This window comes from Pristiophorus japonicus, chromosome 7 (assembly GCF_044704955.1).
Source record: "Pristiophorus japonicus isolate sPriJap1 chromosome 7, sPriJap1.hap1, whole genome shotgun sequence".
NCBI classification, from domain to species: Eukaryota; Metazoa; Chordata; class Chondrichthyes; family Pristiophoridae; genus Pristiophorus; species Pristiophorus japonicus.
The window spans coordinates 22,819,648-22,891,736 of NC_091983.1; positions in this window are offsets into that span (position 1 = coordinate 22,819,648).

The window sequence follows — 72,089 nt, forward strand, 5'->3', positions numbered from 1 at the left end:
GGCTCTAAAAGGGTGCTTAACCTCGATAGGAAGTTACCAAAATAGTTCAGTCCCAGGAACGACCGCAGCTCTGTGATGTTCTGTGGCCTTGGCGCATTTCTGATAGTCTCTGTCTTGGCGTCTGTGGGCCGAAAGCCGTCCGCCGCGATCTTTCTCCCCAAAAACTCCAATTCTGTTGCCATGAAGACGCATTTCGAACTCTTCAGCCGCAGCCCTACACGATCCAGTCGCTGGAGGACCTCCTCCAGGTTTTGCAGGTGCTCGGCGGTGTCCCGATCCGTGACCAATATGTCGTCCTGAAAGACTACCGTGTGTGGTATCGACTTGAGTAGAAACATAGAAACATAGAAACATAGAAAATAGGTGCAGGAGTAGGCCATTCGGCCCTTCTAGCCTGCACCGCCATTCAATGAGTTCATGGCTGAACATTCAACTTCAGTACCCCATTCCTGCTTTCTCGCCATACCCCTTGATCCCCCTAGTAGAAAGGACCTCATCTAACTCCTTTTTGAATATATTTAGTGAATTGGCCTCAACTACTTTCTGTGGTAGAGAATTCCACAGGTTCACCACTCTCTGGGTGAAGAAGTTCCTCCGCATCTCGGTCCTAAATGGCTTACCCCTTATCCTTAGACTGTGACCTCTGGTTCTGGACTTCCCCAACATTGGGAGCATTCTTCCTGCATCTAACCTGTCTAACCCCGTCAGAATTTTAAACGTTTCTATGAGGTCCCCTCTCATTCTTCTGAACTCCAGTGAATACAAGCCCAGTTGATCCAGTCTTTCTTGATAGGTCAGTCCCGCCATCCCGGGAATCAGTCTGGTGAACCTTCGCTGCACTCCCTCAATAGCAAGAATGTCCTTCCTCAGGTTAGGAGACCAAAACTGTACACAATACTCCAGGTGTGGCCTCACCAATGTCCTGTACAACTGTAGCAACAACTCCCTGCCCTTGTACTCAAATCCCCTTGCTATGAAGGCCAACATGCCATTTGCTTTCTTAACCGCCTGCTGCACCTGCATGCCAACCTTCAATGACTGATGTACCATGACACCCAGGTCTCTTTGCACCTCCCCTTTTCCTAATCTGTCACCATTCAGATAATAGTCTGTCTCTCTGTTTTTACCACCAAAGTGGATAACCTCACATTTATCCACATTATACTTCATCTGCCATGCATTTGCCCACTCACCTAACCTATCCAAGTCGCTCTGCAGCCTCACAGCATCCTCCATGTTTCTCTGGAAGATCGCTGCAGCCGACCAAATTCAAAACGGGCATCTGTTGTAGATGAACAGTCCCTTGTGCGTGTTGATGCAGGTGAGGCCCTTCGAAGACTCCTCCAGCTCCTGCATCATGTCGGCCGAAATCAGGTCGAGCTTGGTGAACGTTTTGCCTCCTGCCAGCGTCACAAATAGGTCGTCTGCCTTAGGTAGCGGGTAATAGTCCTGCAGCGAGAAACAATTAATAGTTACTTTATAATTGCTGCAAATCCTGACTGTGCCATCACTTTTGAGTACTGGAACAATCGGGCTGGCCCACTCGCTGAATTCCACTGGGGAGATGATGCCCTCGCGTTGCAGCCTGTCCAGCTTGATTTCCACTCTCACCCTCATCATGTGAGGTACTGCTCACGCCTTGTGGTGAATGGGTCGTGCCTCTGGGACCAAGTGAATCTGCACCTTCGCCCCGGAAAAGTTTCCAATGCCTGGCTCAAAAAGTGAAGGAAATTTGTAAAGAACCTGGGTACATGAGACCTCATCGACATGTGATAGCGCTCGGATGTCATCCCAGTTCCAGCGGATTTTGCCCAGCCAGCTCCTTCCAAGCAGTGTGGGACCATCGCCCAGGACAATCCAGAGTGGCAGTTCGTGCACCATGCCCTCATAGGTGACCTTGACCATGGCGCTGCCACGACAGTGATTAGCTCTTTGGTGTACGTTCTCAGTATTGTGTGGATGGGGTTCAGGGCTGGTCTGAATGTTTTGTTGCACCACGTCTCAAACATCTTTTTACTCATAATGGATTGGCTAGCGCCAGTGTCCAGTTCCATGGCGACGGGTAAGCCATTCAATTTTACGTTTTGCATTAGAGGTGGACATTTCGTCGAAAATGTGTGCACCCCATGTAGTTCAGCATCTGCCTCCTCTCTCGGAGGCTCAAAATTGCTTTGATTCACCATGGACCGATCTTCCTCTGCCACGTGGTGGTTAGCAGGTTTTGCAGAGCTTGCAGCTCATTTGCAAGCTCGTTGGAGGTGCCCCATTGCTCCACAGCTCTTGCAAACATACCCTTTGAAGTACCATGAATAGGCTGAATGGAAGCCACCATAACACCAACAAGGTGTGAATTGCCTTGCATTCATCCTTTGTTGGGGACTCACAGAAACATAGAAAATAGGTGCAGGAGTAGGCCATTCGGCCCTTCGAGGCTGCACCACCATTCAATGAGTTCATGGCTGAACATACAACTTCAGTACCCCATTCCTGCTTTCTCGCCGTACCTCTTGATCCCCCTAGTAGTAAGGACTACATCTAACTCCTTTTTGAATATATTTAGTGAATTGGCCTCAACAACTTTCTGTGGTAGAGAATTCCACAGGTTCACCACTCTCTGGGTGAAGAAGTTTCTCCTCATCTCAGTCCTAAATGGCTTGCCCCTTATCCTTCGACTGTGACCCTTGGTACTGGTCTTGTCTAACATTGGGAACATTCTTCCTTCATCTAACCTGTCTAAACCCGTCAGAATTTTAAATGTTTCTATGAGATCCCCTCTCATTCTTCTGAACTCCAGTGAATACAAGCCCAGTTGATCCAGTCTTTCTTGATATATCAGTCCCGCCATCCCGGGAATCAGTCTGGTGAACCTTCGCTGCACTCCAATAGCAAGAATGTCCTTCCTCAAGTTAGGAGACCAGAACTGTACACAATATTCCAGGTGTGGTCTCACCAAGGCCCTGTGCAGCTGTTGTAAAACATCCCTGCCCCTGTACTCAACTCCCCTCACTATGAAGGCCAACATGCCATTTGCCTTCTTAACTGCCTGCTGTACCTGCATGCCAACCTTCAATGACTGATGTACCATGACACCCAGGTCTCGTTGCACCTCCCCTTTTCCTAATCTGTCACCATTCAGATAATAGTCTGTCTCTGTTTTTACAGCCAAAGTGGATAACCTCACATTTATTCACATTATACTTCATCTGCCATGCATTTGCCCACTCACCTAACCTATCCAAGTCACTCTGCAGCATCATAGCATCCTCCTCGCAGCTCACACTGCCACCCAACTTAGTGTCATCCGCAAATATGGAGATACTACATTTAATCCCCTCGTCTAAATCATTAATGTACAATGTAAACAGCTGGGGCCCCAGCACAGAACCTTGCGGTACCCCACTAGTCACTGCCTGCCATTCTGAAAAGTACCCATTTACTCCTACTCTTTGCTTCCTGTCTGCCAACCAGTTCTCAATCCACTTCAGCACATTATCCCCAATCCCATGTGCTTTAACTTTGCACATTAATCTCTTGTGTGGGACTTTGTCGAAAGTCTTCTGAAAGTCCAAATATACCACATCAACTGGTTCTCCCTTGTCCACTCTACTGGAAACATCCTAAAATTTCCCTTTCACAGGTCCAAGTCAGCATGGATTTATCATGTCACACCTTTTTCCAAATGCACTGCTATGACATCCTTAATAATTGATTCCATCATTTTACCCACTACCGATGTCAGGCTGACCGGTCTATAATTCCCTGTTTTCTCTCTTCCTCCTTTTTTTTAAAAGTGGGGTTACATTGGCTACCCTCCACTCCACAGGAACTGATCCAGAGTCAATGGAATGTTGGAGTACTCTGGGATGCAGACCATCAGGCCCTGGGGATTTATCGGCCTTCAATCCCATCAATTTCCCCAACACAATTTCCCGACTAATAAGGATTTCCCTCAGTTCCTCCTTCTTACTAGACCCTCTGAACCCTTTTATATCCGGAAGTTTGTTTGTGTCCTCCTTAGTGAATACCGAACCAAAGTACTTGTTCAATTGGTCTGCCATTTCTTTGTTCCCAGTTATGACTTCACCTGATTCTGACTGCAGGGGACCTACGTTTGTCTTTCCTAACCTTTTTCTCTTCACATATCTATAGAAGCTTTTCCAGTCCATTTTAATGTTCCCTGCAAGCTTCCTCTCGTGCACTATTTTCCCTGCCCTAATCAAACGCTTTGTCCTCCTCTGCTGAGTTCTAAATTTCTCCCAGTTCCCGGGTTCGCTGCTATTTCTGGCCAATTTGTATGCCACTTCCTTGGCTTTAATACTATCCCTGATTTCCCTTGATAGCCACGGTTGAGCCACCTTCCCTTTTTTATTTTTAGCCAGACAGGGATGTACAATTGTTGTAGTTCATCCATGCGGTCTCTAAATGTCTGCCATTGCCCATCCACTGTCACCCCCTTCAATGTCATTCACCAATCTATCTTAGCCAATTCATGCCTCATACCTTCAAAGTTACCCTTCCTTAAGTTCAGGACCATGGTCTCTGAATTAACTGTTTCCTTCTCCATCCTAATGTAGAATTTCACCATATTATGGTCACTCTTCCCCAAGGGCCTTGCACAACGAGATTGCTAATTAATCCCCTCTCGTTACACAATACCCAGTCTAAAATGGCCTCCCCCGAGTTGGTTCCTCGACATATTGGTCTGGAAAACCATCCCTTATGCACTCTAGGAAATCCTCCTCCACCGTATTGTTTCCAGTTTGGTTAGCCCAATCTATATGCATATTAAAGTCACCCATGATAACTGCCGCACTTTTATTGCATGCACCCCTAATTTCCTGTTTGATGCCCTCCCCAACATTACTAGTACTGTTTGGAGGTCTGTACACAACTCCCACTAGCGTTTTCTGCTCTTTGGTATTCTGTAGCTCCACCCATACCGATTCCACAACATCCAAGCTAATGTCTTTCCTTACAATTGCATTAATTTCCTCTTTAACCAGCAACGCCACCCCGCCTCCTTTTCCTTTCTGTCTATCTTTGCTGAATACCCTTGGATGTTGAGTTCCCAGCCTTGGTCACCCTGGAGCCATGTCTCCGTGATGCCAACCACATCGTATCCGTTAACTGCTATCTGCACAGTTAATTCATCTACCTTATTCCGAATACTCCTCGCATTGAGGCACAGAGCCTTCAGACTTGCCTTTTTAAGACACTTTGACCCTTTAGAATTTTGCTGTACAGTGGCCCTTTTTGTTTTTTGCCTTGGGTTTCTCTGCCCTCCCCTTTTACTCATCTCCTTTCTGTCTTTTGCTTCTGTCTCCATTTTGCTTCCCTCTGTCTCCCTGCATTGGTTCCCATCCCCCTGCCATATTAGTTTAACTTCTCCCCAACAGCATTAGCAAACACTTCCCCTCGGACATTGGTTCCGATCCTGCCTAGGTGCAGACCGTCCGGTTTGTACTGGTCCTATCCTGAGTCATCTGGGTCAGCTGAAGCCTGCTGGCAGTTGCAGACTCGTGGGTTCTGCCCTGTACATTTCTGCTCGCAAACACAGTTCCAGTTAATTTATGAACATTGCTAGCACTTGTGTGCAGAAAGATTTGTTTGGTGTTATCATTGGTGGACATAAATGCCTGTGCTATCGCAATGGCCTTACTGAGGGTCGGTGTCTCTACAGTCAAAAGTTTTCGTAGGATGGTCTCGTGGCCAATGTCCAGTACAAAAAAGTCTCTGAGCATTCGCTCCAGGTAACCATCAAACTCACATTGTCCTGAAAGTCACCTTAGCTCGGCGATGTAGCTCACCACTTCCTGACCTTCAGATCGCTGGCACGTGTAGAACCGATACCGCGCCATCAGCACGCTCTCCCTCGGGTTAACATGCTCCCGAACCAGTGTACACAGCTCCTCATACGACTTATCTGTGGGTTTCACCGGAGTCAGAAAATTCTTCATGAGGTTGTAGGTCGGTGCCCCGCAGACTGTGAGGAGGACCGCTCTCCTTTCTGCAGCGCTTCCTTCTCCGTCCAGCTCGTTGGCTACAAAGTACTGGTCTAGCTGTTTGACATAGGCTTCCCAGTCCTCACCCTCTGAGAACTTCTCCAGGATGCCCACAGTTTGCTGCATCTTTGTGTTGGATTCGTATTCTTGTCGCCAGTTATTGTGTACCTAACACAGATGAGGCTGCACACGGGGAGGTTAACGTAACAGTGACCTCAGTCATTAATAAGACACTCCGGAGTGAGGAACAGGCCTTAGGGGCCGGCTTATATACAGTGCTCCCAAGGGATGCTGGGATCCCTTGGGACTTCAGGGGATGAGCTCCCTGGTGGCGGAACATGGGAATGCATGCTTTAGAGATACATAACAGAGGCGACCGTTATTACTTGTTTGCAGTGAACATGAGTTCCCAGAGGCAACAGGCTGCTTCAAGATTCTCTGATTTTTACTCCCCCAACTTCACCCAGCACCCCCCCCCCCCACCCCCATGTCCTTGTGGAGAGAGCCCGAGCATGCAGGGAGGTTCTCTTCCCTGCCAGTAGCAGCAAGAGACCTTCCCAAAAGACCAAGGCAGCCTGGCTTCAGATCATGCAGGAGGTGGCCAGCAGGACTGTGGCGAAGAAGACCTGGGTGCAGTGCCACAAGCATTTCAATGATATTGTGAGATCAGGAAAGGTGAGTACAAAGCCCCACACTCCTTCATTCTGCTGTGCCTCTCATCACATCCCCATCTCTCTGCTTTCCCAAGCATACTCCTGCACATCCTTACTCACACCCACATCCCTTGTACCTCCACCCATCCCTCTCTCCCTATCTACATTATCACATCCCCATCTTACTGACAGCCTCTTACACTCCCCTGCCACCCCCCATCCCAGTGCAATCATACCAACTAACAACACACAAGGAGACCACTTGATACTGCCACCACACTCCATCATAGTCACTCTCTGCACATATAACCCCGCCATTCCTTACACACGTTCCATCACACTAACTCAACTGTCTTTTCCTGCAGGAAGGGAAAGAAGAGAGAGCCCACAACACAAGGGAGAGGCAGAGGCAGAGAACAGAGGAGGCCGTGCATCCCTAGCGACCCTCACCAGCGTGGAGGAGACTCCTCTGGAGCGGCGAACCAGCCGGAAGTGGGGGACGGAGAGAGGGGCTCATCACAACAACCCGGTGAGCGAATCCGTTTCCATATAGCTACATAGCATTCATCAGTCACTCCATATGGGAGCTGATGTCAGGAGACATTGAATGCCCATCATGTGCAGAATATATCCTATGCAGATTGCATACAGATATCTAAATGACCTCTTTACTCTCCCACAGGTCCTTCAAGAGCCCCCCTCCCCACTGTTGAGAAGGAAGAGCAAGGCTGCTCCTCAGGAGGTTCCAGCACTCTGAGGATGCAGCCTCACCCGAGACAAGGCCATCCAGCACAGATACGCACACCTCAACGGGGCCGTCACAACATACAACATGTTGTCACCTCGTGTCTCTCAGCACAAGTGAGCAAGAGCAGATGGTGGAGACATGGTCAGCAGTGGAGAATCTTCATCGGAATGCCCAAGAGTTTCCCAGCTTTGGTCAAAAGGATGCAGACACTGAGCCTCGGGGGCGGGGGTGGGGGGAGGCGTGGAGGGGATCCAGAAAGAGGGCAAACAAGTGCAGGCAGTTCTGATAGGTTTTACGAGCGAGATAACTGCCAGTGTTCAGAGAATGGAGTCCTTCTCCAAAATGAGCACCACCGTGTCTCAGACAATAGCGACTGTCGGCTCTTCCATGGATAGGATGGCCACCTGCATGGAGCAGCGAATGCACCAATCGCAGGAGTACATGGTGTCTGTGGAGAATAGATGGGAATCTATAGAGGATGGAAACCAGAGGCTCATAGATATCCTCGCTGGGAAGGGTGTCAGTGTTGACATGGGTCCTCATGGCTTCACTGCTGTGCAGCCAGGTGCTCTCCAGCTCCTTTTATAGCAGGGAAGTTTGGGTGGCCCATGAGAGGGATGATGGTGAGATGGGACATGGAGGTGGGGGCTCCTCTCCAAGTGCTCCCACTTCTTCCCCATTGCCATCCCCTCCGTCAGAGCCCCGGGTGCCTACCCGGACAGCGATGGCCGAGTCTGCCCCTGCATAGTCACAGGAGGAGCAAACTTTGGCGGGGCCCTCACAGGCTCCAAAACCCAGAGGACGCCCGCCAAAGGTGTCTAAGCAGGGAAATGAGCAGCCTGCCTCTGGCTCTGGTGAAGCCACAGGAGTGGCACCATGCAGAAGCACTCGTAAGAGAAAGATGCCATACAAGTCGATTCACAAGGGTAGTTACTTGGGTGTTTTCTTCTGTGTTATTGTAAAGTTTATGTTCAAATAATCTTTTATATTAAATCATTTGTTTTCAAACGTTTGCAGTCCATGACACATTTGTGTGAAAAATTGGAAGTGGCAAAGTGAACAGTCAGGGCTACCTTCAGCTCCAGCAATGGTGGTGACTGTGAAGAGAATGGACTGGATGCTTTACGTTAGGGATATGGTATGTTGCCAACCTGGTGAAGCATGTGGCAGCCACATAGCTGTGCTGCATAAAGTTAAGTAAATCTGGCCATGATGAGTCCACCTCTCGCCTCCTGGGCAGCAATATGCGCATGTACTAGTGGAATCTGGACTGTCGGCTCTTCCAGGTCTTCCACATCCTGGTCATCCACCTGATGCTGCTCCTCCTGAAGGCGAAGAAGCTGTGTGCTCAGTGCCTTGCTCCTCATGTCGCGCTAACCCCCACTGCTGTGCTCTGTTGTGCACGGTGCAGCAGACCACGATGATTCTGGAGACCATGGCTGGTGCGTACTGAAGGGCTCCTCCTGATCAAGGCATCTTAAGCGCATTTTCAGCATCCCTATTATCTGCTCCATGGCCCATCTGGTGGAGATGTGGCTTTCATTATAATGGTCCTCAGCCTCATTACTTGACCTCCTCAAAGGTGTCATGAGCCACGTCTTCAGTGGATAGCACTTGTCTCCAAGCAGCCAGCTGGTAAGTCTCTTTAGAGGAGCAAAAAGCTGAGGGAGGATGGACTGGCGCAGGATGAAGGAGTCATGGCAGCTGGCAGTGAATTTGGCTCAGGCACGCATGATCTTCTTATGGTTGCAGACGAGCGGCACATTGAGGGAGTGGAAGCCCTTGAAGTTGACAAACATTCCTGGGTGATGATAAGGTGCCCTGATGGCCACATGTGTGCAGTCGATGATGTCCTGCACACATGGGAAGCCAGCCAGAGAGCCACTTCGTAACATTGGCATCATTAGTGGCAAAGTTGATACAATTGACTGACTTGTCAAAGAGGGCATCGGTGACCCGTGTGATACATCTGTGGGCGGCAGACAGCGAGATGCCACAAATGTCTGCTGCAGATCCCTGGAAGGAGCCTGAGGCGAAGAAGTTGAGGGCACTGGTGACTTTGACAGTCACTGTAAGGTGGGTCCACCCGCTTCTCTGGGCTGCAGGTCTTGCTCCAGCAATCTGAAGATGACCTGTTGCGATAGCCTGAGCCTCCTTTGGCACTGCTGCTCAGTCATGTTGAGGAAGCTGACCCTCTGCCTGTATACCCTGTGTTGAGAGTATTTCCTCCGGCACGGTGCAGCCCTGTGCTGATGCCCTCTGCCCTCTGTAGCATGAGAAGGTTGGCAGTGTTGTTGGTGCCACTGGTGTTGGGGCTGATCGTGGTCCGATTCTGAGGACCATGGTGAAACAGTATCAACGGTACCCATGCTGACGGAATAGATGGCAGGTGACGTTGAGATGACCGAAGTGATTTGTCAATGGTGAGCGAGGTTGTTCCAATGAGGTGACACTGGATAGAGAGTTTGCTCCAAGCACTTGCAACTTGCATAAAGCTCAATCTGTGTTCCAAATGCAACGGTTTCTGAGCATGGAAAGTGAAGAACTGTGAAGTGGGAACATTTATATCACATTTCAAGCTGTCAAGTAATCGTCTGATTCAATGGCCACTTAACTCCACCTCAGATTCACTGATGTGATCCCCGAGCTGTGTGGACCTCGTGGGTGAGCACGTAAAGTCAAAAGGTAAGGTAAAATGTACTAATGCCTTGTCAACAAGGCAATAATCAGCTTAATTGGGTCCCCCACTGCTGCCTGTTGGGTCTGCTCCGTGTTAACAGCCGACATTGGGAAATGGGCATGGCGGCGGGTTGACAGTGGGGTCCCGAGCCGCTGTGGGTGAGGTTTTAAAAAAAGCACTTTCCCATCCTGCCCCCCGCTCCCCCGGAAAATTCCAGCCCAAGAGTCTAAATGGAGTCGAGGTGCTGAAGGAGCTCGGGGTACAGATACACAAATCATTAAAAGTAGCAAGGCAGGTGCCGTCAAAAGTGCAAACAATGCACTGCGGTTCATTTCCAGCGGGATACAATTGAAAAGCAGAGAAGTTATGTTAAAGTAGTATCTAACCTTGGTGAGACCACACGTGGAGTATTGTGAATTTGGAGATCTGATCTCCATATTACAAAAGATATAGAAGCATTGGAGAAAGTGCAAACCAGATTTACATTTACTTAAATATCTGAAAGTTAATCGAATTACAAAATCTTTAGGATAATACAAGATTGTCCAGAAAGATTTTTTAGTTAATAAAAGAATTTCTACCCTGTCCAACTTTCTCCCCACCTGTTACCCAGGGCACTCAGACAAATTATAGTTTTCCAATCACTGCTCTTTCTGAGATTAGCACAGGACAAGCTTTAAATCCTGGACCATTGTGGTCTGAGTTACTGGGTTAAATACTGGATAAACTAAATGTGGAAGCCTTTTGTAAAGATGTCCCATCCTCTGATTGATTGTGTTCTACTTCAGAGTACCACCCTGTAAAGCATTCTCTGACAGGTCCTCCCATAACTTGATGGCTGGTAGCTTGTAAATAGAAATGAATAACAATGTTTTCAGAATAGATATTATGCAAATCTATCAAACATTGGTATAATAGCGTGTTTCTCTGGTGGCAGTTGCTACAGAATAATTATTTTCTCCATATGTCGTACAGGTTCAACATGTACTCCAATTAATGCACTTGTATAGTACAATATAGAAGGATACTCTGCATATATTGCACCACACAAATGTTGGAAACAATCATCCATATTCGTGCATAGTGCCTCCTGCGTCAATTTCCAAGTAACATTCGAGCCACACAAGTGCCAGGCAATGACTATCTCCAAAAAGCGAGAGAGTCTAACCACCGCCCCTTGATAGTCAACAGGATTACCATCGCCGAATCCCCCGCCATCAACATCCTGGGGGTTACCATTGACTAGAAACTTAACTGGACCAGCCACATCAACACTGAACCATAAGAGCAGATCAGAGACTGATTATTCTGAAGCAAATGTCTCATCTCCTGACTCCCCAAAGCTTTTCCACCATCTACAAGGTACAAATAAGAAGTGTGATGGAATATTTTCCCCTTACCTGGATGAGTGCAGTTCCAATAATACTCAAGAAGCTCAATACCATCTAGGACAAAACAGCCCAATTGTTTGGCACTCCATCCACCATCTTAAACATTCACTCCCTCCATCACTGGTGCACCGTGGCTGCAGTGTGTACCATTTACAAGATGCACTGCAACAACTCACCAAGGCTTCTTCAACAGCACCTCCTAAATCCGTAACCTCTACGACCTAGAAGGGCATTCGGCACATGGGTACACCATCACCTCCAAGTTCCCCTCCAAGTCGCACACCATTCTGACTTGGAAATATATCGCCGTTCCTTCATCGTCGCTGGGTCAAAATCTTGGAACTCCTTCCCTCACAGCACTGTGGGTGTACCTTCACCACACGGACTACAGCGGTTCAAGAAAGCGGCTTACTCTGAATAATGCACCTTCTTGAAGCCAATTAGGGATGGGCAATAAATGTTAGCCTTGCTAGCGATGTTTACATCCCATGAACGAATAAAAGAATATATATGTCCAGTAATTTTAACTGATGCATTCTAACAGATAGTAAAATACAACTTTTATCTTCTGGTGATGTAAGTTAAGGACTGTTGGAATGTGACTTTTATGTTGGGAGTGTGACTTTCAACTCCGGCTGTGCACAACATGTAAATAGTTTAGAATTTAACTTAATTTAGCTGGATCTGATGCTTAATAATTGAGGTAAAAGGATTACTGCTGCGTTAAACCCATATTGGATTTTGACAACTACCACCCAAATGAGACTGAATTTGCAGACTACAATTTATTCATTTGCCATTTTCTACAGATTAGGTTGGTGTCAAAGTTACTGTAAGAACATAATAAATAGGAGCAGGAGTAGGTCATTGGGCCCCTCGAGCCTGCTACGCCATTCAATAAGATCATGGCTGATCTGATCTTGGCCTCGACTCCACTTCCCTGCCCGCTCCCCATAACCCTTGATTCCCTTGCAAAGAGCGTCTCTCTGACTCGGCTGGTGAATGTAGAACTCCACTATGCAAATCGGGAGAGCCCCAGTTTTTGATCCTTGGCCGGTGCTGGTTTACCTGATCTCAGCCAGGGCACTCTGAGTAATAGTCAATTGTCCAAGGCCAGGGAAGCTGAGAATGGGCTAAGGCTCTGGTTCCTGATTGCTGCACCATACTTCTTCCTGCAGAGGGCCAATGTGGGCGTTGGGTGCAAAGAAGATTGAGCTTGGCGAGCGTGCCATAGAACCTTCAAAATTTGCGGCCCAGAAGATTAGAGTGATCCAAACTAATCCCATTGCCCAGATTGCTCCCCATCGCCCTGCTGCTTCATATGTGTATCTACTGTTCCCTTAAAGGATGCAATGGCTTGCTGCTTCAACTGCTCCTTGTGCCAAAGTTAGCTGTGGTCAAAGAACTCTCCGCATAAAGACATTTCTCCTCAACCTTTTCCTCACCGTCTTGGTGATGTCTTCTAAATCACACGTCTTCCTCACTGCCTCCCCACCCAGAGGTAATCTTGCTGCAAGGACATGCTTGCATTCACTATCAAGGCTCACGTCTGAAAAGTGGTCAATTGGGTGAGGGAACAAAATGGCTACAGCACCCATTGGAACTGTAGCCCAGCTTGAGGTAAAGGAGGGGAAAAAAACATTAACGTGAATGATCCAAGTTTTGTGTTTTTACTGTGTCTTTCTACGCTGTAATTGTAGGCCTTAGTGACCGGTGGAGGAATCACAGACCTTTATGTGAAATTGTCCCAGCTAGTCCATTTTTCTCTCTGCTTCCCTTGCTCACACTGAGCAATAATGAAACATAACTTAAGTCAGTCAGCTAGTGTTTGCCTTGTTCTTGAATTATGAAAGACCAACACTGAAGACTTGGGTGCAGCCAGTGACGCATGTTTGACCCATATTCGCGTTTGCCTTTCGCTGACGTATCCAAGACCAGTCTGGCAGTCTGCTGACTTGATAAAGTAATGCAGATTGAGTTTTAGAAAAAAGAATAATTATGATCTTTCCAAAAAGCAAATGTTAATTTGAACCAAAAAAAAACAAAGATGGGGAAAAGAAACACAACAAATTGTTCTCTGATTTATAAATGAGTCATGTCATTTTTCTTCATCTGTCTGCTTTGATAAATTTCATTCAAATGACCGTCGAGCCTGTAATCAATTTCAAAGTGATTGTTTAGTAAATATTCATGAACCCGTCTCTGTGATATTAATTTGCTTTGCTTTTATTGAAATTGATACCGAGTATCTGATGTAACCACTGTAATCTCTTTGGCTTTTCATGTTGACATTGGCAAATGAGCTTTATTGAGCCAAGTCTTTGTTATCCAAGGGGGAGAGGGCGAGAGAACGAGAGAGAGAGAACAGGCTCAGTAGATATTAGTGTGTTTCAATTCCATCTTACTGCTCCTTAATTGCGGCCAGGCTTCCACTTGTGCTGTTTTTCAGTTGCCACTAGTAGGAGCACTAGAGTTATCCAGATTAACTCCCATTTTCAGTTCCTTCTCTAACTCACCGACCTTTTCTATCGTGACTGGGTGTTCGACTGAAAATTGAGGTTATACATAGAATTTACAGCATGGGAACAGGCCAATTGGCCCAGTTGGTCTGCGCCGGTGTTTATGCTCCACACTACCTCTTTCCATTCCTTCCTCCCTCATGTACTTATCCAGCCTTCCCTTGAATGTATCTATTCTATTCGCCTCAACTACTCCATTATGGTAGCAAGTTCAACATTCTACTCCTCTCTGGGTAAAGAAGTTTTGCCTGAATTCTTTACCTTCTATTTATGGCCTCTAGTTTTAATCTCCCGCGAACAAGTGAAAATATCTTCCTCGTCTACCCTTTCGACTGCTTCATCATTTTATTAGGTCACCCCTTTTCCAGAGGAATGAGCTGCAGCCTGTTCAGTGTATCCTGATAGTTATAACCTCTCAGTTCTGCTTTCACTCTTGTAAATCTTTTTACACCTTCTCCAGTGCCTCTTTATCCTTTTAAAAAATATTATGGAGACTAGAAATGTGTGCAGAGCTCCAAGTGTGGGTAAACCGAGGTTTTATGCAAGTTTGAACATGTGGGCTGCAGATGGGGTGGGGATATTTATATCTGACCTCTCCGTGGTCCCACGTATTAATTCACTACCAATGCTGTGGCACGCACTTGCCCTTGAAATGAAAGGGGTTGAATTTCTATGGGGGTGCTTTCCTGATCTCCTGCTGTAACTTTGGCGGAGGATCGGCGCAAACCCAAACGTGTGTCACTGGCTGTTTACCCTATTTCTCTGGGAGGACTCCCCATGAGAATTCTGCCCCATAATCTCTTAACCGTTCCAGCTGTTACTGTTGCTGATTGACCCAGTTTTTTTAAAAAAAAACATTCAAAAACAAAAACTTCTTAACATAGTGCTGTAATAGTACTGTGATTTTGCCATAAAAAATGTAGGGGAAAAAAACGACTTTTGCTCGGACACTTGATCCTATTCCCCATGTCTCCACCTTGCTTGGTCTCTGTGTCTTCAATTTTTACCATTTTAACATCTTTGTGTAATCCATTTAAGCTCTTGGATTTTCGTTATGTTGCCGCCAATACTCGCGCCCGGGAGGGGCGGTAGCGGCAGTGGGAATGGTTTCCGGGCGGACAGTCAGCTTCCAGCGTCTTGCCAGGAAATTAGTTGCCAGTTTTGCGGGGACGCAGAGCAGCGCCGCCCAGGAGCGTCGAGCCGGCGTGGAACACCGCCGGTTTCGACTGCGCGGTGAAATTTGTTGTGCACAGTGTGCTGTGGTGGGACCGCCTGGAAAACAGCGGTGAGTGATAGAATTGGTGAATGAATTCAGTTTTTAAAAACATTTTTTGTGATGTAGCTCATTGTGGGTGTTTAAGGTATTGGGAATGTTTGTGTTTTCCGATGCGATTTTGTTTTGCCACAGAATGCTCTCTTGGGGCACTCCGAGGCCAGATGTTTAGCTCGGGATTTTCAGTTGCTCAACCGGCCTTGCGCCCTAAAAGAGGTGCGTAACGTCTCACTTAGCGCTCTGCCCCACACTCGGGGCCCAGCTGATGAATTTTGCTGAATTGAGTCGCAAACTGTTCCCGGGCGCAGACTTTACTGCCCCACTGCCATTACCGCCGCGAAATGTACAAAACCGAAAATGCAGTCCTTCACTTTGACTTGCGTCACATTTGAGATCAAGACTTCTTTTTTTCCAGCCTCCAGAGCTGACCATCTGAGGTTCGTATCTTTGAAATGCGATCACTGATTAATTGCAAAAACTGCCTTCACAGGCCATTGGAGTGCCTCAGCATAGAACATGGGTTTGGTCACGCCTTTAAACTTAGCAAATCCCTTCAAGGGAAATGACAACTTCCCAGATGTCCGAGTGGATTATTCCCCTACCTGCAGCATTAAGCTGTACAGAGCAGAGAGAGACACGTGTGATTCCAAGTCTATTCACTGACCTCCGTACTGGAAAAGGGAGGGATCTGACAATCTCTAGTACGCCTAGAGTGGATGAACAGGGAACATGCAGCGTTCCAGCTGTGGTTTTTATCCAATGACCCCTGCTGGGACGTGCTTATGTCGGGTCAGAACAGAATGTTCAGCTGGGTAAGGTATTTGTTTTGACTCCTGACTTTAAGGTCATCAGAAGTAGGAATCAACCAAGGCTTTAAACTTCTCTAACAATTGGTTTTATTAACATTAAAATACAAGTTTCACCAAAAGAACATTTTAAGTCAGCAGCACAACTCGAACAGTGATGTCAGCACCTCCCAAACCCACAACCTCTACCACCTTGAAGGACAGCAGGTTCACGGGAACACCATCACTTCCACGTTCCTCTGCAAGTCACACATCATCTTGATTTGGAAGTATATCGCCGTTCCTTTATCAACGCTTCCTGGAATCCTGGAACTCCCTCACTCCCTCCCTAACAGCACTGTGGGAGTACTTTCACCACACGGACTGCAACGATTCAAGAAGGTGGCTCACCCCCACCTTCTCAAGGGCAATAAATGCTGGCCTAGGCAGCAATGCCCACATCCCATGAAGGAATAAGAAAAAAAAACCCTCTGGTCCATCCACCGCAACCAAAAGCATATGATCCCTTGTTAGAGGCAACAAAAAAAACAGATTTAAAAAGCCAGGCCAATTTGTCAGGAACAAAATCTGGGAAATTCCTCTCTGACCCTCCTTAGACATTCAAAACTAGTCCAGGTGATCACTTTGACCTTGTTAATTCTGTGCACTACCTTCCGCTTGTACGAGGTGATCTCTAGCCCATCCACAAACAGGTCTAGCTCTCACTTGAAGGAATTCAGTGAATCAGCATTCACCACATAAGATGGCAGCTTGTTCCAGAGGTCCATCATTCTGTAGGAAAAGGACCACCTCTGATATCTAACTTAGTAAGATGTTCTTCTGGACTATCTCTGGACTGTCTTTTGTTGGTCTTCTGGACTGTTTTCTCAAAGTTACTAAAATGGCTGGTGTTATACTCTCTCGCTGGTGCGAAGTACAGTAACTTTCCACTCTCCTGCCCCACAGTGACAAAGACTAATGCTGCAGCATCTGATGTTCACTACAGCTTCTTACAGGCTTTCAAGGCCTCACAACTGTCATATCTTTCGCCTTCTAGACAGTCTGCTGAATAAGATTTTTTTTGAATGTGGCCAATAATCCCAGCATGCTGCCTTGAACAGTCAATTTCACAGTTCTTTGAACTAAACTCCACTCCTTTAGTCGATAATTAATTAATCTAGAATTCTAGTCAATCCTTCAGTTTCCTTAAAACTGATGTTGAAAAATCCAAAAATCCTTCGGCTCTGATGGCCTCCCCACTTTGCTGAGCTAATGTGCTGATACTCGTTGCTTGGCACACATAGGAAGAAAGGTTACTTGGGTGAGGGTTTTCAATGTCTGCGTGTAAGATTTGGATTATAGGTCACACACATTACCCAAAGGGTCTTCGGAATTATAAGGCATTTTATAAAGAGCTACAGTTTAAGCATACTCCAATGCAACATGAGACTAAGATAGATGTAGTAGACATACAACCCAGAAGGGCGATCTATGACCACAGGAATGGAACGGATGGACGTTGAGGCAGAACGGTGGTCTCTGAACAGATCCTGAGCTGGTGGAGGTGTTGGGCCGAAGCCAGTATAAGATTAGCCTTGAGGAAACTCCTCAGTCTGCCTGTTTCTCTCTCTCTCTCTCTCTCTCTCTCTCTCTCTCTCTCTCTCTCTCTCTCTCTCTCTCTCAGTTGCCCATTTTTATACATTATTATGGTGGGCTGGTGGATATCTTGCATCAATTATTTTTTTACCCATTTAATTGACCAATCACAGGGCAAAGAGTACGTCTTTCGGATGAGACACTAAACCGAGGCCCTGTCTGCCCCCGTCAAGTGGACATAAAAGATCCCACGGCACTATTTCGAAGATGAGCAGGGAAGTTAGTCCCAGTGTCCTGACCAACATTTAGCCCTCGATCAACATAACAAAAACAGATTATCTGGTCATTATCACATTGCTGTTTGTGGGAGTTTGCTGTGTACAAGTTGGCTGCTGTGTTTCTCTCATTATAACAGTGACTACACTCCAAAAGTACTTCATTAGCTGTAAAGTGCTTTGGGACGTCCGGCGGTCGTGAAAAGCAGTATATAAATGCAAGTCGTCTTTTTTTTTAAAATGAGGTCATTTTCTTCCTTATCTGTCTGAATGTTGCCCTTTTGAAGGGTCAGCTTGTTTATCTTTCAGGCTCCTTGCTAAATCCCTTATCGCTATAGCTAGACATTGAAGGCCTGTTTTTCTGTCTTGACCTTGGCTCTCTGTTTCTGCTGAGCTGGCGCAAGTATTCCTTTTATAAAATAATTTTCTTTTATAATACACAATTTCTTCAGATTCATGATTTCTTACAAGTGGAGCCCAACAAGAGTCCATCTCTTGGGGGAACGATGGAGATGACAAAGGGGCAGGGGAGGGGTTAGGAGATCAGAATCAATTTCTTGAAGCCCTCGGAGTTATTTTGTCAATAGTGCCCTAAGGCTTAAAAGTAATTCAATATAAGCAATAAAGACTCTCAAAGTTATTGAAAAGGCAATCTGCCAACTTTGTAGCAAACTAGTAGCACTGCAAAGTTTAGCTGTAAACTGAATTTGATGAGTGTGATGCAGCTTATGGGACTACAGTGAAACCCAGTACTGTCCTATGCAGGAGCGCTTGCTGTGTTTCAAGGGCGAGATTAGTTCTTTCATGAACATGCTCTTATCTTCCCCACCTCCATTTTTCTAGCTCAAGCAATACCTTCTAGAAGCCCAGAAATGCATGGAACCGCAGCTATGTTGATAGCCATAGATGATGAAATAAAGGTGCGCTGCAAATGGTCCCTGTATTCTATTGGCCCAGAAATTTGGGCGAACACCTCTAACCCCAAAAAAAATCTCTGAAAGTACCTGGTGATCAAGGAGGAACCTATGATTCTGATCGGAGGCATTCATTCGCTGTGCAGCCTAAGGGACACTGACTTCTCCGTACGTACGGAAATGCTGAAGTCATGTGGGCCTGGACCACCAATCGCTAGGCAGTATTCTCCTTGATAATTTGGGCAAATAGCCCAATACCTACTCCACGGATGTCCTTCCTGCAGGGAGGCATAGATTCTGTCAGAAGAAAGTTTGACAGATTGGAAAAGCCGGTTTTTGAGTCTTGCGCATCGCGCCCCTAGAACTAGCTTTTGCTAGACATCACCGGGTGCATGTGCATTTCGTATGCGCCCGCTGAGGCCGCAAATTTTGGCCCACAATCAAAACCACTGTCCTATAGTGTGTGATATCGTGGGCCACCCCGACCTGTGAAAGGACACCACCGCAGGTCGGGAGTATAAATAGCTGGAGCAAGCCACTACAGCTTCCAGCGAGAGTCATCCCAAGTGTGCGACGACTTTGAGGTGGGTGACATCATCAAGGACCAGGTCACCGGTTGGAGCGTGGGCTGGAACATAGGCGGGGCCCAGGCACAGCGGAGGAGTGGGATGGTCGGGTTGGAGGTGTGGCAAATGAGGGTACGGGGCCCAGAAGAGCCGAGGGCCCAGGGTATCACGGGCCAGCCCACATTGCGATATGTGTGCGCACTAGGTCCATGCAGCAGAGCAGGTCTCCAGTTGTCCTGGTTAACCCTTGCCATTGGATAAAGGCCTAGCTCTGTTAAGCCCGTGTGGTGGCTGGTGTGCAACGGTCACCACATGTTTAAAAAAAAAATCCACGCACAGGCATCTTCCACCCCTGGAGTTCAGGACTGGAATATCGGGTCCTTCATTGAAACATCTATGAACTTACCCTTTTGGTGAGGGACCGCTGTAAGGCGTGGTTTGCAGGGGGTCAGCTTTCCCTTCTGACCTTATATGAGCTGTTCCGAATCGCTCCCACACCCTTGGTTCTAGACACTGGAATTATGAAGGGACTGTGACAGACTTGGACAGACAATCGGTTTCAAGGTAGGAAGCAGGTATGGCTTTATTGTGTTTAAAAAGAAGTAAAAGGCATACCTTTAATAACACACACAGACCAATACACACTGAGGGGTACAACACATTGAATAAATTGTCAAATTACAGCCTGTGGGGAAAATAATATGGCTTAAACTCTAAATGGGTAAAAAGGAGAATGCAGATACATTTACACAAGTTATCCCAACCTCCCTCCCCCCAATTCCCCTAACTAACAAAATTATAGATCTGGGGGGTTCAGGGGCTATGCTCACCAATCCCCTTTTTGACAGTTCCAACTCCAGGGTTCGCCTTAGTTGTCCACGTTCTGTAGTCTGTACCCCTTGGTAGCGTAGGACCAGCTTGTAAGCGGAAAAATCTTTGGTTTTTCTTCGGTTTTATCGGGTTGGTTCCAGTTGACTGTTGGGTTGGTCGCATTGGCCCGCAACTTTCCAATAGTCATTTTGACAGCCTGTTTGCTGTTATGGTGCAGTCCTTCTGGGTTTTAGAGATTCCTTTCGCCGATGTTTCGGGATCCCACTTTTCGAGGCTGGTGTAGAACTTATGCAGCGAGACTGCTAACTTAATAGTGTCCCTTGAAGCACACCTAACTGCCAGAACAGACTTCAGTTATACTAAAACAGGCTTCCTTATCTTCCATCAAATCTAGCTCAGCTCTTTGTTTCGAATTTTCAGCCAGCTAACTGAAACTTGATTAAGTGGTTTTAATCTGGTGTTAATAGGCTTTTCGAAGTTGGTGAGCTCTCCATTGTGCTAGTCTGGCCTGAGCCAGATATTTCTATGCCTGTTGAAAAGGTGTTGGAATATGTATGTGACATTTGGGTCCTCCGGGTGCGGTGATAAATGTTTCTTCCATCGTTGATTGTTTAAATGCTAATGTTTTCAAGGGGCAAGTTTCGAGGGTATACAGTTCCCAGACAATTTGATTAGTTCCAATGTCCAAACTGGCCCTTTAGATATTGACCCCACTCCTTTTCTTGCAGACCCAACATACACCTTTTAAAAATTCCAAATTCGATTAAAGTTCGTAGTTTCTTCCATGTGCACTTTAGGATTTCAAACTTTCTGGTAGATAGTTCCAAATTAAATTCCCTTTCCTATGAGTCGAAACACTGGGGGGGGGGGGTCTCCATGAATGCATCCCCTTTTATCCCCTGCAGGCCTCGTCAGCCCCTTTAAAATTCATTTGTGTCCCAAAGTTTTCCTTCCATTTTAAAAGTCCAGAAAGGGATTCTTCTCCTCTGCAGGGGAAAGGTACCTGGAATCTTTGTGAGATATTGGTAAATTCTATACCGCCTATGATGATGGGTGACATACATTGGAACAGGAGGAGGCACTCAGCCCCTCGAGCCTGCTCCGCCATTCAATGAGATGACGGCTGATCTGTAACTTTACTCCATTTACCCACCTTGGTTCCGTAACCCTTAATACAGTTATCCAACAAACTCTCAAACCCATCACTCTGTGCAGAAGCTACTAAATTAATACAAGTACCCACTTCAACTCTGATATAGACAGAGTTTAAATATCATAAAAAGCAAGCATTTTCTATGGAAGATTCCTTATTGGGTTGGGTATTGGTATATTTCCACCTTTTTGACAAGAAACCTTTTTAGAACGGTTTGCATTTGCTTGTCAAATGCATAAGCTGGTAAATACTGTGGTCATTGGAACAATGTGTTTAAAAGTCACATCACTTAGTGCAATCAGTTCTGCACGGTCTCCAAGGAACTTCCCAAGCTGGTGTGAATAATATAAATCAAGGAAAAATAATGAAATCTAGCCAATTCCCATTGTTCTTCAAATAATATTGAATAACAAGAGGTGGCATTGTACTTTTATAAGACGCTGGCATTTGTTTGCTTTAAGTGGGTAACCCTTTATGCACAATTAATTTGAGCTACCGCAGTACTGACTGGGCAGGGACTCTGTTAACCAAGATATTGTTTGTTTGAAAGGGAGCAGTTTCTTAGACACTGATTAATTCCTCATTCTACTCCCATAGCAAATTGCAAAGAGTTTATGCCAGAGTTGCTTCCTTCCTGGTCACGCTTACTTGCCTTCATTGACTTGGTATTGTGCGACCAGACGCAACAGTTTTAATTAAAAAGCACTTTGCTTTAAGTCTCATTTCCCTGGAGAACTCCAGCAAGTTGAAGATGGATGAATTTTTTTTCCTTTTTCAGTTTATAGCAGGATTAGGAAAGAGGGGGGAAAAAAATCATCCCGAGTTCCCACTTCTAATCATTTTTAGCAAACCCTGGCACAAAGTGGACATTGAATGAAGCTGATATCTGCTGCTGTCATATTGCCCTCTGTGCTGGCGATCGCTGTCTAGGTTTCCTGCATGGTTATTTACCTGGGCGAGGTGATAAACTGATGTCCCTGCCTGTGGAACTGCAACCCAACAAGGGTTAGTGCCTTCAGCAGCGAAGAGGGAGAAAATTGACGGGGGTGGGGGGGGGCGGATAAACAGAGCCTCACTCAACAATAAATGGGCCAAAGAATCCAAGTAGATCTTATTGGGAATTTGAGCCTGGGAAGGGGCAGCACATCTATTTTGCAGCATGCACAATATTATACAGCAGACACCTCAAAGCGCTGGCGAAGTACCACCAGCGCTGCCTCATCATGATCCTACAAATCCACTGGGAGGATAAACTCACCACCGTCAGTGTTCTCGCTCAGGCCAACATCCCCAGTATCGAAGCACTGACCACACTCGACCAGCTCCATTGGGCGGGCCACATCATCCGCATGCCCGACACGAGACTCCCAAAGCAAGCGCTCTACTTGGAACTCCTACACGGCAAGCGAGCCCCAGGTGGGCAGAGGAAATGCTTCAAGGACACCCTCAAAGCCTCCTTGATAAAGTGCAACATCCCCACCGACACCTGGGAATCCCTGGCCAAAGATTGCCCTAAGTGGAGGAAGAGCATCCGGGAGGGCGCTGAGCATCTCGAGTCTCGTCGCCGAGAGCATGCAGAAACCAAGCGCAGACAGCTGAAGGAGCGTGCGGCAAACCAGACTCCCCACCCACCCTTTCCTTCAAACACTGTCTGTCCCATCTGTGGCAGAGAATGTAATTCCCGTATTGGACTGTACAGCCACCTGAGAACTCACTTTTAGAGTGGAAGCAAGTCATCCCAGAGTTTTCCTGCTAGTCCTACCCAACATGTATCCCTCAACCAACACCTGCAAGAACTGGCTATTTAGCTCATTCCTATTTGTGGAACTTTGCTGACTCTTTCTTGTTTAAAAGTCAACCATGTGCTCCCTTGTTAAAGGGCCACATCCAATAAAACCTGTAATTTAACAAAGTTTGTGAACTTCAACAAATTAAATGAATGTCGTATTTCCGATGGTGGTGATGCACTCCAGTCCCTCTGGTGCCCACCAGATGTGGAAGGCCTCAATCAAGCCAGTGGACAAAAGTTCAGTGATTGAAAGCACTGTGAATTTATAGGGCCTGATAGCCGCTTTTGCTGGCAAGACAGGTCTACTGCACCTGGCATTCGCAGGCAGTCTCGCTTCCAAGTACTGGCCAAGCCTGATTCTGCTTTGCTTCCGAGATCAGACGAGATCGGGCTGGCCCATTGTAGTTTGGCCGTAGGCCTTCAAGTTGGCCGCTGTGTTTATTGACGCTGCAAAAAGCAATTCATTGGCTGTGAAGTGCTTGTCTGCAGATGTGACACTGCTAATTTCATTCAATCTGTTGTGTAAATATTACCAGACATAACTTTTACAAACTAATTTAGATAACATTGTTTTATCAATTTAAATCATACATGCAGCAGGACAAGCTAAAATTCTCTCGAGGGGTCCTAATAGGAGGGTTCTATTTAGAATGCAAGCTGCTAATTGTGTCCAAAATGATCTTAAAATTGTGCTGATTAGGTTACCGACAATTCACGATTCTACTAAAATTAATTTGCAAAATCACGAACCCACACAATTGGGCAGCATTACAGAACATCATTTCTTTTTTTTCCATTAAACAGTATTGTTTTGTATTTAAGAGCGGTAACCGGCGGCAATTTGATTAATACAACTGAAAATGGGTTTATCACCCAAAAATAAGCATTTTTAATAAAGGTGTTCTGTCCTCCAACTGTGAGTAACCTGATGTAAAAATCACTTCAAAAAAACTATACTGAACCATTTATTACTTTCATTGGTGTGCACTGATGAGTTTCTTAGTAAATTAAGTATTTTGTGATGTGAAAAAACTTTAAAAACGTGACTTCCAATGGCTGTGCGCCTTAGAAAACGAGCGCAGTTTGAAGAACCTTCCCTAACCAGCGCAATTGGTGGAATCTCTCAATGTTGACCTGAGGGCGTGGTGAGTTTTGTTGTCGGAACCTGATCCGGGCAAATTGAATCTTTAACCAGCGGAAAAGATCGCGGAAAGCACAAACGTAAGTGGTTTTGGGTGTAACTCCATTAGCGTTCAAAATTCCCCGATCATTTGCGATGGTCCGGCCAATGCTGACCGGATTGCGTTGATAACACTTACGGCATCTATGACAAGCAGAAGGAACTCGATCCCATGGCATCTGAAATGTTCATATGACAGATGGTTTCAGAGCTTGAAAGTAGCTATGGGCTTGGGGAAAGTGAATTGTAAAACTCATTTGGATTTTTAAAAATAAATCTTGGTCCTCGTTCACAAAATGGGCAGAATTTGACTTTAGGCACTAAGGTAAAATGGGCGATATCGATTTCTTTTAAAACAAGCGACATCGATTTAATCCGCCTGTTGTACATCTCCCAGTTTTAATTTCCATTGATTTCAAAGGGGAGCGATGCATAACCAGCGGCTGATCTGATCGTGGCCCTTTTACACGATTACTCGAAGTCAAAATTATCCCAATGCCACTGAATAGCCACATCCAAGGGCTGCACATTTTGGCTCGTGTTCTGTGTTAAACCTGTGCGCAGAGTAAAGCATCACAGTTTCCAGATAGTATTCCACTCAATGCAGAAATGCACCATGTCAGCCTGCCATCAACCTTTATCGACACAGATCATGCTGTGTGTGGAGAAACCTAATTGGCATTAATGCTACCTGAAACCTGCCTGCTGCATAACAAGAGTCTATTTTGATTGGTGCTTGCATGTGTCATGTACTTGAGGTTATGCAGCTAATTATCTTTCAAAATAGATTGTTTTTCACTGTGCACAGCATGCAGCATAGTCTGGAATTATTTTACTGCGGGTGCCTTAGTGGGTGATTTGCTGGTTGATGTTGCTTGTTGCCAGCTCCTAGTGGAGTCATTTTTAGTCGGCGTCTGTACATCTGCAGAAGTCTTACCAGGTGGTCTCTCTCTGTGCCAGAGCTTATCTTGTCTCTCTCTCTCTCTCTCTCTCTCTCTCTCTCTGCTTTTGCCATTTTCTCTCCAATCCTTTTGCCCTCCTGAATGCACTGAATCCCTGCTCTGGATACAGCTCCATGCTCATTGTATGGTCGCTTTCTGCTACCTGTCCAAATGTGGGCCTTTGACCGTTCCCATTCAAGAGGCCGGTGGACTAAGTGACCTGATCCTGTTCTCCGTTCCACCTCCACATGCTTTCACGTCTGTAGAGCCTGCAAGGTCAGGAGCTGAACCCCGAGCTGCTTTTCCCCTTCCCGGTTTCCGGAGGCCAGCTGTTGCACTTCTTAAATCACCAACCTGGATGAGATCAACGACATTGGCAAAAAGCAGGGACGGACTCTGGGAGGCTCTCGCTGGCTCAGTTATTCACTGGATAGACTCACAAAGCAATTGAGGCAGCGTCCGTTCTGTTTTTGTGTCCCCTTTGCTTGTAATTCTTTCTAGCTCACTAACATAGAATCATACAGCATAGAAGGAGGCCATTTGGCCCATCGTGCCTCTTTGAAAGTGCTGTCCAATTAGTCCCACTGCCCTGCTCTTTTCCCCTTGGTCCTGAAAATGTTTCCTTTTCAAGTATGTATCCAATTCCCTTTTGAAAGTTACTATTGAATCAATGCCTATCTGTTTGTGTGTTGGTTTATTTATCTATCAATTTCTTTGTCTACCACTGCATAGAGCCTGACGCACAAGTGCAGCATGCACATACTGTAGATGTACCACGAAAGTGTATAATTTGTGCAGGAGCTATTTAGGGATTCTACTACACATGTATTTAATATTGTCTTATCTATGAAAACGAAGCAAATTAATACTGACTCCTCCATCACTGACACAACTAGACCTGGCAAGTGAGGTTCTCCACTATGGTGAGCCGATAATGTATCTAGTTTACAGCATACGCACACAGGAAGGGACAGTGAGGCAAGCAGTACAAGATGAGAGGTAATTGCCAGCTTTATCCATGGTGTACTCTGCAACCTCAAAATGACTGTTGTTGATATTGGTGTTTGAATGCTTTTTGTACGACTGCTATTTTTACGCAAGCGTTAACTCGTTCATTACAAATGGGTTCATACCTCCCTTAAAAAAGCAGTCACAGGAATTTCCGATGACCATGTTAAATATTTTTACATTAAAGTCAACATCAGCACTTTCCAAGCTTTAAATTTAAAAAAAAAGTCTGCGCCTTAGCACGGTGGGTAGCATTCTTGCTTCTGAGTCAGGAGGTCGTAGGTTCATGCTTGCGGTCAGCAACTCTGGTTGGATGCATTGTTGGAGGTTTTGTCATATGACCTCCCACTTCCAACTGCCCCCCCCCCACCCCCCCACGCCCCCCCCCCCCACTGCCAAACAGACTATTTTCGCATCTATTTATAATGAAACTGTTCATTTAAAAAAAGCTTTTTAAAATAAATATCCCTCTTATTTTTCTCCTGGGTTGCTGCACACAGCACTGTTCAGGAGATTAATCTGTAATTCCTGGAGACTCCAGGGCAAATCTGGAAGGTTGGCAACCCTATCTAAGCACCACTCCAGACACTTGAGTACGTGAAAGTAAAATACCGCGCAGGTGCTGAAATTCAGAAATAAAAACGGAAAATGCTGGAAATACTCAGCCGGTCAGGCAACATCTGAGGAGAAAGAGAGTTCACCTTTCAGATGGGAGAGCTTTCGTCAGAATTGGAGGACATAATCTGGGCTGACACTCCAGTGCGGTACTTGAGTGCTGCACTGTCAGAGGTGCTATGCTTTAGATAAGATGTTAAACCGAGGCCCTGTCTATACTCTCAGGAGTTTGCCGATGGCACTATAGTTTTTAAAAGAGCAGCGGAGTTCTCCTGGTGACACAACCTTCAAAAACGTTCTTGGATAAGGTGGTTGCATTGGAGTCGGGAGCACACATTGGGAACAATCTAAGGTGGAAATAATGTATTTAAATTAATGTATTTAAATAATGTATTTAAGTCGAAGGTGGAAATCATGGGCTAGACTTTCCACTTCACATCGCCCCATCTAGCGCCCAAAACGGACCTCTATCGCCCATTTTGAGGAAAAAGTGGAAACTAGGCCCAAAACATCGCTGAAAAAACAGGTGCCCAAGTTTTGGCTCACTTCGCCGAAATGATCGCCCACACAAGGCCCATCCCAAGTTTCGGCACTTAGCATGCACTTCGCTGGGCTGATGCAAGGCCCAAAAGATCGCTGAGAAATAGTTGCTTTTACTGAGCTTAACAGAAGGAAATGGGCACTACGGACGCCATTTTGAAGATCGGAGGAAGGGTGGAGGCAACAGAAAGAAGGAGTTAAATAGTTGAGTTATTTAGAGAGTTATTTAAAGATAATTGTACTCAATATTAGATTAGGGTATATATAATATATTAGCTATTGTAGAGGCATTTTTTTTTTTTGAAAAGTGCTTTTATATATAGTGAAATTAATTACTGATTATTGGGGCCTATTAGACTGACTGACTGGTATACAGTGTAGAGAGTACAGTGATTAGAGAGTAGAGAGATTAGTTTAATTTAGTGTAAGTAATTATTGCTAGTGATGGGACCTATGCTTTCTCTGCCATTACTTGTAACTGCTCACACACTGGTTACTGAAAGGATCAATCGAAGAGGTGGCAGAGTAATGCGTAGAAAGAGACGAAGACAGAGGAGGCGACTGTACAGCCAATGAAGGTACTTGGAAAAGCAATCCTACCTGAACTTGTCTGAAAACACTTGACTTCGGAGGCTGCGATTCCGGAAGGAGGTCATCGATGAGATATGCCAACTTGTCAAGGGTGATCTGCAGCCTTCCAGCACCATCAGAATCGCACTGTCCATTGAGGTGAAGGTTACTGCTGCCCTAGCCTTCTACGCATCGTGATCTTTTCAGGCTTCAGCTGGCGACATCTGCCATATCTCTCGGCATGCTACTGCTGCATTCGACAGGTGACTTGAAGCCCTTTACGCTCGCAGGATGGACTTCATAAGCTTCCCAATGACCAAGAAGGCACAGACCGAGAGGGCTTTGAGTTTCTACGGGGTATCACACTTCCCCACGGTACAGGGAGCAATAGACTGCATGCACATTGCCCTGAAAGCACCCTTAAAGAACGCGGAGGTGTTTCGGAACAGAAAGGGGTTCCACTCCCTAAATGTGCAGCTTGTTGTCAACCACAACCAAACAATCCTGACGGTAAATGCTACATTCCCTGGCAGCAGCCATGATGCGCACATCCTACGTGGGAGTGCTATCCCTGACCTGTTTGTCAATCGGCCAGAAGGTCACGGTTGGATGCTGGGGGGATAAAGGATATGGCCTTGCCAGTTGGCTCATGACCCCTCTGCGTAATCCTGTCATTGAAGCAGAGAAGCGTTATAATGAAAGTCACATAGCGACATGCAACATCGTTGAAAAGACAAATTGGAGTCCTAAAGCAGTGCTTCAGATGCCTGGAGGCAGCCTACAGACACAAGAACCAGCCGACGAGGTGGAAGAGATGGAAGAGGATGCAGGTGAGGACTTGGGTCCTCACCATCAGCCTGGCGATCTAGCACCAGTACCACCAGCCCCCCCTCCCGAAGACCAGTGGCAGTTACACTGCTGCTAAGCTATTGCGTCAGCAGCTCATTAATGAACGCTTTGCATGAACTATCATTGTGCATATTCAAATGTTCATTTACAGTTAGGGTTAATCATTTGCGTGGGGTTTCATTTTTGTCTTGCCTGCACTGGCCTGGCATCGGCATTAATGCTTAGGCTAAGTAAAGTTTAAGTAAAGTACCACTATAATAAAAGACTGAACAAATAATGATGAACAACTATAAATATGTTATATGAAAATGTTATACTTAATGTAACTAAGAGAAGGCACAACAATTGTTGAATTAAATAATTTTTTTTATTAACACGAATGAATGAATTAAAAAAAAAAATAGTTAACAACATCCGCCCCCCCACCCCCAACCCACCCTTACCCCAAACAACCATGAACAAAACACAATTTAACAATGAAAACACCCCCCCTACCTGCGGCCACGTTTCCCTCCAGTTCCTTTCCCACCTAGTGTTCTTACCCCACCCGCCCATTTTGGTCCACGCAGACTGACACAAACGCATTGTGCAGCATGGGACGGCAAGACTTCCTGCCGTGGTGGAGGTAAAGGAGTGGAAGCGGAAGTCTGAGGCTCCACTTCGGAGTCAGGAGGAACTGTGTCCTCCGTACTCGCTTGCATGCTCGGGGTCTCGCTGCGAGCCGACACTTCACCTTTGGGTGCAGCGCCGTGTCCAGCCAGCAACGCGTGCTGAAGGGCATTGGTTGCGGTGGTCTGCTCACGCATCGCCTCCAACGTCACCTGTGCTATCTGGGTTTGCACGGAAGACCAGTTGGAGAAGTTCGTGCTGAACATGCTCCAGGTTCATGGAGAACTGGCTCCAGTTTGTGGAGAAACCCTCGAACCCCTAGATAAGGTCGCGACCATCTCCCTGCACAGGGATATCAAGCACTCCGTCTGCCCCTCCGAGGTAGGCGATTGCTCACCTCGCTGACCCAACATCCGTGGGGTCGGCGTGTGCAAAGGTTTGCGCCTTGGCGTCGCCACCTGCACACCGCTTGGTCCCGGTGCCTCTTCCATCTCAATAGAGATGGCCGCAGGTTGTCCTCCTCCCCCACTCCATCCCCCCCCCCCCCCCCCCACAAAAATGTATACCACCAACCACCAACACCAACATGTAGTGGATGGCTCCACATCAATATTTTTCAATAACCCACAACATAACAATACTTTTCAATACCCCATATACACAACGGTTCACCAGGGCTGCCATGACCTCATTCGTACATCAAAAGTATATTGCATTATAATTGCAGGACATTACATGCGTAACTAAGAGAGATTTTTAAAATGTCTTTAATAATGTTTGACACATTGTACAGTTCCCATTACTCACGAGTTTCGAGGGTGGGTTAACCACACCATGGGTTGTGACCGAACGGCTGTCAGATCCCACTAAAGCGACCGCAAGCTCCTCATATTCTGACAGCGGATGTATATAAGCAGAGCCGCCGCCCATCCTCCTCTGCTCTGAGCAATTGATAGATATCTTCTTCTGTAAATGATAAGAGAACATGGCATGGCATAAGCTAATGGACTTGGTAATAAACAATGTTCGATTAGAAATTTGGATTGCAATTAAAATTTGCATGTATCATTAAAATATTATGACATCGGCAATCTCCTTCCATATTTTGCGGTACGCACGGGGTGGAGATTTCCCATGCCCACCCTGTGTCAAGTCATCCCACCTGCCCTGTACAGTATTAACAAGAGCCTCACTGGCCTCCTCGCTGAATGGTTTTGCCCTTTTTCTCTCAGTTTCACCCTCCATTTTAAAGTTTATATAGTATACTATTATATTTTAAAAATAATTTCCAAACTTTCAATGCACTTAAACACTGTGAAGTAAAATAATATAAATTTTTTTATTACTCAAGAACTACTTTTACTCTCACTACAATCCAACCAGCCCGACAAATCTCCTCTTCCTGTCTTCCTTCTCTCTCTCTCGCTTTCTCTCTCTCTCTTTCTTTCTCTCTCTCTCTCTCTCCTTTCTTTCTTTCTTTCTTTCTTTCTCTCTCGCTTGCTCTCTCTCGCTTTCTCTCTTTTGGGCCTTAGCCACCTAGTGGAAAGTCTAGCCCAATGTATTTAAACAGAATCTGGTGTTGTCGATTTTCCAACACCCCAGTGTTTAAACCGGCACATACTGAACTCTCTCAGAACAACGGGACAATTATTCGACCCCAAATTAAAATAACGCATGTACGTCCTTCTGCCTCCGTCCCCACCAGGAATGCACTCTGACATCCCAACCCTCCCCCTCGCCCCCACATGTACCCACAATGGGCGCACCCGAATGTCTAGGCTCTCGTCATCGTTTCATAAGGGACACAGCCAATATGGCCGTTTTGTTTACTATACAACCGGAGAAAGCGCAGTTGAGAATTAATTGAAAAGCTGCAGTCATTATTCATCTCTCCGGGTTACATTTCTGTGCAAATGTCTTTCGCAGTCGATTGGTTTATCCTCTTTCTCATTCCTCCATTTTTAGAAGATAAATTATTAACTAGCCAGGGTTTTAAGTAGTTAATTGCAGCTATTTATCAGCCATTGGTTGTGTTGTATAATTTGATTTACACTCTCAGTTGTAGATGCCAACATTTAGCCATGTACCCCAGATTTTACCTCGGGCAAATTAGGTTATAGATCGCCTTTGCAAGCGGGAATTATTCATTTAGCGTAGTATGATCAGGGTAAACGGAACATATTTCAAAGTGGACAACCATGCTCATGCCGCCTCTTTTAACCTTAAATACTGAATTTAAAATACACACATGCAATGGGAAATGTCCCTTGACTTAACTATGTCAACCAGCATAAACTTCAATGAACCTGTGGAGCTTACTGCTGCAACTAATACGAATAAGTGCTGGTGTAATTTCTGCCTCTATCTTCTACGTTCTTTGCTCTCAAGGAATAAATTGAACAATTCATATCTTGACAGAGAAGTACCTTCATTAAAAGTATGTGTATTAATTTTAAATTTGGCTCAATCAATGTAAAAAGACATGCATTATTGGCTCGGATACAGTAAACTACAATACATAACATCGAAATGACAAACTCTGACTGTTGGATTTAAAACAAACTATCACGTGTTGACACACTAAGCTCAGTCTCTTAACGCTCTTGTTAAACGTCTTGGGACATTTAACTATGTTAACGGCGCTGTATAAATGTAAGTTGTTTCAACTGAGCAGGGTGTCGGGACAGTCACTGGAGGTGTCGTCTTTCAGCTGAGATGTTAAACCAAGGCCCCGTCTGCTCTCTAGTGGACCTAAAAGATCCCAGGGCACTATTTTGAAGAAGAGCACGGGAGTTATCCTCGGTGTCTTGGCCAATATTTATCTCTTAATCAACATGACGAGATAATCCTGTTTTTTTTAGTTATTATCATATTGCTGTTTGTGGGAGCTTGCTGTGCGCAAATTGGCTGCCACGTTACCCACATCATAAGAGTGACTACACTCCAAACATACTTCATTGGCTGCAAAGCGCTTTGAGATGTTCGGTGGTCGTGAAAGTGCTATATAAATCCAAGTCTGTCTGTTCTTTCCTTCTTTCCTTCTTTCCTTCTTTCTTTCCTTCTTTCCTTCTTTCCTTCTTTCCTTCTTTCCTTCTTTCTTTCCTTCTTTCCTTTCCTTTTCCTTTTTTCTTTTCTTTCCTTTTTTCTTTCCTTCTTTCCTTCCTTCCTTCCTTGAACAGGCTTTGGGATTTTTAACATTTTTTTTGGCCTCTCCCAGAAACTGACTCGACTGCTCCTGGGAGGGAGTATTGAGGTCATGTAGTTTAATTGCAGCGTTGTTGTACGGGACAGGCTCGCTGAATCAGCTTGTCTTTTGCTGTCTGTCATTTTTGGATCTTTGTAACTGTACCCCAAAGCATTTGTTCTACCTCATGTGGCATTGTTGTCGCTCTCATATAACGTCGGAAGACTTTGTGGTGTATCGAGTGGTCCAGTGCATTGGATCATTAATTAAGACACGTACATCAAAGTGCTCGCTAGCGGTGAGGAGCGGGCAACCTTGCCCGCAGTTGGTGCTTATTGAAAAATCGTGGGGTACGCTGCCCACGGTCCCCCCATCCATTGATTTTAATAGACAGAAAAATATGGGCACAGAGTTACCCAACTGTGTGCAACTTTGCTGCCCTGTTGAAGCAATGCACCTTTCACTTGTATGTACTGAGAAAACTACCCACAATGTCTCCTCTCTGCCAACTGCAAAGGTCCTGAGTTTGAGCATCATCAGCCGGTGTAGTGATGGATGTGAGTCCGCTCAGCAAAGCCTCCAGGAATTACCTTTTAGGTAATGGATTAGTACCCATGGTATAAAATGTGGATTGAGAATTATTTATTTTCCACCTATTTCCCCTCCCGTTAGCTTCTTTCTTTCTATGCAACTAAATTTCTATTACTCCTCTCCCCTTCATCTCGTTATGAAAAGTCAAAAGCACCCACCATTGTATAAATAAATGATATTAAAAGCGGAAATTGCAGAAAGCCACAGCAGGCCACTCGGCATCTCATCATCCTCATAGGCAGTCCCTCGAAACGAGGATGACTTGCTTCCATGTCGAAAGCGCGGATGAGTTCACAGGTGTTTCAATGATATTCCGGATCCTGAACTACATCCTGAAGGGCGGAAGACGCCTGTGCGTGGATGTTTTTTAGCGTGTGGTTGCCGTTGCACCCCAGCCACCATCACTCGGCATCTATAAAGGGAAAGGACCAGGATATGACATTTCATGTGTGTGCCCCTCATCAGAACTAAAGACTGAATGTTATGAATCATGCAGCCAAACTGAGTAGAGCATCCCGTGACCTTTTTGATGCAGTAGTGTGCTACTGCCTGACTAACACGACAAAGATGCTGCTTGGAAGGATCCAGTGGCAAAGATATGCAAGGCAGTAATGACTTTAACTGATCTATCTGTACAGTGCTGTCCACCTGGGGGAAGGGAGTTTCAGATCTTTAGCCGGTAGTTAACATATCTCCCCAATAGTCTTCAGAGTGTGGTCTTGAGTGCTATCCGAAAAGTCTAAGTGAGTGGGCAACTATGTGTAGGAAACAATCTTCAGTGGTGCCTTACTGTAAGTACGTATATTCTGTACTCTTCCATCTCCTTATCCTCCTCCCATCTCCTTATCTTCATCCTCTTCATAACCTAAAACTAGAAGGACTTCCAATGATAAATCCCACATCCTCAGTCCAAAGCTATATTATTTGCAGAGCAAATCTCAGCAGAAATATTAACCAAACAGATTGGTATGCAGCCAAAGTAACAGCAATCTTCAATTCCTTAAAACCTCCCTGCTCAGTGTTGTGCCTGCCTCCGGGAGACCTTACTGGTGCTTGTACTGTCCCTCATATAGTGGCGGCATTAATTTAGAGCGGGTTTGGGGTGGAAGTTGTGGAAGATAAGTTGGATGTGTTGGTTACAGCCATGTGATGCCAATTGGGTGCAGTGGAGTGGGCTCCTAGCAGGCCTTGACGGTGATTTCTTTGGGAAGGATAATTCTGGTGCTCGGTCAGATCGGAGGTTTGGGTTGGGAGGTACTACAGGTCCCAGTAAGATGGGAATAAATTATCAGTGATTAATTGCACTAGTGTTTTAGCACCTGCATGCCCAGGACTCCGCCCTTGACGCCTATGCATGTGCACCACCATGTTCCCGTGCATGCGCAGACTCCTCGAACACGCCACGGACGTCGGGCCTGTATTTTGAGCTGGAATTGTGCTGCGTGGAGCTGTGCCGCAAGTGTCTAGATTTTGAATTATCTTCCTATTGCATAGAATATCGCTGTGATTATCTACACATATTTTCGCTGCCTTCTGTGGGAGAGAAAACATTGGGAGAGATCGAGATCAAAGCTCGGTGGGTGTGTGACAAGGAACATCATTGGAGTGGTGAAATGCGGAAGTCACGACACTGTCACTATTCACTTTATACCCAATAAACCTGTTAACGATCCCTGACCCTCACACAATGCCCCATCTATGGTGCGGGGGTGGTGAAGGTAAGGTCTGGAACTTGGTTTGGAGGTGGCATGAACTTGGGCTGTGTGGTGTCAGGAAACTTAGGCTGGGATGGGGCAGGAAGCTGCGCTGGGATGGTGCATGCACTTAGGGTGGGGGGGGGTGCATGCACTTGGGTTGGATGAGGGTCAGGAGCTATGGCTGGGATAGGGCACGAACTTGTGCTGGGATGGGGGAGCTCTCTCCTGTCTGGAGTCGGCAGTCAGAAAGGCTCAAATTACACGTTGCAAAGTCAATGAGAACTTGGACTGGGCGGTTCTAATTACACATTCCAGAGAAACTACTGGGTGTGCCTTATCCTCCAAGGGGACTAATCAGCAATCAGGTCATGTGATCATGGAGCAACAATCAGAGCATTTTGCTCATGCAAAAAAGCGCATCCATAAATTCTACTAGGGGAGGGGGGATTTTCATCTGCCTCCCGACATGTTCACTCTGAAAAAACTAGGCATAAGGTAGATCCCAATCGTTTTTTTTTTAAAACAACCCCCAACCTTTAGCCACCTGAGGACCTGCTTGGCTTGGTTTTCTAGCCAGTTTCGAAATAGACAGTCAGCAGTCTTGCCCAAAATAGGCGGGAGCCTCAATAAAATTTAAATCCGGGTCCGATGCCAGTTATAGGACCCCGTCGTGCTCCACCCAGGAACTGAGCGGCCTAAACAGAAGCCCGAAAAGAGAATGCATAAAACCAATGCATCCCCTCCGCCCCACCCCGGATAATCTACCCTGCCCTGAAGTAAGGATTGCTGTCTCTGCTCCACAGAGGAGCTGTCAGATTGCCGACACCACCGCTCTGCCTCTCTCCGCGCGCTGGCAGCGCGCCAATCTCATTCGCCCGTGAGAGTGGTTCGGGTTTGTCGCCAGTGTCGGGCGGGGCGATCGTTGCACCCCTTCGCACGCTCCAACTGTACATCGGCTCCTGTGTTTCTCTGGCCTGTGCGGCTTCTGGGGGACACATTCCTCTCACTGCTTAAATGCCTTGGGTAAAAATTACAGCTTCACTGTTTCCTGCCAAGGAGCAGAAATGATGGAAATCAGAGAAGCAACTGATCGAAACCAAACATATTTCAATGTCGGCCTTCACTGGGTAAGGGTTGGCAGCAGAAGCTGTTATTTTCTCTCAGTCTATCTTCATTTAATTGTAAATTACAGTCATTTATTATCTCCTGTGTAATCTTTAGTGTGGCATCATCGTTCCCCTGCACCCCGTCTGCCCCGCAATCACCAGTTTTCCTCATTCACCTCCTTTTCCTGAAGGTGCTGATTCTGATTCTTTGGTGCCTTGTCCAACTGCCCATTTTTCGTCTCTGAGCTCGGGCAATGAGTGTCACCAGGTCAGCTGGGTAATTTTTCATCTCTTACCCCTCCCCAGCACAATTATAGTTTGCCACCAATTATGGAAACCCCTCCAAGTCACACACCACCCTGACTTGGAAAGATATCACCGTTCCTTCATCGTCGCTGGGTTAAAATCCTGGAACTCGCTCCCCAACAGCACTGTGGGAGCACCTTCACATGGACTGCAGCAGTTCAAAAAGGCGGCTCACCACCACCTTCTCAAGGGCAAATGGGGATGGGCAATAAATGCTGGCCTTGCCAGCAATGCCCACATCCCGTGAATGAATGCTGTCACCCTGACTGACACCAGCAACGCCTAGGGACTGGACCTTGGTAATTCCTCCTTCAGCCTATCACTAAACAAAGTTCTTCACCAACTGAACCATCAGAAAAGCTCTGGCAATGCAGCTTAAGAAACATAATTTGTTATACGTGTCAGTGTAACTGGGAAGATTCTATCAACATTTTCGAGACAGTGATTACAATAAAGGCATTACTTACAGCTAATTTCTCTTGAGTCATTCATAAATGCTGCATGAGTTGCATTGCCTAAAGTTTCTAAACTTTAAACTACACTTCAAAGATGTAAGGGACATGAAAACCTGAATTATGAAGTGGTAATGCCCTCTCAACATTAATTATAAATCATGCACCATTGTTTTACCCAATTACAACGTTCCCAGGATGCCCACACACACATGTATTGTTCTCGAGGTATCCCCAAAGACATTAATATGAAAATTATATACATAACGTTATCCACATCATTATATAAGCTTGAATGATTTGAATATCTAAACATTTGTAGTGTTTGGAACTAGGGCTTTGTCGAGTATCGGGGCCTGTGGACGTGGCTTATCACAGAACCACTGTTACTGGTGACCCTGCCGCCTTTTTCTGTTGACCTTTTGACATGCTGCCCCTTTAAAACTACATGGAGTGCCCAGCTCCAGTTTCTGTATTGGTTGGTTAATCACAGCTCTTCTGTTGTTTTCTGACTTCTGCCTGACGGTGTTATCTCACTAGAATCAAAATGCTAAGGGTAATTTTCACCATTCCGTGTTGCGGAAAGGAGAGACTCCCGGTGTGAAGCACGGGCTCATAAAACTGCCCCTCGTGTGTTATACCAGGCAGTATATTTTGATAAGATTGTATGAGGCAGCCATATCTTGGATGGCCGCTTTGTCCCTATGCTTATTTGAATGTGGTTTTGAAGGCCAGTACACTTCTGAGCCAGGTGCCAGTTGTGGTTCTCCCCCCTCAATCAGAAAGTCATGGGTTCAAGCCCCACTCCAGAGATTTGAACCCATAATCTATCCTGACTCTCCAGTGCAGTACTGAGGGAGTGCTGCACTGTCAGAGGTGCCAGCTTTCGGATGAGACCTTGACCCTAGGCCCGGTCTGCCCCCTCATATGGATATAAAAGGTACCCATGGCACTATTTCAAAGAGGAACAGAGAAGTTCAGCCCATTGCACTGGCCAATATTTATCCCTCAACCAACATCACTCTCAAACAGATTACCTGCTGATCATCACATGGCTGTTTGTGGGACCTTGTTGGGAGCAGATTTGCTGTCACGTTTCCACGGCGACTGCACTTCAAAAGCATTTGGCTGTAAAGTGATTTGCAACATCCTGAGATTATGAAAGGTGCTGTATAAAATGCAAGTCTTTTCGTTTTCTTTTCTTTCTGTGTGAACTTTGCATTTGAGGCTTTAAACCGGCCTTATTTTGGGCGATGAATGAGTTGGAACGTGATTGGTAACATAGTAGTTCTGGTATTGGACTAATAATTCAGAGGTCTGGACTAATAATCTAGAGACATGAGTTCAAATTTCCACCACGGCAGCTGAGGAAATTAAATTCAGTTCATTTAATAAATCTAGAATATAAGAACTAGTAATGGTGACCATGAAAACTACCAGATTGTTGTAAAACCCATCTGATTCACCAGTGTCCTTTAGGGAAGGAAATCTGCCATCCTTACCTGGTCTGGCCGATATGTGACTCCAGACCACAGCAATGTGGTTGAATCTTAACTGCCCTCTGAAATGGCCTAGCAAGTCACTCAGTTGATCCAAAGTCACTGTGGTAGCACCATCACCACACGGAATGCAGCTCACCACCACCTTCTCCAGGGCAATGAGAGATGGGTAATAAATGCCGGCCTTGCCAGCGACGCCCACATCCCGTTGATGAATTTTTTAAAAAGAGCATCATTCTTTGACCTTTAGGAATTGGGTTGAAGGTCACCTCTCTCTGCTGCCTGTAGGACCCTAAATAAAATGAGTTGTAGCAACTGCAACGTAATTCCTACTAGGCATGAGCCTAGGGCACAAAGCAGCCCATAATTCAACAATTATTAGTACTAAACTGGCAAGAGAAGGCTCCAAAATGGCTACTGTGGGAGGTAGAAATGTCACATTGGTCCAGTAGAAGATGTTTGTTCTACAATAAGAATTAGACTGCATAGGGAAACCAGATCCATACAAAAGTGATAAGGGACTGCTTGCGATATAATAAATTTAATTCCCCAGCATTACTAACCTTTGCCTTGAAGAACACACAGTTCAGCATCACAACATTTAAGTAACATATTGTTCCATTTTACGACAATGAAAATTGAACATTCAGAAGTGTAAACATAGGATATGTATGGAACAGTCGGCGTAACCTCATCAGGGACCCTGTTTCTGACAAACTACCACCAAGGTTACACCGGCGGTGCGGCAGAAGGCCTGAGGAAATTATCTCCGTGTGCAACTTAAAAGTTGCTCGGGATCGAAAGATATGTTCCTCTGCTGAGTAGCTACTATGTGAATAGATTCCCATCAAGGATAGTTTATAAAGAAATAACTTACATTTACATAACACTTTTCCCCAAAGTATATTTACAGCCAATGAAGTACTTTTGAAGTGTAGTCACTGTTGTAATGTAGGAAATGCGGCAGCCAATTTGCACACAGCAAGCTCTAACAAACACCAATGTGATAATGATCTGACAATCTGATTTAGTGATGTTGATTGAAGGATGGATTTTTGCCAGGACACTGCAGTGAGCTCGCATGTTCTCCTTTTCGATACTGTCATGGGATCTTCTAAGTCCACCTGAGAGGGAAGAAAGGGCCACGGTTTAATATCTCATTTGAAAGACGGCACCTCTGACAGTGCAGCACTCTCTCCGTACTGCACTGGAGTGTCCGCCAAGATTTTGTGCTCAAGTTTCTGGAGTGGACCTTCTGACTCAGAGGTGAGCGCACTACCAACTACTATAAAGTGCCTAGTTGAGCATGAGATTGCAGGATTATCAGCATACCCTTTGGACATCCGTAGTTTCTGGTATCAGGGAAGTGCCAAGTAGAAAGCAATTGTCCATGAATTAATAATGTAGGATGGATACAGACTATGGAGCTTTACTTGATTATCCTTGGGTGTTGGGGAGAAATGTTGGTCAAACTTTGCCATGGTAGAGTCCGATCAAGTAGATCGTATATGCTCTGTGCAAGGACGGGATGAATACCCATTTCTTACCTTGTACCTTCTTAAGCTCTCAAGATTAAAACTAAAAATACATAGAGCGATGGTAGTTTTTTTTTGCCCGAGTTACATCATGCGCCATTTTGAAATAGCCGAAATGCAGAGTCCGTTAACAGCACCACACAGTGAATCACATTGTATGGATTTGGTTTTCCTTTGCATTTGAATTTTTAGCGCCGATAAACCGCATTGTAGAGAATTCTTGACTTGAACTGGGCTTGACTTGACTATATTCCAATGCACTCCTGGCTGGTCTGTCACATTCTACCCTAAACTAGAGGTGATCCAAAACTCGGCTGCCCGTGTCTTAAATTGCATCAAATCCCGCTCACCCATCACCCCTGTGCTCGCTGACCTACATTGGCTTTCTCACGAAGTCAGTGTAGTTCTGACGAAGGGTCATCTACCCGAAACGTTAACTCTTTTTTTCTCTGTACAGATACTGCCTGACTCACTGAGATTTCCAGCATTCTGTTTTTATTTCAGATTCTAGCATCTGCAGTATTTTGCTTTTGTACATTGCCTTCCTGTTAAGCAACGCCTCGATCAAAATTATCACCCTTATTTTCAAATCCTTCCATGACCTCGCCCCTCCCTATCTCTGTAATCTCCTCCAGCCCCACAACGCCCCTCCCCCCATGATGTCTATGCTCCTCTCCCCTCCTGAGCATACCTGATTATAATCACAGCCATTGGTGGCTGTGCCTTCTGTTGCCTAGGCCCTAAGCTCTGGAACTCCCTGCCTACACCTCTCCGTCTCCCTACCTCTCTCTCCTTTTTTTAAGACGCTCCCTAAAACATACCTCTTTGACAAAGCTTTTGGTCACCTGCGCTAATTTCTACTTCTGCGGCTCGGTGTCACATTTTTTATCTCCTAATACTCCTGTGAAGCGCCTTGGGCTGTTTCACTATGTTAAAGGCAAGTCTTTTTTTTCTTTTTCTATCTGCCACTGCAAAGACATCTTGGAAACGGCAATGGAATTGGGCGGCTATATGCTGTCAATGTTCCCGTCTTCTCTCCTCCGTCAACTGAACTCCCGATATGGAGAATTACCGATATTTAACCCTGTAAGATTGATCAGAGAGATGCATCGTAGGGTCTTGCATAAAGGAAGACCATTTTTAAAAGGGGACATTTTAAAATAGTACTTGGACAACAGCTTAGAAATGTAAAATCCTATTGATCAAATTTTTAAAAAGAGATCAGATCAATATCTATATGAACAACATTTTGCATTTATGTAACGCCTTTATCATAGTAAAGCATCCCAAGATGTGTCACAGAAGCGTTATCAGTCAAAATTTTACACCGAGCGACAATATGAGTTCTTAGGACAGGTGGCCAAATGCTTGGTCAAAGGTAGGTTTTAAGCAGCGTCTTGAGGGAGGAGAGGGAGGTGGAGTGGTTTGGGGAGGAAATTCTAGAGATTAGGTACTAGACAGCATAAGGCACGGCCATCAATGGTGTGGCAAAGGAAGTGGGGGATACACAAGATACCAGAATTGGAGTAATATTTACAGCAAAGTGCTTGAGAGGTGCATAACTTGTGCAGGTATGGAATATACATCAGAATTAATGGTCCTAGCTTGCTCCATATTTCTTGCTGATCTGATTTTTTTCTTGCTCGATGATACACATCCACGTGCGATTCAGATCTGCGGCTCCAAGATGCATTGTGACATCTTGATCTTTTCTTTTGTAGAAAATCCCTTTAAACTTTAAGCTGTGCATCCGTGTCAAACTGAATCCGTAACCTATAAATTCACAGCAAACATTATGGTATATTTGATTTTCTGTGGTGTATATGAATGATCTGATTCAATTCATGAGTTGATTTGATTTTCAGAAAGGCTTACAGCAATAGAAGAAATACTACATACAATGCACTACAATCCTGTCAAAACAAGACTAGAAAGACAAAATAGCTGCATATCCTAATGCTACATATACGAGAAAAGACAATTGATGTTTGATACATTTATAATATCCAAGTATCCAGCAAAAAGTTTTCTAGTGCACAAATCAAATCCTCATGAATATAAACTTGTCCGTTAACCAGAAGAAGTAAGTACCCAGATATCCTCTCCATCATAAAACCACCTATATCCACCTCCGTAACATCACTCTTCTCTGTCCCTGCTCAGCTCATCCGCTCAAGCCATCATCAGTGCCTTTGTTGCCTATAGATTTGACTATGCCAATGCTCTCCTGGCTGACCACCCATCTTCCAACCGCCACAAACTTAAGCTGATCCAAAACTCTGCTGCCTGTGCTAACTCTCACCGATTCTCGTTCACCCATCACCCCCCTGTGTTCGCTGATCTACATTGGTTCCCGGTGGGACTTTGGGGTGGAAATTCGGTCGCGCCCCTGTTGCGCCGTTTTCCCGGGCGGAGCGGCAAATGTTTTGCGTCTGCCGTCGCAAAATTCATCAGCTGGGCCCGGAGTTTGGAGCGGGGCGCAAAGGGAGGCGTTGCACACCTCTTTTAGGGTGCTAGGCCGGCTGAGCAAGTGACAATCCTGAGCTAAACAGCCGGCCTCAGAGCGTCCTAAGAGAGGCCTCAGGCCGGGGGGGGGGGCGGGGAAATCTGAAAAAAAACCACCAAAAACATTCCCAACAAATATGTCACGCCACCACAACATAAATCGCAAAAAACTCAATTAAACTTACCTCGGGTCGAACCTTGCTGTGGCTGCTGCAGCGTGGAATGCCAGCTTCCACAGGCGTTCCTTCCAGGGCGCACTACGGAGCAATACGGGTCGGGCGCGATCCAAATATTGAGCCGGTGTCGCAAGCAGAGACGTTGCTCACTGGCTCACCACTTCCATGCTCTGCTCCCCGTCAAAACCAGCACTGAATGTCCCAGCTAGCCGCCTGCCCAGAAAAGCTTACCGCCACCCTTCCGGGACGCTAACTGGGGCGGCAGAAGTCCGAAAATCCAGCCCCTTGAATTTAAACTTCTCGTCCTTGTTTTCAAATCTCTCGAAGGCCTTGCCCTCCCTTGTCTCTGTAACCTCCTAGACCTGCAACCCTACAAAACCTGCATTCCTTCTACTCAAAAATAAAAGCAGAAAATGCTGGAAATGCTCAGCAGGTCAGGTAGCTACTGTGTGAATAGAAGCAGAGTTAATGCTTCAGGCCGATGGCCTTTCATCAGAAGTCAGAAAAGTTAGAGATGTAACAGGTTTTAAGCAAGGTAGCTGCCGTCTGGGGAAAAATGGGGACAGAGATTATGATTTGAACTAGTAGAACTCGATGTTGAGTCCGGAAGGCTATAAAGTGCCTAATTGGAAGATGAGGTGCTGTTTCTCAAGCTTGCGTTGAGCTTCATTGGAAAGTGTAGGAGGCCGAGGACAGAGAGGTCAGAGTTCAAGTGGAGCGGAGAATTAAAGTGGCAGACAACCGGAAGCTCGGGTCACACTTGCAGAATGAACAGAGGTGTACCAAAAATTGGCCACCCAACATGCGTTTGGCCACCCGACCTGCATTGGGTCATTCTAATGTAGAGGAGACTGCATCATGAGCAGCGAATGCAGTATACTAAATTGATAGATTTAAATGGCTGTTTCATTTGGAAGGAGCATTTGGGGACTTGGATGGTGGGAAGGGAGAAGGCAAAAGGGCATGTGTTGCATCTCCTGCGCATGCACGGGAAGTTGCCATGGGAAGCGGAGGGGGTGTTGGGGTCATAGTGGACTGGGCCAGGGTGTCATGGAGGGAATGGCCCCTTCGTAATGCTGAAAGGAGAGGGAAAGATGGTGCTTGGTGGTGGGATCATGCTGGAGGTGGCAGAAATGGTGAAAGATAATCCATTCAAAGTGGAGGCTGGTGGGGTGGAAGATGAGGACAAGAGTAACCCTACTGTAGTTCTGGGAGGGAGGGGAAGAAGTGAGAGTACAAGTGCAGGAAATGGGATGGACACTGTTGAGAGCCCTTTCAGCTACAGTGGCGGGGAATCCTCAGTTGTGGAAAAAGGAAGACCTATCAGAAGCACTGATATGGAAGGTGACATTGTTGGAACAGATGTGACTGAGACAGAGAAACTGGCAGAATGGAATAGAGTCCTTACAGGAAGTGGGGTGGGGGTAAGTGTAGTCAAGTTAGCTGTGGGAGTCAGAGAGCTTATAGTGGATATTGGTCTATAGCCTATCCCCAGAAATGTGCACAGAGAAGTCGAGGAAGGAAGGGAAGTGGTACACTTGTAATAAAGGATGAAGCTGAGTACTGTGTACAATGAGCAAGTGTGACATTGGCTCCTTTAATAATACTCCAGAGTGCAAGTATCTCGTGGGTGCACTGCTTATATACTGTGCTCCCAAGGGATGCTGGGATCCCTTGGGACACCAACAGGTAGACCCTCTGGTGGTCAGGTGTCATGCAGGTTACACAGGGTTAAATATGCAACATCACTCCCCCGTGAAGTCAATAGTACACTTATTTACAAGGTGAGCCGATCTGGGGCTTTACGCTCCTTGTTGATCGTCTCGGTACAAATGCGGGTGTGGGTGAGTTGGTCAGTTCTTCACTGGGCTGTTGGGCAGCCGGCCTTGCGGGCTGCTGGGGATGGTGAGTTCGGCTTTGTGGTCAACTATTATGTCAGTTGCCACGTGTGTGTGTATGTGTGTTGGAGGGTCAAAGTTGGTGGCGTCCTCTTCGGGTTGTTCGTAGCTGTTGGTGAACCGCAATTTGATTTGGTCCAAATGTTTTCTGTGCGTTTGTCCATTGGACAATTTGACTTGAAACACCCTATTCCCATCTTTGGCTGTGACCGTGCCAGTGAGCCATTTGGGACCATGTCCATAATTGAGCACAAACACAGGATCATTGATCTCAATATCGCGTGACAAATTTGTGCAATCATGGGACACATTTTGTTGATGCCGCTTGCCCTCCACATGATCATGGAGATCAGGGTGGACAAGAGAGAGCCTTGTTTTAAGCACCCTTTTCATGAGCAGCTCAGGCTGGGGGAGCCCCGGTGAGTGAGTGGGGTCTGGTGCGGTAGCTGAGCAGCACTCAGGACAGCCGGGTCTGCAGGGAGCCTTCCGACACACGTGTCAAGCTTTGCTTGATGGTCTGAACTGCTCGTTCTGCCTGTCCATTGGATGCGGGCTTGAACATGTGATGTGTTTGATCCTGTTGCGGGTCATGAATTCCTTGAATTCAGCACTGGTGAAGCACTGCCCATTGTGGCTGACTAGGACATCAGGCAGGCCATGCATGGCAAATGTGGCTCGTAGGCTTTCAATAGTGGCCGTGGACGTGATTACAGACATTATTGCACATTCAATCCATTTTGAGTAAGCGTCCACGACAACCAAAAACATTTTGCCGAGAAATGGGTCCGCATAGTCCACCACGGTTTGAAGGGCCACGACCACAAACTTAGCGGTGCCTCTCTGGGTGCATTGCTCAGCTGAGAGCAAGTGTTGCACTGGCGCACTCACGGCTCTCAATCGGAGTTGATGCCGTGACACCACACATGGGATCTGGCTATGGCTTTCATCATTACGACGCCTGGATGGGTGTTGTGCAGTTCACATATGAACGTATCTCTGCCTTTCTTGGACAACACCATGCGATTGCCCCATAATAGACAGTCCGCCTGCAGGGACAACTCATCTTTGCGTCTGTGGAACGGCTTAATTGTCTCCTGCATCTCTACTGGGAACCATGGAGGACACAGATTTTTACCAAGGACAGTAAAGGATCCTGGCTGGTCTAAGTCCTGATCTGGCAGGCCATAATGGGGGACTTCCCATTCTCAAATGCCTCCAAAACCATGAGCAAGTCCGCTGGCTGTGCCATTTCCACCGCAGTGGTAGGTAATGTTAGCCGAGTGAGAGCATCTGTGCAGTTCTCTGTGACCGGTCTGTGGCGGATTACATAGCTGTATGCCGACAGCATGAGCGCCCATCTTTGGATGTGGGCAGAGGCATTGGTATTAATCCCTTTGTTCTCAGAGAACAGCAATATGAGCGGCTTGTGGTCAGTTTCAAGCTCAAACTTGAGGCCAGCTAAGTACTGGTGCATTTTTTTCACCCCATAGATGCACGCCAGAGCCTCTTTTTCAATCATGCTGTAGGCCCTTTCGGCTTTGGACAAACCCCTGGACGCATAAGCGACCGAATCATTAGCCTGTTGTAACACACACCCGACCCCATATGACGACGCAACGCAAGCTAGCACTAATCGTTTACAAAGATTATACAGGACAAGCAGCTTGTTTGAACACAACAGATTTCTGGCTTTCTTAAAGGCAGCCTTTTGTGAATTCACCCATACCCAGTGGTCTCCCTTGCGCAGTAGCACATGAAGGGGTTCTAGCAGGGTGCTTAACCCAGGTAGGAAATTACCAAAATAGTTAAGGAGTCCAAGGAACGACCGCAGCTCCGTCACGTTCTGTGGTCTCGGCGCGTTCTTAATGGCTTCCATCTTGGTATCGGTGTGTCTGATGCTGTCTGCTGCGATTCTTCTTCCCAAGAACCTCGACGTCCTGTACCAGAAAAACACACGTCGAGTGTTTCAACCTGAGCCCCACATGATCCAACCGACTAAGAACCTCTTCCAGATTCTTCAATGCTCCATGATGTCCCGACCTATAACCAATATGTCATCCTGGAAAACTACTGTGCAAGGAATCGACTTTAGCAGGCTCTCCATGTTCCGTTGGAAGATAGCTGCGGCTGACCGAATCCCGAACGGGCACCGGTTGTGATAAACAGACCTTTGTGTGAGTTGATGCAGGTGAGGCCTTTCGAAGACTCCTCCAGCTCCTGCATCATGTAGGCCGAGGTCAGGTCCAGCTTAGTGAATGTCTTCCCTCCAGCCAGGGTCGCAAATAGGTCGTCTGCCTTGGGTAGCGGGTACTGATCCTGCAGCAAAATCGTTACTTTATAGTCCCCACAAATTCTAACCATGCCATCCTCCTTAAGTACCGGGACAACTGGCCCAGTCATTGAAATCCACCGGTGCGATGATGTCTTCACGTTGCAGCCTGTCCAGCTCAATTTCCACTTTTTCACGAATCATGTGCGGTACCGCCCGTGCCTTGTGATGGATGGGTCGCGTACCTGGAACCAAATGGATCTGCACTTTCGCCCCCGAGAAGCTGGCTTGAGCAATGATGGGAACTTGCTCAGAACCTGGGTACATGAGGCATCGTCGACTGATGAAAGCGCTCAGATGTCGACCCAGTTCCAGCAGATTTTTCCCAGCCAGCTTCTGCCAAACAACGTGGGGCCATCCCCTGGCACAATCCACAGCGGCAGTTTGTGTACTGCTCCATCATAGGAGACTTTGACTTCTGCACTGCCAATTATAGGGATTAGTTCCTTGGTGTAAGTAAGTTTGGCGTGAAGGGGGCTGAGCTTGGGCTTGTGTGCCTTTTTGCCTCACAGCCCGTGAAGGCCTTTTTACTCATTATGGACTGACTTGCCCTCGTGTCCAGTTCCATAGATACTGGAATACCGTTCAGTTCAACTGTCAACATTATTGGTGGACATTTCGTAGTGAATGTGTATACCCCGTACACTTCTGCCTTCTCAGTACGAATCTCCAATTAAGTCTGATCCACAGTGGATCGATCTTCCTCTGCAACATGGTGGTTTGCAGGGTTTGCAGCTCGCCTGCACATTCATTGGAGGTGTCCCATTGTTCTGCAACCATTGTACGCATAGTGCTTAAAGCGGCATTGATGGGGCCGATGATCACCTCCACAGCGCCAACAAGGTGTTAACTGCCTTGCATTAACGATTGATGGCATACTCCGGATTAACTGAGGTTGGGCCATAGCAGCCGGCGTGTACATTCTGCCATGTACATTTAGAAACATAGAAACATAGAAAATAGGTGCAGGAGCAGGCCATTCAGCCCTTCTAGCCTGCACCGCCATTCAATGAGTTCATGGCTGAACATGAAACTTCAGTACCCCCTTCCTGCTTTCACGCCATACCCCTTGATCCCCCGAGTAGTAAGGACTTCATCTAACTCCCTTTTGAATATATTTAGTGAATTGGCCTCAACTACTTTCTGTGGTAGAGAATTCCACAGGTTCACCACTCTCTGGGTGAAGAAGTTTCTCCTTATCTCGGTCCTAAATGGCTTACCCCTTATCCTTAGACTGTGACCCCTGGTTCTGGACTTCCCCAACATTGGGAACATTCTTCCTGCATCCAACCTGTCCAAACCCGTCAGAATTTTAAACGTTTCTATGAGGTCCCCTCTCACTCTTCTGAACTCCAGTGAATACAAGCCCAGTTGATCCAGTCTTTCTTGATAGGTCAGTCCCACCATCCCGGGAATCAGTCTGGTGAATCTTCGCTGCACTCCCTCAATAGCAAGAATGTCCTTCCTCAAGTTAGGAGACCAAAACTGTACACCATACTCCAGGTGTGGCCTCACCAAGGCCCTATACAACTATAGCAACACCTCCCTGCCCCTGTACTCAAATCCCCTCGCTATGAAGGCCAACATGCCATTTGCTTTCTTAACCGCCTGCTGTACCTGCATGCCAACCTTCAATGACTGATGTACCATGACACCCAGGTCTCGTTGCACCTTCCCTTTTCCTAATCTGTCACCATTCAGATAATAGTCTGTCTCTCTGTTTTTACCACCAAAGTGGATAACCTCACATTTATCCACATTATACTTCATCTGCCACGCATTTGCCCACTCACCTAACCTATCCAAGTCACTCTGCAGCCTCATAGCATCCTCCTCGCAGCTCACACTGCCACCCAACTTAGTGTCATCCGCAAATTTGGAGATACTACATTTAATTTCTGCTTGAGACCGACGTTACTTTATGCATAGGACTGCCGGAACTTCTTTACTCTGCAAAATCTGTTTGGTGTTGTCGCTGGTGGACATAAATGCCTGGGCTATCGTTGTGACTTTACTTAGATTCGGAGTTTCTACAATCAACAGTTTGTGAAGGATTGTCTCATGTACAGTACAATGCCCAGTACAAAAAGTCTCTGAGCATTTGTTCTAGAAATCCCTCAAAATCAATGTCCTGTGAGGCGCCTTAGTTCGGCGACATAGCTCGCCACTTCCTGGCCCTCCGATCGTTGACACGTGTAGAACCGATATCTCACCATCAAAACGCTTTCCTTAGGATTTAGGTGCTCCCGGACCAGCGTACAATTCTTCGTTGGATTTCTCTGTTGGTTTTGCCGGGGCCAGGAGATTCTTCATGAGGCCAGAGGTTGTTGCCCCACAGACGGTTAGGAGGATCGCCCTTCGTTTGGTGGCGCTCTCATCCCCTTCCAGCTCGTTGGCCATGAAGTATTGATCAATTCTCTCTCCACAAAGGCCTCCCAATCGTCCCCTTCTGGGAACTTCTCCAGGATGCTGACTGTTCTTTTGCATTTTTGTGCGGTTGTTCGTTACCTCGTCACCAATTGGTAAACTCATAATAAAGGATGAAGCTGAGTACTGTGTACAATGATCCAGTGTGACCTTAGCTCCTTTAAGGTTCCAGAGTGCAGGTACCTCGTGGATGACCTGCTTATATACTGTGCTCCCAAGGGCTGCTGGGATCTCTTGGGATTCCAACAGGTGGGCCCTCTGGTGGCCAGGTGTCATGCAGGTTACAAAGGGTTAAATACATAACAACATAACAGGAAGCGTTGGAGATGGACCATGTGAAGGCAAGGCAAGGGAAGGATGGAAACAAAGTTTCCAGTTCGGGCGAGAGCAAGAAACAGCACTGATGCAGTCATCAATGTACTGGAAAAAGAGGTGATTTAGGGGACCTGATTATGACGGGAACAAAGAGTGTTCCACATATCCCACTAAAAGGCAGGAAAAGCTACGACCTATACTGGTTCCCACAGCAACACCTTTTTATTTGGAGGAAGTGAGTAGAGTCAAAGGAGAACTTGTTCAGCCAGGCAGAGGGGGAGGAGAAGGAGGAGGAAGGGGGTGGTGGATGGGACTGGTTGTGCCTCTGTTCAAGGAAGAAACAGTGTGCTTTCAGGCCATCCTGGTGGGGTCTACTCTGGTCACTTGTCCACCCCCCCCACTCCCTGTGTGGCCGAGGGCAGGGACTGCAGAGAGAATGAGCAAATTGACCACAACACCATGGTACAGGGGGCCATTCAAGTGGGGGGAGTAAAAATAAACATTGTAGTGATAGGGGACAGTATAGTTGGGTGGATAGATAAGGTTCTCTGCAGCTGAGACTGTGAGTCCCGAAGGCTGTGTTGCTTACCCGGTGCCAGGGTAAAGGCCATCTCCTCTGGGCTAGAGAGGAACTTGGAGTGGGAGGGGAAAGATTCATTTGTCGTGGTCCACGTAGGTCCCAACGACATAGGTAGCACAAAGAAAGAGGTTCTGCTGAGGGAATATGAGCAGCTAGGGGCCAAATTAAAAAGCAGAACCACAAAGGTAATAATCTCTGGATTACTATCTGAGCCACGAGCAAATTTGCATAGGGTAAATAAGATCAGAGAGTTAACCATGTGGCTCAAAGACTGGTGTGGGAGAAATAGGTTTTGATTTGTGGGGCGCTGGCACCAGTACTGGGGTAAGAGAGAGCTGTTCCATTGAGACGGACACCATTTATACAGTGCTGTGACTAAGGTCCTGGCAAATCAAATAACTAGGGCTGTAGAGAGGGTTTTAAACTGTGGGGGGAGGGTTCAGCTTTGCAAAAATTTAAAAAGTCGAAGAAGGAGAAGGCAATAGAGCAGGGTAGCACTGGGGGAAATGAAAACCAGAGCGTGACAGGAAGGGACAGAATGTATAAACATAAAAGTGAATCAGAAAGTGGGGTCAAAGCAGGAAAAAAGGGTAAAAAACAAATTTAAAAGCTCTTTATCTGAATGCATGCAGCATTCGTAACATAATAGATGAATTGACGGCACAAATAGATACAAATGGGTATGATCTGATATCCATTACAGAGACATGGTTACAAGGTGACCAAGGCTGGGAACTAAATATTCAGGGGTATTTGACAATTCAGAAGGACAGACAGAAAGGAAAAGGAGATGGGGTAGTTCTGTTAATAAAGGATGAGATCAGTGCAATAGTGAGAAACGATATTGGCTCAGAAGATCAAGATGTTGAATCAGTTTGGGTGGAGATAAGGAATAATAAGGGGAAAAAGTCACTGGTGGGCACAGTCTATAGGCCCCTAACAGTAGCTACACTGTTGGACGGATTATAAATCAAAAAATAATGGAGGCTTGTAAAAAAGGGGCGGCAATAATCATGGGTGATTTTAACCTTCACATTAACTGGACAAAGCAAATTGATCAGGGTAGCCTTGAGGAAGAGTTCATAGAGTGTATCCGGGATAGTTTCCTTGAACAGTACGTTGCTGAACCAACCAGGGAGTAGGCTATTTTAGATCTGGTACTGTGTAATGAGACAGGATTAATAAATGATCTCCTAGTAAAGGATCCTCTAGGAATGAGTGACCATAACATGGTTGAATTTCAAATTCAGTTGGAGGGTGAGAAAGTTGGATCTCTAACCAGTGTCCTAAGCTTAAATAAAGGAGACTACAAAGTTATGAAGGCAGAGTTGGCTAAAGTGGAATGGGCAAATAGATTAAAGAGTGGGACAGTTGAGGAGCAGTGGCAGAAATTTAAGGAGATATTTCATAACTCAACCAATGAGAAGCAAAGGCTGTAAGAGAAGCTATTACCATCCATCGCTAACTAAGGAAATAAGGGATGCTATCAAATTGAACACAAGAGCATATTTTTTGGTCAAGACTAGTGGGACGCCAGAGATTGGGAAACTTTTAAAAGCCAGCAAAGAATGACTAAAAAAATAATTGAGGGAAGATATACTATGAAAGTACACTAGCACAAAATATAAAAACAGATAGTAAGAGTTTCTACAAGTACATACAAAGGATAAGAATGGCTAAAGTAAATGTTGGTCCCCCAGAGGATGAGACTGGAGAATTAATAATGGGGAACAGGGAAATGGCAGAGACTTCAACAAATATTTTGTATCGGTCTTCACAGTACAAGACACTAAAAACATCAATAGGGGATAATCAAGGGGCTATAGGGAGGGAGGAGCTTAATACAATCACAATCACTAAAGAAGTAGTACTCTGTAAAATATTGGGACTAAAGGCGGTCAAGTCCCCTGGACCTGATGGCTTGCAACCTTGGGTCCTAAAAGAAGTGGCTGCAGAGATAGTGGCTGCATTGGTTGTAATCTATGAAAATCCCCTGGATTTTGGGGAGGTCCCAGTAGATTGGAAAACCACAAATGTAACGCCCCTATTTAAAAAAAGAAGGCAGACAGAAAGCAGGAAACTATAGACCGGTTAGCCTAACTTCTGTCATTGGGAAAATGCTAGAATCCATTACTAAGGAAGCAGTTGCAGGACATTTGGAAAAGCATAATTCAATCAAGCAAAGTCAGATTGGTTTTATGAAAGTGAAATCATGTTTGACAAATTTGCTGGAGTTCTTCGAGGATGCAACAAGCAGGGTGGATAAGGGGGAACCAGTGGATGTGGTGTATTTGGATTTCCAGAAGGCATTCGATGAGGTGCCACATAAAAGGTTACTACACAAGATAAAAGTTCACGGGGTTGGGGGTAATATATTAGCCTGGATAGAGGATTGGCTAACTAACAGAGAACAGAGATTTGGGATAAACAGGTCATTTTACGGTTGGCAAACAGTAACTAGGGGTGTGCTGCAGGGATCGGTGCTGGGGCCTCAACTATTTACAATCTATATTAATGATTTGGATGAAGGGACTGAGTGTAATGTAGCCAAGTTTGCTGATGATACAGAGATGGGTGGGAAACAAGTTGTGAGGAGGACACAAAAAATCTGCAAAGGGATATAGACAGGTTAAGTGAGTGGACAAAAATTTGGTAGGTGAAGTATAATGTGAGGATATTCATTTTGTCAGAAAAAATAGAAAAGCAGTTTATAATTTAAATGGAGAAAAATTGCAAAGTGCTTCAGTACACAGAGACCTGGGGGTCCTTGTGCATGAAACACAAAAAGTTAATAAGCAGGTCCAGCAAGTAATCAGGAAGGCAACTGGAATGTTGGCCTGAATTGCAAAGGGGATATGATATAAAAGCAGAGATGTCCTGCTACAACTGTAGAGGGTATTGGTGAATTCACACCTGGAGTCCTGCATGCAGTTTTGGTCTCCCTATTTAAGAAAAGACATACTTGCATTGGAGGCTGTTCAGAGAAGGTTCACTTGGTTGATTCCGGAGATGAGGGGTTGACTTATGAAGGTAGGTTGGGTCTATCCTCATTGGAGTTCAGAAGAATGAGAGGTGATCTTATCAAAACATATATGATAATGAGAGAGCATGATAAGGTGGATGCAGAGAGTATATTTCCACATAGGGGAAACTAAAACTAGTCTCAGAATAAGGGGCCACCCATTTAAAACTGAGTTGAGGAGGAATTTCTTCTCTGAGGGTTGTAAATCTGTGGCATTCTCTGCCCAGATAACTGTGAAGGCTGGGTCATTAAATATATTTTAAGGCAGAGATTGACATATTTTTGAGCGATAAGGGAATAAAGGATTATGGGGAGCGGGCGGGAAAGTGGAGCTGAGTCCATGATCAGATCAGCCATGATCTTATTAAATGGCGGAGCAGGCTCGATGGGTCAAATGGCCTACTCCTGCTCCTATTTTTTGTGTTCTTCACCTATCATTGGTGGCCATGGCTTCAGCTATCTAGGCACGAAAGTCCTTTAACCCGGTGTCAATTTTAGTCATCTGTAAGTCCTGGCTCAAGATCCACTTGTGACAGCCAGAGAAACAACTTTAATTTGTATCTATTTTCACTGGAAATACCAGTTGTACAATGGAAGCTGAACATATTTCGAGGGGAATAACCTATTAGATTTAATGTTTTTTTTATTGGCAATGGAGAAAATAAGGAGACTTAAAATTGACAAATCTCCAGGTCCTGATAGTTTTCACCAGAGTCTTAAAATAAATAAATAGACATAATTTTTCAAACCCCTCTAGATTCAGGAATTGTGGAATGGATTGAAAAATTACACATGTAATTTAAAAGTTTTCTTTTTCGTCATTCATGGGATGTGGGTGTTGCTGGAAAGTTTGCCATTTATTGCCTATCCCTAATTTCCCTTGAGCAGGTGGTGGTGAGCCTCCTTCTTGAACCGCTGCAGTCCGTGTAGTGGTCAGGAGGGAGTTCCAGGAATTTGACCCAGCGCCGATGAAAGAACGGTGATATATTTCAAGTCAGAACGATGTGGGGAACTTGGAGGTGATGGTGTTCCCAGTCACCTCCTGCCCTTGACCTTCCAGATGGTGGAGGTTGCGGGTTTGGGAGGTGCTGCCGAAGAAGCCGTGGTGAGTTGCTGCAGTGCATCTTGTAGATGGTACACACTGCAGCCACGGTGCGCCGGTGGTGGAGGGAGTGAATGTTGAAGGTGGCGGATGGGGTGCCAATCAAGCGGGCTGCTTTGTCCTGGATGGTGTCGAGCTTCTTGAGTGTTGTTGGAGCTGCACTCACCCAGGCAAGTGGAGAGTATTCCAGGCAAGTGGAGAGTATTCCATCACACTCCTGACTTGTGCCTTGTAGACGGTGGAAAGGCTTTGGGGAGTCAGGAGGTGAGACACTCGCCGCAGAATACCCAGTCTTTGACCTGCTCTTGTTGCCACAGTATTTATGTGGCTAATCCAGTGAAGCTTCTGGTCAATGGTGATCCCCAGGATGTTAATGGTGGAGGATTTGGTGATGGTAATGCTGAAGAAAAAACAGGTACCTACAGACCCATCCTCTTAACATCAGTTGTAGTCACTAGAATCAATTATCAGTGACTAAGCACATGGACAAGTAAGAGCTTATCAAAAAGACTCAGCATGAATTTTTGAAGTTCACCAGCATAGTGGACAGGGGAGTGTCGATGGCTGTTGCCTATATGAACTTCCCGAAGGCATTCGATAAGGTTCCACACAAGAGATTAGCAGCAAAAAAGAAAGGCCAAATAATTAGAGGTAGCCTTGTGACATGGGATTGGTTGGGATTTAGGAGACGGCGAGTAGGAATGAAGGGAACATTCTCTTATTGCCGTAATGTGACAAGTGATGTTTCTCAAGGATCTGTAGTGGAATCTCAGCTTTTCCCCATCTATATTAATGACTTGGATGAATGAATAGTGAGTTTTCATATCTGAGGACACTAAGGGCTCAAGTTTCCACATGATTTGCGCCTGATTTTTAGGAGCAACTGGTGGAGAACGGACTATCTTAGAAATCGCAATTCTCCACATTTTTTTTCCTGCAGTTCTAGTCAGTTAGAACAGTTTCACTTTGGAACAGAATTTTTTCTTCAAAAGGGGGCGTGTCCGGCCACTGATGCCTGATTTCAAAGTTTCCATAGTGAAAACGTACTCCAAACTAACTTAGAATGGAGCAAGTGAAGATTTTTGTAGAACTGAAAAAACCTTGTCTACACATTAAAAAATCAGGTGCAGGTTACAAATTAGGCGTTGGGAATGAGGTGGGTAGGGGGGGAAGGGAAGTCATTAAATTCTAAATAAATCCTTATTTATATTATACAAATATTATACAAATAAATCCAACCTGAATAAACATTTATAAGCAAAGAAAAGATTAAATAAACCATCTTCTTACCTGTGTGAAAGTGCTTCAGGCAGCTCAGCGGTGTGGCATCGTTCCCGCGAACGGGAGGGAGGGAGGGGCAGTCGGGCAGTAAGCAGGCATTTGTGCAGCCTTCCACTTGAGGTGGAAGCCTTACAGTCAGCTCAGTGGTGTGGCATCGTTCCCGCGAACGGGAGGGAGGGAGGAGGCAGCCGTTCCCGACGGCGGGCGGGGGGGGAAGGAGGCAGTGAGAAGGCTGCAGGAAGCCTCAGAAGTTGAGCAGCCATTCCCGACGGCAGTGGGGAGAGGCCGTTGGGAAACGGCTGCCTCGACTTCTGAGGCTTCCTGCAGCCTTCTCATTGCTGCAAGAAGCCTCAGTGCTGATCATAGAAGGGCAATGTGCTTTTATTAAAAAATGTTCAAAAATTAAACAGCTACAAAGAACTACAAAAATGGCCAAGTGCCAATGTTTCCTTCACACTGTGGGTGCGCGAATGCTGCAACGCGCACGCGCAGCGTTGCCGGCAGGAAAAAAACTAATTTAAATGGTACCCGCCCCCTCCCACTTACAAAATCGGCGCGAGTGGTAGGCTCCGCCCCCCTGGGCGCCGCGCCAAGCAGACATGAAGCTGTAGGGCGCTCCAGAATCACGCGATTTTTTTCAGGCGCCATTTTTGGCGCGAAAAACGGGCGCCCAGCTCAGAGGGGCGCCCGTTTTGTAGCGTGTGGAAACTTGGGGCCTACGTAAGGAGGCACAGTAAATTACAAAGAAACAGAGACCGACTAAATGAGTGGGCAGAAATAGAGAAGATGGAGTTCAATGTGGGGAAGTGTGAGGTCATCCACTTTGGATGCAAGAAAGACAAATATGTCTACGTTACTGGAGGCAAAGTGTCACCAACAGCAAGCAATAGTGATTGATGGTGCTGCATCTCATCGAGCCACTATTGTGGTTGTGCGGAATACGCAGGTGATTACTTTGGTGAAAGAGTGAAAACAGGCACTAAATGGGTGCTATGCTAGAAAGACATGCCTGTTTGAAAATTTGGTTTTAGCACACGCAATTTTGCTCCTAATTGCTATTTACCATAATTTTGAACTTTGTGGGGGCGAAATTGCGCACCGCCCCAGTTGGGGCCGGTAACTGCTGCGAGATGTCCCGCCCTGGCTGCTAAATTGGGCTCAGCGCACTCCACCCCCCCTCCCCCCCTTCTCCCGCGAGGCGGAAACGACCCAAATTTCTCCACCTATGCATCGCACCTCAGGAAGGATATATTAGCCTTGGAAGGGCCACGTGCAGATTCACCAGAGTTTAAGGGCTAAATTATGAAGACAGGTTGGCTTGTGCTTGCTGGAGTTTAGAAGGTTGATGAGTGATTTAATTGAGGTGTTTGAAATAATGAATGCATTTGAGAGGAGAGATCGAGAGAAACTATTTCCTCTGGTGGGGGAATCCAGAACAAGGGGGCATAACCTTAAAGTTAGAGCTGGGCTGTTCAGGGGTGATGTCAGGACTCACTTTTATAGCATTCAAAGTTTATTAAACATACAGTACATTCGGTGGTTCTTAGCACGCACTTAACAGATATGACTGAATTCTCCTCAATCCCTTTGTTGCTGCAGCACAATATTTGTGTACGTTCTCGATGCAATATATGTGGGAAGTTGAAGGACTGCAAAATTCTGCTTGAGGCAGCCTTTATTGGCATTTACCAAGGCCTTAACATGACTTCGCAATCAAATTTCTGGTGTTCATTAAAACAACTTACATTTTAAATGAAAGCTTCATTAGTGCAAATTCTGCAAATATCTCTGTTAATTCTCAGTTTCTCAGTAGAATGAATGTTTGGAGGAAGTTTCTGTTTGCTCTCTCTGACTCACTGTTTTCTTTGTTCTTCCCATGCATCGATTTAAGCCAACATCAAACTGCTGCAGCTACACGATCTCGCTCTGTAGAACCTGTTCAGTTTTCAGTATCTCTGTTCAAACCCATGGTACACACTTGGGGCCTTCCTTGCCTGAGGTGCAGTGCAGGCAAGAAGCAATGAGGACACAAAGCACCTGTACACCAGTTGTGTCTGGAGCTCATCAGAACACCAAATCCCACACAAGTTAGGGAGCTTCCCCATAATGTGAATGGAACATCTTAACAGCCATTTCCGATGGGTGTTGATCGGAAGGCATACTTAAATCAACTTAAACTAGTAGCACGCTCCTTATAGGACAACCCTTACTTAACCGCCCTTCTTTATTGAGGCCTCCAATTCTTCAAGGATCTTTTTGCCCCACAATAAAAAGGAAAATAATCGGCAGCAGTGTAAAGGCAGTTGGGTGAAGCTGGAACCAAGTGTGGCCATGATTGTTTCATCATTCTATTTGGGACTTTTAAATCTTAAAGGCTTCCTTACTGATTGGTGTGCTCTTTGTTTCTCTTATGCTTAAATCTGCTGAACTTTTGATCTCCCCTACCACCCCACCCAGATCTTTTCATCCCTCCCTTTTAAGGTGTTAGACCCAATTCAGTCCATGCCCCGCCAGGTAGCCCGCTGTAGGGGGTTTCTGCTCTGCCCAATTACGGGGGCCTTTGGTGGCTGTTGGTGTATTGGACCTCTCTGTCCCTTCTAGGGGACGGTCCAGCAGCTTATGGCTCGCTGACCACTAAACTGGCAGTTGCGAAGCACCCTAGTACCCCTATCTGGTTCTAAGCTCAGAATTTTGGTGGATTATGAGCTTCCACAAGGGAAAACAAAACACTCAGAGACAAGTGGACCTTGGAACAAAAAAAAAAGCGGTTAAGTCCAATTTATTAACCACGGTAAGTTTTCAACAAGGTCAAACTTCATCAAAACACATATCTGACACACACTTATAAACTATGACAATCTATGGAAAGAAACGCACACAACGAAAACCTTACACAATTTTACCTTTACAAGACAGTTCTAACAACACCCCCACTCCCCTTTTTACCTGACTAACCTAGGCTGACAGTTGGGAAAAGAAAACCCCAGGATAATACTTACGATCCCTTTTTGACAGTTATTCCTTTTAGCCTTAGGATGGTTGGTTTACGGGGTAGCAGGAGTGAATGTTGCCTCTCCCAGTTACTTCGGTCTCCGGTTCTTCAGCTGGTTGGCCTCGGAGTGTTGTTCGGTGTGCGGCTTGGCTTCTTGAGATGATGTTGGGCCTCTCGGTAGTTGGGTTGTATATTCTGCACACAAGTCGAGTCCAGGGCCCGTTCGATGGTCAGTTTCCCAGCCAGTAACAGTCCGTCTCCGTTCTCTCTCAGTTTCTGTCCGAGTGTGACTGCTCCTGCTTCTCTACTCCTTTTCCTGCTCCTCCAGTGGCTTCTCTCCTTCCTCACTGCTCCAGCGGCTTCCTCTCTGTTCCTGCTCCCAGCGGTTCTCTAGGTCCTATATTTGTACCCAATTGTGTAAGTTTGGGCGGGGAGATAGCTTTGAATGTTTAATCAGAAGATGTTCATAATTTGATTAGGGGTGAGTCATATTTTCAAACTGGGCCGGGTAGTCCCCATTGGTTGAGGATTTCCCCACTTCAGGCCCGACTCGACCCCTGATTGGTCTGCCAGAATGTACTTTTCCCCCATTGGCCAGTGCCTCTGTCTCGCTTGTGAGCCAGGCTCCACAATGTCTGTATCCGCCCACACGTTTCCCAGCCTGCCTGGTCTGAGGATTTTACTTGGCCAAAAATCTTAATTTAAAATGTATAGAACGATCCCATTTAGTTTTCTTGTACTTAGGATGTTCCAATAAAATGCGGCCGTGAATTTTCGAACCTTACACCACTCTCCCAGAAGCAAGCTGACCACAAGCCCGATCAGTGCCAGCAGCTCATCTGTTGTATTTAACAAAGTCCTGACAGTGAACATCATCAGCCAAGCGGAGCGGTGACCCACCCATGGCCCACAGCCCGATGTACGGCGGGTAGGAAAATGGACCCCACTGGCTCATATCTCAGCTCCTCGATGCCTCTGTTCAAGCAACTTTCTCCTACCTGGGCTCCCACCGCCTCACCACTGCTTTCACTGTTCACCTCTGCTCTTTCCGGCCTGCTGTCTCCGCAATATCCTGCAAATCCCCTGGGAGGATAGACGCACCAACGTTGGCGTCCTTGACTAGGCCAACATCCCCAGCAATGACCACACTCAACCAGCTCCGTTGGGCGGGCCACATTGTTCGCATGCCTGACACAAGGCTCCCAAAACATGCGCTCTATTCGGAACTCCTACACGGTATGCGAGCCCAAGGTAGGCAGAAGGACACCCTCAAAGCCTCCTTGATAAAATGCAACATCCCCACTGATACCGGGGAGTCGCTGGCCAAAGACCAACGTAAGTGGAGGAAGTACATCTGGGAGGATGAGCACCTCGAATATCATTGCCAAGAGCATGCAGATACCAAGCGCAGGCAGCGGAAGGAGCGTGCGGCAAACCAGACTCCCCACCCACCCTTTCCTTCAACCACTGTCTGCCCCACCTGTGACAGAGACTGTAATTCCCGTATTGGACTGTTCAGTCACCTGAGAACTCACTTGTAGAGTGGAAGCAAGTCTTCCTCCGTTCCGAGGGACTGCCTATGATGATGATGATGATGATCTGCCACATTTTCCCATCCTCGCCTCCTCCTCCGTTCATGCATTCCTGTCTGATCTCCTTGCTGCTTCCGTTAATCAATTATTTATGGAATCAGCTTTCAACACCAGTTCAGGGAGAGTGTTCCAGATCCCGACAACCCATAGAATCATAGAATCATAGAAAATAGGTGCAGAAGTAGGCCATTCGGCCCTTTGAGCCTGCACCACCATTCAATAAGATCATGGCTGATCATGCAACTTCAGCGCCCCATTCCTGCTTTCACTCCATACCCTTAATCCCTTCAGCTGTAAGGGCCACATCCAACTCCCTTTTGAATATATCCAACGAACTGGCCTCAACAACTTTCTATGGTAGAGAATTCCACAGGTTCACAATTCTCTGAGTGAAGAAGTTTCTCCTCATCTCGGTCCTAAATGGCTTACCCCTTATCCTTAGACTGTGACCCTTGGTTCTGGACTTTCCCAACATCGGGAACATTCTTCCTGCATCTAACCTGTCCAATCCCGTCAGAATTTTACATGTTTCTATGGGATCCCCTCTCATTCTTCTAAATTCCAGTGAATATAAGCCTAGTCAATCCAGTCTTTCTTCATATGTCAGTTCTGCCATCCCGGGAATCAGTCTGGTGAACCTTCGCTGCACTCCCTCAATAGCAAGAATGTCCTTCCTCAGATTAGGAGCCCAAAACTGCACACAATAGTCAAGGTGTGGTCTCACCAAGGCCCTGTACAACTGCAGTAAGACCTCCCTGCTTCTATACTCAAATCCTCTCGCTATGAAGGCCAGCATGTCATTTGCTTTCTTTACTGCCTGCTGAGTGAAAAAATCTCTCCCCATCTCCCCTCTCGATCTTTCGCCACTGATTTTAAAACTACGACCGCTGCTTACTAAATACTCTTGCTATTTATTTTTTCCTTTACGGTCAGTTAGGAGGAGAGGTTGGAAAAGTTCGGACAGTTCTCCTCAGAACCGAGAAGGTTCAGAGGTGACCTGATCGAGGTGTTCAAGACAATGAGGTTTTGATAGAGTAGATAGAGTAAAACTATTCTCTCTGCCGCGTGGGTCAATAACTAGAGGTCATAGATTTAAAATCAGTGTCAGAAGATCGAGAGGGAAGACGAGAAGAAATTGTTTCGTTCAGAGTTCACGGGATCTGGAACGCTGTGCCTGAAAAGGTGATGGAAGCTGAATCCTTTGATCATTTTAAAAGGGAGTTGGACAAGTACTTGAGGATGAGGAACTTACAGGGTTAAGGATAAAAAGCGGGAAAGTGGGACTAAGCACAACTGCTCTTTCAAAGAGCCAGCACAGGCTCGACGGGGCAAATGGCCTCCTTCTGTGCTGTAAGATTCTATAATTCTATTAATCCCATTCTTCTTCCCTGTTCTCCCCACTTTCTCTGTTCTAGCCCCATTTCTTCACCTGCATAAAATTGATCTGGGAAAATGAATGGATAAATTTTCAGCTTGTTTTTATTCGTTCATGGGATGTGGGCGTCGCTTAAGGCCAGCATTTATTGCCCAGTCCTAATTGCCCTCGAGAAGGTGGTGGTGAGCAGTCTTCTTGAACCGCTGCCGTCCCTGTGGTGAAGGTACTCCCATGGTGTTGTTAGGGAGGGAGTTCCAGGATTTTGATACAACTTTGCTGAAGGAACGGCGCTATACTTCCAGGTCAGGGTGGTGTGTGACTTGGAGGGGAACTTGGGAGGTGATGGTGTTCCCATACGCCTGCTACCCTTGTCCTTCTCGGTGGTAGAGGTCGTGGGTTTGGGAGGTGCTGCCTAAGTTTAACACTGACAGCTCAAAATGTTGCTGACTATTGACAGATTACATAGTATTTACAGCAAAGAAACGGGCCATTCAGCCGAATTGGTCTCGGCCGGTGATTCGATTAGAACGTGGACATTTTCCAGCTCCATTGTATTAGGACTTCACTAATGTCAGATCCAGGTGATGTATTTGATTTTTGTCCTGCACATTAAACCAGCAATGGAGCTTGCCTGAATATTTTTAGAAAACAAGACAGGAATTTATAAAACCGAGCTGTCCCATCCATCATAGAAAATTCCAATTTTTTAAAAATTAAAATAGTTTAACATTAGCAGCTGTGGTATTCAACAAGAACTTGCACTTGTATAGCAATTTTAACTGAAAGAACATCCACAAATAAGGAAAACAGACACAGGACCCGGAAGGAAGAGAACAGGGAGTGATGGCTGAAAGCTTGGTCGGAGAGATGAGTTTTGTAGAGGTTTTTAAAAGTAGATAGTCTTTTTCAAAGGAAGTTCTGGAAATTAAGACCGAGTCCAAGTCCCAGCGGGGTATTGTAATATATAGCTCCATCTAGTGGACTACTGTGGAAATGCAGCCATTGCTGTAATTACAATAAAGGCATGTGATGGGTCATCTTATAAGTTCCTGTGTTAAGAACCATCTTGGAGTCTGTGTGTTTGTGATGTCATAGAGATTATACCACATTTGGCGATGAAGAATCGGATAATTGGATAGCCTAGCTGAAATTTTGGTAGGAAAAACATAAGGGCGAAGTATTATTTAAATGGTAATGGCTTGGGAAGTGTCGATGTACAGAGGGACCTGGGTGTCCTTGTACACCAGTTATTGAAAGCAAACATGCAGGTGCAGCAAGCAGTTAGAAAGGCAAATGGTATGTTGGCCTTCATTGCAAGAGGATTTGAGTACAGGAGCAAGAATGTCTTACTGCAGTTATATAGGGCCTTGGTGGGACTGCACCTGGAGTATTGTATGCAGTTTTGGTCTCCTAAGCTAAGAAAGGATATACTTGCTATAGAGGGAGTGCAGCGAAGGTTCACCAGACTGATTCCAGACTGAAGGCAGGACTGTCGTATGAGGAGAGATTGGGTCGATTAGGCCTGTATTCACTAGAGTTTAGAAGAATGAGAGGGGATCTCATTGAAACGTATAAAATTCTGACTGGGTTCGACAGATTGGATGCAGGGAGAATGTTTCCCCTGGCTGGGAAGTCTAGAACAAGGGGTCACAGTCTCAGGATATGGGGTAGGAAATTTAGGACCGAGATGAGGAGAAATGTTTTCACTCAGAGGGTGGTGAACCTGTGGAATTCTGTATCACAGAAGGCTGTGGAGGCCAAGTTACTGAATATATTTAAGAGGAAGATAGATAGATTTCTAGAAACAAAAGGCATCAAGGGGTATGGGGAAAAAGCTGGAATATGGTGTTGAGATAGAGGATCAGCCATGATCATATTGAATGGCGGTGCAGACTCAAAGGGCCAAATGGCCTACTACTGCTCCTATTTTCTATGTTTTCTATGTTTTTTGTTGGTGGATGATTCAGCCAACCAACAGAGATACTTTGGGGGCTTCTTTGTTTTGAATAACAGCTAAAAATCCAAGGAAAATTTCAAGCACACTTGTTTGAGCTGCAAGAGTCCAGATGGCTGTGCCTATGAAAACAACAGGGCACTTGGGTGAGCTTCAATGTGACCAAGAGACTTTCGGAGCACATGTTTTTCACCACAAATTGTATCATCGAAGTCCCCAATAATCAAAACTGTAACTGGGTGGTGTTAGAAAGAAAATGGGCTATTTTCCTGATTGAAGCAGGCCCCGAGATTTATGGAAGCCTGAAAAATGTGCTTATTCCCGTCAAGCCAAAGGACACATCACAAACGGAGATTCTAAGCAAGTTGGAACAGCACTACTGTCCTGAGCCCCTGTAAATTGTTGAAAGTTATAATTTTGAATACAAAATCAATTACCTGATGAGATATCAGTGAACACATTATAGCATTAAAAAAGCTATCCATTCACTGTCATTTCGGAAACTTTCAGCACTGAGCATTGCGTGACCACTTTGTGGGTTGAAAAATGAAGCAATCAGAAGGACATTATTGACAATCCATCACTTGACTTTTGAGTTAGCTTGTCAGACAGCTATGTCGATGGATATGGTCGACTAATATTCCCGAGAATTTCATACCATTTCCAGTCGACAGACAACCGAGGTGAATCGCCTGCAGGTTAAAAGAAAAAGGCAGTTTCACCCCAAGGCCTCAGCAACTGGCAATGGTAAAAGAACATTGAAGTCATACTCTGCCTGGGACAACACATTTCTCAAAGTTGTCCATATGTGAAGGCAGAGTGTATCTTCTACAGGAAAACTGGGCATCTTGTGAAGGCATGTCGACTGAAGAGTAAACCAACTTTCAAGGCTAAAAGTAGAAATCCCCAGAGAAAAACATGAAAGAAAAGCAACAGGATGAAGAGATGCACATCATCAGGAGCATGAGGATCTCTAAAAGCGATTCAAAAAGAACAATCATCCAAATAGACATTGCAGGAACCAAGATACCCATGGAAATCGACACTGGTGCATCCGTGAGCATAATACCGGAATCATTATATCTCGACAAATTGCATGGTTTTCCATTGGAGAAATCCAAGATAGAGCTGCAAGGCTACACGGGAGAGAACATTCCTGTGGTAGGTCGTATCACCGTTCCGGTGAAATACAAGGATCAATTTCAGAGCTTGCCTCTCTTAATGGTGGCAGGAAACAAGCCTGCCTTACTTGGAAGAAATTGGTTGGGATCACTGAAGCTGGATTGGAATGCGATTTTTCATGTTGAAACAAGATTTGCATCAAAGGATGATGTCATCAAGCAATATCTGAAGGTGTTCTGTGAAACAGGCAGTCCGATCCAAGGCTTAAAGGCGAGTGTCAGAGTACAGAAAGACGCTAGACCAGTTTACTGCAAGCCATGTCCCATACCATACGCACTCAAGGAGAGAGTTGAGCAAGAACTCAAAAAAACTTGAGACTGAGAACATTATCTTGAAGATAGATCTATGTAATTGGGCTATACCCATTGTTGATGTACCTAAGTCAGATGGTAAGATAAGGTTATGTGGGTATTATAAAGTAACCGTAAACCAGGTTCTAGAGGGTAATCTCCCCAATACATTGCCAAATGTCGCAGATTTGTTCACAATGCTGACAGGTGGTCAGATCTTAAAGTTAGATCACACAAATGCCTTGTTACAACTTGAACGAGATGAGGAGTCCAAGTCATGCTTGACTATAAATACTCATCGAAGCCTATATCAATTTAATAGGCTACCATTTGGAGTATCTTCCATCCACGCCATATTCCAAGGGGTGATGAACCAGATTTTCCAAGCTATTGAATGGGTAGTATGTTATTTAGGTGAGATACACATTTCAGCATCAAACAGGCAAATCCATAAAAACATATTGAATGAAGTACTCAAACGGCTAGAGACGCACAGAATATGAGTGACTGCTTGCAAGTGTGAGTTACTTCAAAACTTAGGTCACCTGATAAGTTCCTGTGTTAAGAACCATCTTGGAGTCTGTGTGTTTGTGATGTTGTCGAGAATGTACCACAGGTACTCCTCAAACTTTCATCGGTTTTTAACCAATGGAGTAAATTGAAATGAACTACTGTATGCTGTCTAACTCTGCTGTTTTGCTTTTCCTTCTGTTCTCTGAGGCCCACTGTCTCATATACATTGTACACAAGACCATGTTTCAGTTTGCAGGTGTGTGACTCTACCTTTCCCCCTGCTGCTGCTGGACCCCATTCCACTTTGCTGCATTTGTTGATTTCCCCGTTCCTCCCTGCACAGGCCATCCTGTATTCCGCAGCCTACCTTCTCACCCTCACTACGGCTTGCGTCCCCATTACCGGCTTTCTAGTCCTGCCTCACTGGCTTCTTGCGCTCCAGAGGATCAACTTTAAAGGCTCTCGTCCTCATCTTCAAACCCCACCATGACTTTGTCCCTCGTCCTGCCATGTCCTGCCTCCATACTTCTCTGCAGTCCTCCCCTCCTCCAAAGCTGGCTGGCATCTTGTCCCTCATTCCACCATTGGTGGTTGTTCTTGATGCCTCCGCCCTTCCTGAACATATCCAACTTGTCACCAATCTCCTTGCCTTCAAAAAAATCCAGAAAGCAATATCTCTTCAACCATGCTTTTATTCCCCTCACCTCCCCCCCCCCCCCCCGCCACTCTGATATCATTGTTGCCTTTCTCCCTCGCTCCCCCCCGCCCTGGATGTTTAATTATTGTCCACTACCTTATAATGCATTCTCCAATGTCCCTTTGTTTGTAAGGAGCATTGTGACAAGCACAAGTTATTGTTGCTGCACTGCCCCTTTCTCCTTTACTTGTAGATCCCGAGGTTGCTCATAATGTGAACCGATCCATATTTTTTGTAAATGTGTCGAACTCTTGAGCTGCAAATTGGAGTCCATTATCTAACATTGCCTGGTCTGGTGTCCCGTGGTGTGCCAATATTGATTTTTAGATACTGCACAATATCTTCTGACAGGGTGCAAGTATCAGCATAACTACCACATGAGGAATTGTGTGCGAGCTGTAAAAGAAAACTCTGTTTGTGATTGCAACTTGTACACAATTCTATATTGCAGTAATGATATTACGATTAGGCTTGTGATCACCCTCAGGTCATTGCTGAAATATTCACTGGCCCATTTTACGACCAATTCCTTTTTCTATTTGGCCACACGGTCACGCCATGTTGCTCATTGTTCATGAAGCGTAATCCACTGGTTGCCAAAGTCCTTCCAGCGCAACAACATATCTTCAAGGCTATATAATGAAGCATCTTCCCTTACATTGGTCTCCTGAAGGCGATAAGGTGACAGTGTAGGTTGTTGGATGATCCACGAACAAATTGCATAGGGTCAGAGAGAAAAACGTGGCTCAAAGACTGGTATGGGAGAAATGGGTTTCATTTCATGGGGCACTGGCACCAGTACTGGGGTAAGAGGGAGCTGTTCCTTTGGGACAGGTTTCACTTGAACCATGTTGGGACTAGTGTCCTGGTGAATCGAATAACTAGGGCTGTAGAGAGGGCTTAAAACTAAAGAGTGGGTGGGGGGGAGGGCGAGGGTTCAGGTGAGCGGAAAATTAAAAAGTCAAAGAGCAAGGAGAAGACAATAGAGCAAGGTAGCGATGGAGGAAATGATAACCAGAGTGTGACAGGTAGGGACAGAATGTATAAAAATAAGAGTGTATCAGAAAGTGGAGTCAAAGCAGGGAAAATGATAAAAAAAATTAAAAGCTCTTTATCTGAATGCACGCAGCATTTGTAACAAGATAGATGAGTTGACGGCACAAATAGATAGAAATGGGCAAGATCTGATAGCCATTACAGAGACATGGTGGCAAGGTGACCAAAGCTGGTAACTGAATATTTAGGGGTATTTGACAATTCGGAAGGCTGGACAGAAAGGAAAAGGAGGTGGAGTAGCTCTGTTAAAAAGGATGAGATCAATGCAGTTGAAAAATGAAATTGGTTCAGAAGATCAAAAGATGTAGAATCAGTTTGGGTGGAGATAAGAAATAATAAGGGGAAGAAGTCACTGGTGGGCATAGTCTATAGGCCCTCTAACAGTAACTACACTGTTGGACAGAGTATAACTCAAGAAATAATGGTGGCTTGTAAGAAAGGTACAGCAATAATCATGGGCGATTTTAATCTTCATCTTGATTGGACAAATCAAATTGGCCAAGCTAGCCTTGAGGAAAAGTGCATAGTGTATCCGGGATAGTTTCCTTGAATAGTACATTGCGGAACCAACCAGGGAGCAGGCTATCTTGGATCTGATACTGTGTAATAAGACATGACGAATAAATGATCTCATAATAAAGGATCCTCCAGGAAAGAGTGATCATAGCATGGTTGAATTTCAAATTCAGTTGGAGGGTGAGAAAGTTGGATCTCAAACCATTGTCCTGATCTTAAATAAAGGTGATTACAAAGATATGAAGGCACAGTTGGCTAAAGTGGACTGGGAAAATAGATTAAAGTGTAAGACGGTTGATAAAGAGTGGCAGACATTTAAGGAGATATTTCATAACTCTCAACAAAAATATATTCCAGTGAGAAGGAAAGACTTTCAGAAGGGAGAATCATCCACGGCTAACGAAGGAAATAAGAGATGGTATTAAACTGAATACAATGGCATACAAAGTTGCCAAGCTTAGTGGGAGGTCAGAGGATTGGGAAATTTAAAAAAAACATTAAATGACGACTAAAAAATTAATAAAGCGAGGGAAGATAGATTATGAAAGTAAATTAGCAAGAAATATAAAAACAGATAGTAAAAGCTTCTACAGGTATATAACAAGGAAGAGAGTGGCTAAAGTAAATGTTGGTCCATTAGAGGATGAGACTGGGGAATTAATAATGGGAAACAGTGAAATGGAAGAGACTTTGAACAAATATTTTGCATCGGTCTTCACTGTAGAAGACACTAGAAACATCCCAATAATAGATAATCATGGGGCTATAGGGAGGGGGAAACTTAAAACAATCACTATCACTAAAGAAAATGTACTCAGTAAAATAATGGGACTAAAGGTGGACAAGTCTCCTGGACCTGATGGCCTGCATCCTAGGGTCTTAAAAGAAGTGGCTGCAGAGATAGTGGATGCATTGGTTGTAATCTACTAAAATTCCCTGGATTCTGGGGAGGTCCCAGTGGTTTGGAAAACCGCAAATGTAACGGCCTTATTTAAAAAAAGGAGGGAGACAGAAAGCCTGAAACGATAGATCAGTTAGCCTAACATCTGTCATTGGGTAAATGCTGGAGTCCATTATTAAGGAAACAGTAGCAAGACATTCGATTGGAAAAACCTAACACAGACAACCAGAGTCAGCATGGTTTATGAAAGGGAAACCATGTTTGACAAATTTGCTGGAGTTCTTTGAAGATGTACCGAGCAAGGTGGATAAGGGGGAACCAGTGGATGTGGTGTATTTGGATTTGCAGAAGGCATTCGATAAGGTTCCACATAAAAGGTTACTGCACAAGATAAGAGCTCACGGGGTTGGGGGTAATATATTAGCATGGATTGCGGACTGTCTAACTAACAGAAAACAGAGAGTCGGGATAAATGGGTCATTTTCAGGTTGGCAAAGGGTAACTAGGGGGGTGCCACAGGGATCGGTGCTGGGGTCTCAATTATTTACAATCTATATTAATGACTTGGATGAAGGGACTGAGTGTAATGTAGCCAAGTTTGCTGATGATACAAAGATGGGTGGGAAAGGCATGAGTCGAATAAGGCGGATGAGCTAAGAGCACAGGTAGATACAATGAGGCCATATGGGTCGAATTAAAAAATAAAAAAGGGGTGATCACACTGCTGGGCATGTATTATAGACCCCCAAACAGTGGGAGGGAGCTAGAGGAGCAAATATGTAGGCAAATTGCTGTGACGTCCAAAAACCATAGGGTAGTAATAGTAGGGAATTTTATCTATCCAAATATTGATTGGGACAAATATAGTGTGAAGTATCTAGAGGGTGCGGAATTCTTGAAATGCATTCAAGAGAACTTTATTAATCAGTATGTAGCAAGCCCAACACGAGAGGGGGCGGTTTTGGATTTAGTTTTGGGGAATGAAGCTGAGAAAGTTGAAGGGGTATCAGTGGGAGAGCACTTGGGTGCCAGTAACCATAATTCAGTCAGATTCAAGTTGGTTATGGATAAGGACAAGGATAGGCCTGGAATAAAAGTCCCGAATTGGGGGAAATTAATTTTGCTAAGTTAAGGAGTGATTTGGCTACGATGGACTGGAAACAGCTACTTGTGGGTAAATCAGTGTCAGAACAGTGGGAGGCATTCAAGGAGGAGATCCGGAAGGCTCAGGCCAAACATGTGCCCTTAAAGAAAAAGGATGCGTATAATAATTCTAGAGCCCCCTGGATGTCTAGGTACTGGCAGGGGAGGATAAAGAAAAAAAGCGACGCTTATGTCATATAACTAATGGCTAAATACTATAGAATATTTAGAGGAATATAGAAAGTTAAGAGGCAAAATTAAAAAGGATATTAGAAATGCTAAGAGAGAGCATGAAAAATTCTTGGCCAATAAAATTAAGCAAAACCCTAAGATGTTCTATAATATATTAGGTGTAAGAGGGTAACTAAAGAAAAAGTAGGGCCCGTTAGAGACGATGAGGGTAATCTTTGTGTGGAGGCGGAAGATGTTGGGAAGGTTCTTAACGAATACTTTGCATCTGTTTTCACAAAGGAAAGGGGCAATGCAGATATTGTTATTGAGGAGGAGTGTGATATTCTGGATGAAATACATATAGTGAGAGAGGAAGTATTAACGGGTTTAGCATCTTTGAAAGTAGATAAGTCCCCAGGCCCAGATGAAATGCATCCCAGGCTGTTGAGTGAAGTAAAAGAGGAAATGGCAGAGGCCTTGACCATCATTTTCCAGTCCTCTTTGGATTTGGGCATGGTGCCGGAGGATTGGAGGACTGCTAATGTAGAACCCTTGTTTAAGAAGGGAAAAAGGGATAGACCGAGTAATTACAGGCCTGTCAGCCTAACCTCAGTGGTGAGAAAATTATTGGAAAAAATCCTGAAAGTCAGGATAAATCTACAGTTGGAAAGGCAAGGATTAATTAGGGACAGTCAGCACGGATTTGTTAAGGGAAGATCTTGTTTGACTAACCTGATTGAATTTTTTGAGGAGGTAACCAGGAGGGTCAATGAGGGTAGTGCATATGATGTAGTGTATATGGACTTTAGCAAAGCTTTTGATAAGGTCCTACATGGTAGACTGGTCACGAAGGTTAAAGCCCATGTGATCCAGGGCAAAGTGGCAAGTTGGATCCAAAATTGGCTTGGAGGTAGGAAACAAAGGATAATGATTGATGGATGTTTTTGTGACTGAAAGGATGTTTTCGGTGGAGTTCCGCAGGGCTCAGTACTAGGTCCCTTGCTTTTTGTGGTAGATATTAACGATTTAGATTTGAATATAGGGAGTATGATCAAGAAGTTTGCAGACGACACTAAAATTGGCTGTGTGGTTGATAATGAAGAGGAAAGTCATGCGCTGCAGGAGGATATCAATCTACTGGTCAAGTGGGCAGAGCAGTGGCAAATGGAATTTAATTCAGAAAAGTGTGAGGTGATGCACTTTGGGAGGGCGAATAAGGAAAGGGTGTACACATTAAGCAGTAGGCCACTTATTAGTGCTTGTCCAGATCCCTGAAAGTTGCAGGCAAGGTGATTAAGAAGGCGTAAGGGATGCTTGTCTTTATTGGCCGAGGCATAGAATATAAGAGCAGCGAGGTTATGCTTAAATTGTATAATACGCTGGTTAGCCCACAGCTGAAGTACTGCTTGCAGTTCTGGTCGCCGTATTATAGGAAGGATGTGATTGCACTAAAGAGGGTGCAGAGGAGATTTACTAGGTTGCTGTCTGGAATGGAGAATCTTAGTTATAAGGACAGATTGGATAAGCTGGGTTTGTTCTCATTGGAACAGAGGAGTTTGAGAGAAGATCTCAGTGAGGTGTGCAAAATATTGAGGGGCCTGGACATAATGGATAGTAAGGGCCTATTTCCATTGGTGGATGGGTCTATTACGAGGGGGCATAGTTTTAAGGTGGTTGGTTTAGAGGGGATTTGAGGGGGGGTGATTCTTTAGGCAGTGGATTGTGGGGATCTGGAACTCACTGCCCGGAAGAGTGGTGGATGCAGAAACCCTCACCACTTTTAAGAGAGGGCTGGATGTGCACTTAAGGTGCCGTAACCTGTAGGGTTACGGACGTAGAGCTGGTAATTGGGATTAGACTGAATAACCTTTTGTTGGCTGGCGCAGATATAAAGGTAAGTACTGCAGGGAATCAAATACAGCCAGGGTGATCGCCTGGATGGATCGGAGAGGAATTTTCCCAGATTTTTTTCTCCCTAAATTGGCCTGGGTTTTTATCTGGTTTTTGCCTCTCCAGGAGATCACATGACTCCAGTTGGGATGGAGTGTACAAGGTTTCATTTTAAGGGGTATCGCAGTTGTGTGAGGCGGACTGGTTGGGCTGGGTGCTCTTTGCCTTTCCGCCATTGTTCATTGTTCGTAGGTTTATATGTAACCTTCAGGGCTGCTGACCGAGGGCCTTGCGGCTTTTTGTCGGCTGGTGCAGACACGATGGG